The 72,089-nt window shown below is 34.9% G+C and overlaps 4 protein-coding genes across 4 annotated transcripts; 1 reads left to right on the forward strand and 3 right to left on the reverse strand.

Moving 5' to 3' along the window:
* Window positions 1-2,467: 2,467 nt before the first annotated feature.
* On the forward strand, window positions 2,468-4,883 carry LOC139897887 (probable E3 ubiquitin-protein ligase XERICO). The gene is made up of 3 exons (XM_071880600.1): window positions 2,468-2,586; window positions 3,960-4,031; window positions 4,118-4,883. The coding sequence occupies exon 3, from the start codon at window positions 4,135-4,137 to the stop codon at window positions 4,591-4,593; it is 459 nt and encodes a 152-aa protein (XP_071736701.1). The 5' UTR covers window positions 2,468-2,586; window positions 3,960-4,031; window positions 4,118-4,134; the 3' UTR covers window positions 4,594-4,883.
* Window positions 4,884-5,649: 766 nt separating this feature from the next.
* Window positions 5,650-7,811, reverse strand: LOC139897888 (uncharacterized). The gene has a single exon (XM_071880601.1). It carries the CDS (start codon window positions 7,619-7,621, stop codon window positions 5,897-5,899), a length of 1,725 nt encoding a protein of 574 aa, XP_071736702.1. The 5' UTR covers window positions 7,622-7,811; the 3' UTR covers window positions 5,650-5,896.
* Window positions 7,812-39,108: 31,297 nt separating this feature from the next.
* Window positions 39,109-41,368, reverse strand: LOC139897890 (U-box domain-containing protein 17-like). Its single transcript, XM_071880603.1, has 2 exons — window positions 41,024-41,368; window positions 39,109-40,869 (listed from the first exon to the last, which is right to left on the reverse strand). Exons 1-2 carry the CDS (start codon window positions 41,287-41,289, stop codon window positions 40,095-40,097), a joined length of 1,041 nt encoding a protein of 346 aa, XP_071736704.1. The 5' UTR covers window positions 41,290-41,368; the 3' UTR covers window positions 39,109-40,094.
* A 3,734-nt stretch (window positions 41,369-45,102) lies between these two features.
* Window positions 45,103-51,565, reverse strand: LOC139897889 (GBF-interacting protein 1-like). The gene is made up of 11 exons (XM_071880602.1): window positions 51,249-51,565; window positions 50,690-50,733; window positions 50,334-50,436; window positions 50,098-50,209; window positions 49,183-49,460; window positions 48,647-48,772; window positions 48,212-48,503; window positions 47,894-48,143; window positions 47,326-47,460; window positions 46,495-46,971; window positions 45,103-45,738 (listed from the first exon to the last, which is right to left on the reverse strand). The coding sequence occupies exons 1-11, from the start codon at window positions 51,406-51,408 to the stop codon at window positions 45,442-45,444; spliced, it is 2,274 nt and encodes a 757-aa protein (XP_071736703.1). The 5' UTR covers window positions 51,409-51,565; the 3' UTR covers window positions 45,103-45,441.
* Between the last annotated feature and the right edge of the window lie 20,524 nt (window positions 51,566-72,089).

Genomic DNA, 72,089 nt, shown 5'->3' on the forward strand with positions numbered 1-72,089 from the left:
AAGTAAAGTAAAGGTAAAGTTAAGGTATAGTAAAAATATAAAAACTATGTATGTATAATACGCGTATAAATATATATAATATTAATTTAAATCGTTATATATATATTTAATGAAATAAAATATAAATATCGTTATATTTATTATACTGGTTAAGTAATGAGTTGTCAAAAGTGATTCTAGATATTTATAAAAGTTATATACATTTTAATAATAAAGTTCTTTTTAAACTGAAAACGTTTTTGTACGTTTGAAAATAGATTAATAGAATATTATGGAAACCAATTCTCCACTAGCTTTTGTCTAACTTTCGTAAATGACACTTTTTATTTTTATTTATAAATAGCTTTACAAATTATTCCGAATACCGTTAAGAGGAATAGATTTTCTCAAATCATAGTGGACCTCTCAACAGAGACTTGTAATCATAATTCAATGTTTCTGATAATTCAATCATTTAATATATTTTTTTTTTAATTTCGTCGATAATCATATTAAAACAAATACGTTCATATAAAGCGTTATAAGTTTAAATACTTTGTTGACATTTTCAATTTATAACATATACACATATACATACATATTCATATATGTTCATTTAATGGTTCGTGAATCAATGGAATTTGGTCGAGGTTTAAATGAATGTATAAACATTGTTTAAAATCCTTGAGATTTAACTTAACAAACATTGCTTATCGTGTCAGAATAATATAAAGATAAAGTTTAAATTTAGTCGGAAATTTCCGGGTCGTCACATCATGATATTATGATATATTAGTATATCTTAGTATGATATATATACAGTTAAATATTGTTACAACGATAATCGTTACATATATGTCTCGTTTCGAAATCATTAAGTTAGTAGTCTTGTTTTTACATATGTAGTTCATTGTTAATACACTTAATGACATGTTTACTTATCATTTATCATGATTAACATAGTGTATCAATATCTTAATATGATTCATATGTATTTAGTAAGACATTGTTATAACGATGATCGTTATATATATCGATTTCGAGTTTCTTAACTCAATAGTCTCATTTTTAAGTATATAACTCATTGTTAAAATACCTAATGAGATACTTACTTATCATAATATCATGTTAACTATATATATAACCATATATATGTCATCATATAGTTTTTACAAGTTTTAACGTTCGTGAATCACCGGTCAACTTGGGTGGTCAATTGTCTATATAAAACCTATTTCAATTAATCAAGTCTTAATAAGTTTGATTGCTTAACATGTTGGAAACACTTAATCATGTAAATATCAATTTCATTTAATATATATAAACATGGAAAAGTTCGGGTCACTACAACTACCGCGAATTTTTGGCTTGGAAAGCTTTCAACAATTAAGGAAGAAGCGACTCACAACATTACTCAAATAATCTATCAAACAATCAATCCGTAGATGAAGTGCCGTCCCCAACGTCTCAAAAAAAAGCCAAAGCAAAGGAAAGGAAAGGAGCCGATGAATGAAGAAGGTTCGAGCCGCAACCAAACCACGTGGGATGCCGATGACGAGTTACGTTTGGCTCAATGTTGGATACATGTTTCCGAGAACTCGATTGTAGGAAACGCAATGACCGGCATATACGCATTATTTATGTATATTTTACACGTTTATACTATATATTTACACGTATATTATATTTATAAGTATATATTTACGCATTATTTATTATATATATGTATGAGTATATATTTATTATATATGTATGCGTATATATTTATTATATATGTATGCGTGTATATATATATATATATATATATATATATATATATATATGCGTATATATTTATTATATATATGTGTACACGCATTATTAATTATTATATATATGTATACGTATGCGTATATTATTATTTATATATATAACTATAGATACACTGACAACGTTTATACGTATATGGAAAACCTTTTGGTACCAAATTGTTGAAAAATACAACAAACGTAATCCACCATGTGCTCGCACGAAAGATGCATTGTCTTCGAAATGGACCAAGTTGAATGCTGATTGCAATAAGTATAATGGTATTGTGAACCGTTTGAAGGGCAGTGTGAACGATCGTAGTTGTTGTACTAGGATTTTTAATTTGAATAAACTAGGACTTTTGAATTTTGTGCAAGTTTTATTTTATTTATCATTTATATTTTATCAAATAATTAAATTAATTTTAAAAAATAATTAAATAATAAGAACATAAATATTTTCTCTTTTCAAGACACTGAACTGACACTGAACTGACCATCTTTTCAATTTCCTTGTTTTTTCACCAATGTCAGTTTTCAGTGTCAGTTCAATCGGCGTCCAGCCATCACCAAGATACTGAACTAACATTGAACTGAGGTTAAGGTGCCCATCATCATCATCATCATCATCATCATCATCATCATCATCATCATCCATTATATTGGCAACATTTCCTCCTCCCCTGCCCCCTTCTCCCTGTCCTCTGTTACAGAACTCGATTCAATTCTTCATTCGTATATCAAATTACATTACATTACATAATATAATAACATAATTAAAAACAATAAACTTATTTATTCAAGCTCAATTTGCTTCTAGGTATGTTTTTCATTTCTATTTGACTATTTCTAGCTAAATTTCTTTCATATCTTTGTGTATCATGTCGCTAATTAATTAGTAAAAAGTACTGCGATCTGTTAATAGATCTCACCTCTATTTCTAGCTAAATTTCTTTCATATCTTTGTGTAAAATCTTTTATGGGTCTTGCTTCAAATTACTAGAAAGTTCTACTTAAAAAAAAATGATCTTTTTATTGATGTAAATACATAACCTTTTTTCAGTACAGGATTCCTTTGTATTTGGATCTTGCCTTTAAAATTAAGAATAAGAACCCAATTGGGTGCTTAGTTTTACTTTTCCTTTTGTTGCAAGGGTGATTGGTTTGTATTATTGTTGCAATAATTGCAATTAATTTTAAATTTTTATTATCAAAACTATGCTATTTAATTTAGAAAAGGAAAGTGTAAGTGGTTCAAGATTAGTCTTTCTTTTTACTTTTTTTGTTCACCTCTGTCCAATTATAAAACCCAACTAATCAAATTGCTTGAATAGAATTGAAGTACTAAAAGCAAAACAAAAATAACAAGTATTAGGATTCAATTCTTGTTATATTCAAAACTTTCCCCTAATATGATCATACTAAATGGTCTGTTTAATTAAGGATTAAAACCACAAATTGACTATATACTTTTTCAAATGTCCCGATGTCGCCCATATACTCATTTACGTTCCACTGTCATCTACAAACTTTTAAAAAATGTACCAATGTCAACATTTCGTTACCGGTCACCTGCTAAACCGGTAAAGTTAATTATTTAACTTTTTTTCATTTTATATGTCCCGATATCGCCCATATACTTTCAGTTGTGTTCCGATGTCGCCCATATACTTTCAGTTTCTGTTCCGATGTATCACCGATGTGTCGTGACTAATTAGAAGCCACGTCATCAATTGTTTTCGTTACAGGTAAAAAAGTATAGTGGGCGACATCGGTACATTTTTTGAAAGTTTGTAGACAACAGTGGGACGTAAATGAGTATATGGGCGACATCAGGATATTTGAGAAAGTATATAGCCGATTTGTGACTTTAACCCTTTAATTAAGGATGTTTCTGTACAACTCCTAATCCGGGCTCTTAATTCGGTAAGTAAAATTGCTACCGAGTATTTCTTTGTCACTTAATCTGAAAATTGGTTTGTTTTTAGGAGACATAGAATCACACACCCCTTCTTCCTATTAAGAGAACAAGACTTAATGCAGAAAAAAAGTAAACAGCACCTTAGTATTGTATTAAGAAAGTCTTGCAATTATTAGAATATGATAGATAGATAGGTAGGTAGGTGCAAAATTATAAATCCAAGATATAAAGTTTAATGGGGTGTGTTATAAATTTGTGTTTGTATTTTGCAGAACAAATTAGTTGAAGAGTTTAGAAGAACATATTCAGCTGCTTCCTATTTCAAGATTTTTGCCTTCTAAAAGGTAACACAAGTAAACTGTAAAAATATATCAATTTTTTAAAGTTTATAAGTATATGAAGTTTGATCCTCTTTTTGTCATCAATTTAGGTCAACAACAACAAAACATGGGTCTATCAGCATACCATAGCCCATTTGATACTGGTGTACTGTGTGTGATACTTATGAACACAGCCATGTCAATATCGATAATGAAGGAAATCGTCCGTTCGATCCTTCATGTGATCGGTATCCATTTTGCATCATCATGGGACGAATATAACAATCACACACTTTCAGCATCAGTTGAATGCAGAGGAACACCTTCAGAAACTTACATGGAAGAATTCAGAAGCCGAATACCATCGATCCTTTATGATTCCTTGTGTCGGCGCACTAAACAAGAGTGCTCAGTTTGTTTGGTGGAGTTTAAACCGGATGATGAGATTAATCGGCTTTCATGTGGGCATGTTTTTCATAAATGTTGTGTTGAGAAATGGTTAGAGTATTGGAATGTTAAGTGCCCGCTTTGCAGAAACCATATGATGATGCCGAAAGAAACTGAAGAAAACAGTTGCCCAATGTGAGGTTTTTGGTTTTTCAGTTAACGGCATTGTGTGCACAAATGTGGTTCAAGATTCGAGTTTTTGGATGTTTTTTATGTGCTTATGTTAGTGCACAAGTACAGACATGGAATTTGCTGATTTTGTATATAAAATGTGTAATGTTTCCGGTGTTGTATGCACCTGAGAAACTGTTAGTAGTTTTTTTTTTTTTTTTTTTCTTTCCAGTTTTGGATCTGGTTTGGATTAGAAAAGGAGTCGTCTTCATTGGTGTATTTGGTGTTTTATTCTCCTTGAATTGGAATTGAATGATCTTTGACAGAATCCATCTATTAGAAGATCTATCAAACATCAAAAAACTTATCGAACACAATGCCTAATAATTACTTATTTATTTCTTTTATCGGCCAACTCACCAGAAAGCAACTAGCTGAGAGCAAAAAGCACACTGAACACGAACCGAATCAACTGAAAGGAGAGAAGCGATAGCAACTTACCAAAAAGTAACTACTCGATAGAGGGCTAGATCACCTACTTAATAGTTTAAAGTAACCCAATAGAACCTGGACAAAAAACTTATTCCAAATTTGTTCTCATGTATCAAGTTGTGCTAGAAGGAACTCCAAAAGATGGCTTGATAATTTGACTTATATGACAAATTACAACTCATAGAACACTATTTGAGAACTTATTTGGACAGAGTAATCAACAACAAAATTAATCTGAGATTGATTGGATTGGACCTTTTATACATTTATATAGTAAATTTCAATTCAAATTTATATGTACAAATAGAAGAAAACTATAACTTTAACATAATTGTTTAAAAACATAAACATAAGCGTTCATTTGTTCAAAAATTAGTTTAAATGCATGTTAGAATGTTTACCAAATTTGACTTTGACCGGCTTTGACCAACAAATCTAATATTGACCCATTAATCAACATCGACGTTGAACGATTAATATAACAAATTTTGAAAAACCGAATCGGTCTGTTCTTAAAAACGAGTAATCGGGGTTTTGTAGATGAGTGCATGAGGTGCAGACAAGAGCGAGCAGATAAATACAAAAGAGCAAGTATCATATAATCTCCACAAGCAGATTTATGCAAGACAAAGTATCACATAATCTTAATTCTTAACTTAATGAGCAACAACATTATGAAAAGTACAAAAGAAAACTCATCTGAATGTAAAAGAAATCTAATTTGCTACTTGATGTAAAACTATATATGATTAGAACGAATCTTAAATTTTCTCAAACGTGACACTATATGAAGATACACATAAAACACAAGAGATATCTAAAAACCTCCAAATATGACATCAGCTAGCTGAAGAAGTGCATGTGTTAACCCCATTCTTACAGTCTCTGGTGAGGTCATTAAACGTCTCGATTTGCTTTTTACCCCTCAAAAAAACTTCTGTATCAACAGACGCCCGCATGTACCCATCAAACTCAACCGGAACACCAATATTCAGCTTCATCATCTCACTATACCACTCGCTATTCTCATCCCAAAGACCATTGTATTCATCAAGAAAATGAGTCGAATACTTATCTTTCAACGGGTCAAAAAAAGAAGTATCTAATTCATCTGTTGCAATATACAAATTCCTTCCATCATCAACCTTATCTTGCAATGAAGAAATTAAAGCTTCAGGTGAAGTATCCACTGCAAGATTCGGCCATTGTTCCTTATTCTTAGCCTTTTCGCCTCTCACAACATGAACAGAATCAAAATCCCAGTTCATTTTTGCTGATATTGCAGACACAATGTCCATTAATCTTCTTGATTTCCATATCATATGCCATGGTCTTTGAATAACAGACTCTGCTTCACCTTCACACACTCTGTACCAGTAATTATCGGGCTCCACACTACCAAATTTTCTCATAATCAACGTATCCTTAACCCCAACCATCTTCATCGGGCTGACCCTAAAATCCTCCACAAGCGAAATACTTAACCCGTCTTTCTTATGCCACTTGTTCCAATCTGACCAAAACTGACCCTGATCCAATACAGATGCAGACTCCCTCAAATGCTCAAAATCAAAGTAAAACCTGAAATCTTTCCCTTCTTCATCTTGACCTGATCTAGTATAAACTGAATTCAAACAAATGCTTAAATCCATCACAAGTGTCCTATTCAAGTACTGCGCTTCACCTAAAGCACACATAAAACTCCACAAATAGTGATCCATACTCTTGCATCGTTCTCCACCGCCATTATACAACAAATACTTCCCTTGATCAAACGAATTTTCCGATTCAACAACAGGAAGAGTATCATTTACACTCTCACCAACAACTTGAACACCAATATTCTTATCATCTTCACCCATTGGAGTTTTCTCAAACCCTGGCTTTTGATGCCTCTTCCTTTTCCTAGCATTCCCACCCGAATGATAATCCCCAATACTAACAACACTAAGCGTACAATTCGCTGACCTGGCAATCACAAAACTCCTATAATCCTTATAAAGCGAAGCAGTCTTACCTTCTTTAGGCCTAAACCGCCACGCCATATGACAAGAACTATCATTAATCCCACGAACAGGTTTCCCAAATCTATAAAAATGTATATCCTTAAACTGTTCAATCGCAGCACTCATCATCAAATGAAAAACCTCAGGATCGGTACAATCAATCGCCTTATCGATCTCACCGCTACAATCGCGTGCTTCTTTTTCCTCAACTTCACCATCCATCTCAGGTAACGATCCCGAACTAACTACATCCGAAGCATTTATCGAACTACCGAACGCGGTTTCGTTCGCTTTCATAAAATCCTCACCAGTTTTCACAACAGTACTATCGGATACAAATGTGGCATTTGAAGTGGAAGTTAAAAAGTTTGTAATTTTAGTTGAAGGATGAAATAACGGATCTTCAGGTTCGTAAGTAGCAGCAATAATAGTAAAAACTAACACACCGATTACAAAAAACGTGAAGAACAAGTTTCCGATTATAGCTAGCGCATTTTGCCCTAAATTTTCCGGCCGGAAATTGCCGGATCGTGACGGTAAACCACGGCCTAGCATCATTTACTTATAATTAATTAATTACTAATACGATACGATAGATACAATAAGCACAATTGCTAGGGTTTGTAGATCTATGTGAAACCTATATTTAGAAAAATAACAATTCGAATTACCTTTATACAAACGAAGTGGTAATCGGACTATAGATACAAGTAAATTGTATGTATCGATACTTTCAGATCTGCATTATGTGAAATTGTGAGCTGAAGTGTATGCTAGTAGAGGTCAATTGTAAAAGGAAATATGTTTGTCGACAACGTGAAGACGTGTGCTTGAGGCGCAAATTAGTAATGGTGAATGTGATGGGCTAACGTACGTGGGAACTAGATCCACCGATACACGGAGATTATAGAATTGACACGGTAATAGTTGTTTCTACAGTGAGTAATGATTCTTGTTTTAAAGATCAATTTCAATTCAACGTTTGTTTTCAGGTTATCGTTTTGTTTAGTCAAAATTTGGATTTTTCTTTTCTCTACAAACAAACACCAGGACTCACATTTTTTCTAGATGTTGGTACTATTTTTCGTCTAGCACCTTAATATGTACCAGTACAATTTTAGAAATACTCAGCGTGATAGGATGTGTTGCTGATTGATGTTAGCCTTCGGAAAAATCCCTGCAGACCCGGATCACGGACGAGTTTTCAGTGGGGTGGCCTTATCAATCTTCCAAGACCAAACTGTGAAGTAGGTCTGTGCAGCATGTTGTTGCTAAGTGGTGAGTTCTAAAGTGAGAAAGTACTGTGTGAGAGAGAGTGTGTTATTTGCCACAAGTTACCGAATGATGTAATGTGTTGACCCAAAGACCTATTTATAGGCTCAGATCCTTCGGAATTTTCGGATACACATGTCAAATGATGATTGATTGATGCATGCGAAGTTTACGTGACCGACTTTGGCTTGGCGCTGACATGGCATGTGTGCTGCTCACACGCTTATTTAAGGGCTTAAGCATAGAAGCTGGCTTCAGGGGTTATGCATGACGCTGAGCGGCCTGGTACAATCGTAGAACGCTGAACAGCTGTTCAATAAAAATTGCTATTACCGTTGTTTTCAAAAATAGTAAGTTTCTACAAATAAAAAATAAAAAGTTCATCAAATAGCAAGTTGACTATAAAGTCAATGTCATCCAATAACCAACATAATGTACTACAATGTTTGAAGATAAAATTACATGGGGTCCATGTGTTATGTTAGAAACTACAAGCGGAGTCCAAAAGAATTTTTTCGCCTTGAGGGGTCACTGTGGTATGCAATAGTTTCACCGGGGGTCAAACAGCCTAACGTCTGTTAAAAACTCAGTTAAAATTCATCATGTGCTAGGCATTTAGTCAAATTTTCCGTTAAAATTCGTCATGAGGGTAGAATGTTCATTTAGTCAAATTTTGCCTTTTTAATTTATTATTTATTTTATTATCTTTCCATTTATCTTATTCACAATAACAGAAACACACAATCACCGTGAAGTCTCTCCAAACCTAGAACTAAAACACACTCACAACCACCGCCTTCTTCAACAGCCACCACCGCCGCCGCCTTCTTCAACAGCCACTGCCGCCGCTTCTTCAACTACCACCACTGTCGCCTTCTTCAGGAGCTCTAACGATGCTTTATAAAACCCAGATCTGATTACCACCGAAATCAATGACTTCACCTTCACTGATGATGAATATGAAAACAAATTGCTCAATCTAAAAGTTTAATTTAGGGTTAAACCAAACCTCTGAGTGATGGTGGTGGTTGTCGGTGATGTTGTGGTGGTGATAGCAATAACCAACCCTCATGAACTCTCTAGTGGTTCAGTTAAATCCACCCACCAGCGCTTCCATATTACTGAAGGATGGTTATTTGGTGAGATATGGGAGGGGGTTTAACAAGATTCGACCCTCATGAACTCACACGCAGTTCAAATTGCGATTAATAAGTCGTTATCGTTAAGATGTTGGTGGCCGCCAAAATTTGGTGTTGGTGGTGGCCGGAATTTATTACACTTTCTTTATGGGTTTTATCTCTCGAACACAAATACACAGTTGACACAAACAAAAATAGTAGTTCCGGATTAGTTAAGGGGTTTATATAAGTTTGACTTATAAAAGTCACTATCTTGTTATCACTCCTTATCGGTTTCATTGTTTGATCTTGATAGTCTTATGAATTACACGTCCTGGCCTATTATCTTATCGTCTGCCCCTGTGTTTTCACATGAATTTGAATCATTGACATAACACTGATTATACGATTTTTTAGATCTTGAACTTCAAAGTGATTGTAGAAAACAATAATAGAACAAGATCGTCCTCATTTCTCATCATCATCTTAATATTTTGTATTGTTATTTTTATTGTAATAGTCTTTAATTACTGGTAAGGTGAAATTTTGTTTACAGCAACCATGATGAATTGATGATGAAATTAGGATAGGGTTTTTGCTGTAGACATTCAAATATCTCAATTTATTGTTTTGGATGTGACGAATTTTAAAGGTTTTTTTATGTGAATTAGGATAGGGTTTTTGTTGTTGGTGGTCAAATTTTGTTTACAACAACCATAATGATTTGATGATAATCATAAGGAGAGAAATTTGATGATGATGATTGATATTGCTCAATTACATCATATATATATCTCGCAATATCATGTGAAATACTCTCGAATCAAGGATAGTTAAGGCGATTTCTACAAGTAATACACAAAGGTATGAAAAGTGTATCGGAAAGTGGTTTATAAAGAGTTTTGGTGAATTATGATCATTCTATAAGTTGTGATTTCATCATAGTTGATCCCGATACAAGTTATGGTCAAATTAGTGCTCTAAAACGATAAAACAAGGCTTCAGGTATGTTGGACGCCGTCCAAAATGATTGGGACGCCGTCCAAATGAAGGGAGATTTGGAAAAAACGAGACAGAACAATTCAGCACAACTGGACGCCGTCCAGAAATCTGGACGCCGTCCAGCCCTTCACAACTGGACGCCGTCCAGGCCTTTACAACTGGACGCAGTCCAGAAATCTGGACGCCGTCCAGAAGTAGGTTTCAGCCTACTTTTTGCTTTTGACCAACTTTCACCACTTTAAAAGTGTATTATTGAGAGAGATACGAACAGTTACGAAACAGAGGAGTTCCAAGACGATTTTAGGAGCAAAATTGGAGAATTCCAAGCTCTTGGAAGAGGCTTAACATCCAAGAATCAAGAATCAACGCCTTCTCCATTCAAGATTCATTCTCTATTAGGTTGATTTCTTGTTCTTCACAATGAATTCTACTTATCAATTGATTATTATTTTGTTTGTTAATATGATTGTTGGCTAAACTATATAATGTTTGTCTAGATTAATAACTGAGGTATTGGATGTAATCTTATCGATTGAATGTATTATGTGTGATAGTTTAAAGCTTGAATTAAAGAACCATGTATCGATTGAATGTATTATGTGTGATAGTTTAAAGCGTGAATTAAAGAACCATGCTTATTGATGTTAAATCATTTGTATCTAGTTAATTGATATGTTGTTGATAAAGAGAACTCTTGTTGATGTATCATATTGATTTACAATCAACTTGTCTTAGATTAATTGTTTACTAAACCGGACCAAGGGGGTAAATTAGATCAAAATGATTAGACGATATAGGAATGAATTGTGTAGAGCGAACGCAAAAGACAATTGTTATTCGAGTCTTTGATCTAGCTAATCAACTAGTCACAAACGAAAAAGTCTAGGTGATAGGGAACCCTCCACTTAGTAATTCTAGTTTGAGTACTTGCTAAAGAGAACTCTTGGCAAGTAAATTTGGGTGATTAGCATATATATCATAGTTATTTGGTTACAAATACGAGAACTATAGAGAAAAGGGAACCCTTGATCTTGTAATCGAGTTTGCGTGTTTACTAAAGAGAACTCTTGGTAAATCTATTAGGTAACTTACACACATAGTCATTCAATCGGGTCTTAACAATATAACTTACATCCAATACCGAGGGTAAAATATCTAGATGAATATTTCGTATCTTTGATCTTAATCAAACTATCTTATTTGCTTTCTTTGCACTTGTTTTCATTATATAAATTTAAAAGACCAAAAATATTGTTTTTACTTTTAATCTTCTCTGATTTGGCTAAATCGTTAAATAGCCACAAAAATATAATATCTTGTACCTTTAAGTTTCATTTACTTAGTTAATCACAATATAGTTTCTAATTTTAGTTTGACTAATCCAACTGTCCTTGGAACGATACACGGAACTAAACCATTATTTATACTACTACACGATCGGGTACACTGCTCGTTAGTGTGTAACAATCTTTAATCGGTATTTTTCCATACTATTTCATATAACAATTCATATACCACGTTTTGCACATCAAGTTTTTGGCGCCGCTGCCGGGGACAGTTTTGTGTCAAAATAGAATTGTTAACTAATTTGTGATTAAGTAGTTTCTTAATTATTTTAAATTATTAATAATCTTTGATTTTAATTTTGTAGAATCGGTGCATTTAATAGTTTTGTTAGTTGTGTGATTGACAGATTTTAGGTTGCATATGCCACATACCCGAAGTTCAGATTCTCCATTACTTACACCGCTTACAGAACCTGATAGAAAGCTTGGTAGGATCCCAAAAGAAGTACTTGAACTTTTTGAATCTTCATCAAAGCAGGAAACTTTTGATTCAGAATCAAGTACAACCAAGCCGAGATATTCTGAATTTGGTGAGCCCGTTCCTCCTCCAAAATTTGAAATGGAAGGAGAAGCAAGACCGGTGGTACCAAGACAATCAATGGCGGCCAAGATGAAGGCAACCCGAACCGGACAAGGTAGTGCTATTACTCCTCCCACTGGCGAGGTAAATTTTGAAATAAAAGGACCTATTCTCCAAATGATTAATAACAGGTGTCAATTTGGTGGTGGTCCGAATGAAGATGCAAACGAACATATTCGTCTTTTTCAAGAGATATGTCTTCTTTTCAAACTTAAACCAAACGCTGACCAGGCCATATTTTTAAGACTTTTTCCATGGACACTTCACGGGGAAGCACGAAGTTGGTTAGATTCATTGGCCGAGGCTACGATAGAAACTTGGGATGGTATGTTGGAAAAATTTCTTAAGAAATATTTTCCATCTTCTAAGTCCGCGAGACTTCAACACGAAATTACCCAATTCTGTCAAAAGCCGATGGAAACCTTGTACGAAGCATGGAATCGATTTTCCAAAATGCTAAGAGGTTGTCCAAACTATGGTTTGAATACCTTCCAAAAAGTCCAAATCTTTTACAAGGGTTGTGATGTTGCAACCCGAATTTCCATTGATCAAGCGGCCGTAGGTTCACTTATGGACAAAATCGAGCAAGAGGCTTATGAGATAATCAAGAAGCTAGCCGATTATTCTCATGAGTGGCATCAAGAACGACCAATTACTCGTAATGCTCAAGTCCAAAGCGCTGGTGCTTATGATGACCTTAGTTCCCTAAGTGTGAAAATAGACGGTGTTGCTCGAAACATGGACAAAATCACTAAGGAAATTCATAGTATGAAAGTAGGTTGTGAATACTGTGGTGGTCTCCATTTAGGAAAAGATTGTGATGCCGGTTTAACAATGGCTCAAAAAGAAGAAGTGGCTTTCATAAGCCAAAGAAATAATAATAAATTTCAAGGAAGAGCGCAATTTAACCGAAACTTTAACAACCCATACAACCCTCAAGGTCAAAATTCCAATTACCAACAAGGGTCAAGTAGTGGGTTCCAACAACAAACTCCGGGTTTTTATCAAAAACCCCAACAGGAAGATAAAAAGTCAAATTTGGAGAGTATGTTGGAAAAGTTGATTGCATCACAAACTCAGCTTGTTACAAACATAAACCAAACAAGCGAGAAAAACGAGCACCAGTTTAGAAACCAACAAGCCTCAATTCAGAATTTGGAGAAGCAAATGAGTGGCTTAACTAGTTTACTTAGTGAAAGAAAACCAGGGAGTTTACCGGGCGATACCAATAAGAACCCCTGAAATGAGCACGCCAATGTTATCACCACACGGAGTGGTCTAGCATACGAGGCTCCAAGAATGCCCGAAAATTCTGATTTCAGTGTTCCGTTGAACTGAAATGATGAACCGGTTAAGGAGCCGGAACAAGTGGTTGAAAAGAAAGAACGGGAGAAACCCGTAGTGAAGCCATATCAACCACCGCTCCCATACCCAAGGAAGCAACAACAAGAAAGGCTAGAAGCCGAAAGGTCAAAATTTCTAGATATGTTTAAACAAATTAACATAAATATGTCTTTTATTGATGTGATCTCAGGTATGCCAAAGTATGCTAAGTTTTTAAAAGACTTACTTACTAATCGGAAGAAAATGGAGGAACTTTCATCCGTCACCATGAATACTAATTGTTCCGCAATCTTAATGAACAAAATACCAAAGAAGTTAGCAGATCCTGGGAGTTTTACCATACCATGTCTCCTAGGAGATTTGGAATGCATTAAAGCATTAGCGGATTTAGGGGCTAGCATAAATTTAATGCCTTATTCATTATATGTTAAGCTAAACCCCGGGGTACTAAAACCAACCCGAATGGCAATTCAACTAGCGGACCGCTCTGTTAAATTTCCTCGTGGAATTTTAGAGAATATGTTAGTAAAAGTGGGTACCCTAGTATTTTCGGCCGATTTTGTAATTTTGGACATGGAAGAGGACACACGTGTGCCTCTTATATTGGGTCAACCTTTCCTCAATACCGCTAGAGCTATGATAGATGTTCATGGGCAGAAATTGACCCTTAGTATTGAGGATGTTAAGGTTACCTTTTCTTTTGACCATGCCTTGCAATACCCTGAGTCTACTGATGACCAATGTTATTATTTGAAAACCGTAGACGCATATTCAGAGTTGTTGCAGGAATTTTCAGAATTGCAAGGTTCGGGAGAATGCATTTTGGCATAAGGTGATGAAGAAAACATGGTGGAAGAAGTGGAGATGTTGACCACCTTGATGGCTAACGGTTATGAGCCAAATGATAAAGAATACAGAAAGTTGGATTTAAAAAATGAGTACCGATGTAAAACATCGATTGAAGAACCTCCTGTTTTGGAACTCAAGCCACTTCCAAGTCACTTGGAATATGCTTACCTTCAAGAGGATTCTACTCTCCCGGTTATCATTTCATCCGAACTCTCTGTAAGTGAGAAGTCTAAACTTGTTTCCATGTTAAAAGCCCATAAACCGGCTCTAGCATGGAAAATTCATGACATCAAGGGTATAAGTCCCTCTTATTGTACACATAAGATATTAATGGAAGATAACTATAAGCCATGTGTACAAAGACAAAGGCGACTGAACCCTAATATGCAAGAGGTCGTTAAAAAGGAGATTGTCAAACTCCTAGATGCAGGTCTTATTTACCCAATTTCGGATAGTCCTTGGGTGAGTCCGGTCCAATGTGTACCCAAAAAGGGTGGCATGACCGTTATCACCAATGAAAACGATCAATTAATTTCCACTAGGACTATCACGGGTTGGAGGGTATGTATTGATTATAGAAAATTAAATGATGCTACCCGAAAAGACCACTTTCCCCTTCCTTACATTGATCAAATGTTGGAAAGATTAGAAGGAAAGAACTTTTATTGTTTTCTTGATGGTTTCTCAGGATATTTCCAAATCTCTATAGCACCCGAGGACCAAGAGAAAACCACCTTTACATGCCCTTATGGTACTTTCTCCTATCGACATATGCCCTTTGGCTTATGCAATTCTCCTGCTACCTTTCAAAGGTGTATGGTAGCTATTTTTCATGACATGATTGAAGACTTTATGGAAGTATTCATGGATGACTTTTCAGTCTTCAGTGATTCTTTTGATTCATGTCTTCATAATCTTGAGCGTATGTTGATTAGGTGTGAAGAATCTAATCTTGTACTTAACTGGGAAAAATGCCATTTTATGGTAAGAGATGGCATTTTTTTAGGTCATAAAATTTCCTCTGCGGGACTGGAGGTGGACAGAGCTAAAGTGGAAGTCATAGCCAAATTACCACCACCGTCAAATGTGAAAGGTGTAAGAAGTTTTCTAGGGCACGCCGGTTTCTACCGTCGGTTCATTAAAGATTTTTCTAAAATTGCAACCCCGATGAACAAACTTCTTGAGAAAGACGCTCCATTTGTCTTTACAGACGAGTGTCTTAACGCCTTTAACCTCCTTAAAGTAAAACTCACGCAATCACCCATTCTCATATCGCCGAATTGGTTAATTCCATTCGAACTTATGTGTGATGCTAGTGACTTTGCTATTGGTGCCGTCTTGGGGCAAAGAATTGAAAAACATTTCCAGCCCATTTATTATGCTAGTAAGACATTGCAAGGAGCCCAACTTAATTATACTACCACCGAGAAGGAACTCCTGGCAATTGTCTTTTCGTTTGATAAATTCCGATCCTATTTGGTACTAGCAAAGACGGTTGTCTATACAGACCATTCAGCATTAAAATAATTGTTTGCTAAGCAAGATGCTAAACCCCGGTTAATACGTTGGGTCTTGCTTTTGCAAGAATTCGACATTGATATTAAAGACAAAAAGGGGGCCGAAAACCTAGCTGCCGATCACCTTTCTCGACTTGAGAACCCGAATCTTGAGGTTCTCCATGAGACTGTTATTCAAGATAACTTTCCGGACGAAAATCTCATGAAAATTGAGAAAATTGATGATCCTTGGTTTGTTGACATAGTCAACTATCTTGTTGGAGGGTACTTAGAAACCGGTTGGTCACATCAGAAAAGAAAAAAATTCTTTAGTGACCTGAAATACTACTTCTGGGAAGACCCTTATCCTTTTAGGCGTTGCGCGGATGGTATGATTCGGAGGTGCGTTTCGGGAAAGGAATGCACTCAAATTCTTCATGATTGTCACCGTGGTCCAACGGGTGGGCACTTTGGTCCCCAAATTATGGGGAGGAAAGTTTACGAGGCCGGTTTTTATTGGCCTACAATATTCAAAGATGCCTACACCATTTGTAAGGCTTGTGACGCATGCCAACGGGCCGGTCAAATCATTAAACGAGATGAAATGCCTCAACAAAGCATTCAAGTATGCGAGGTGTTCGATGTTTGGGGAATTGACTTTATGGGGACCTTTCCAAAATCTCATTCATATCTCTACATACTCGTAGCCATTGATTATGTTTCCAAATGGGCGGAGGTAAAACCTCTCCCCACAAATGATGGCCGAGTTGTAGTAACCTTTTTAATGGAACTTTTCTCAAGGTTTGGCACACCTAAAGCCCTTATCAGTGACCGGGGCACTCACTTTTGCAATAAGCAATTAGAAAAGGTGTTGAAAAGATATGGAGTGATTCATAAAATTTCAACATCTTATCACCCTCAAACAAGTGGGCAGGTAGAGAATACCAATCGATCTCTAAAACGCATACTTGAAAAGACCGTTGGTGCAAATCCAAAAGAGTGGTCTGTTAAGTTAAACGATGCATTGTGGGCCTTTCGCACGGCCTACAAAACACCTATTGGAACCACTCCTTTCTGAATGGTATACGGAAAAGCATGGCATCTCCCTTTGGAGATTAAACACAAAGCACATTAGGCGCTAAGGGCATGTAGTTTGGATTACCAAGAGGCGGGTCGATTACGTTTGACCAGTTGAATGAATTAGACAAGTTGAGGCTTGAAGCCTATGACAACTCTCTAATTTATAAGGAAAAGACCAAATAATGGCACGACAAGAGATTGAAAAATCCAAAGGAATTCATGGAAGGAGATCGTGTCCTTGTTTACAATGCTCGTTTCAAGTTCTCACCAGGAAAGCTTAAATCCCGATGGTCGGGACCATTTGTTGTTAGAAGGGTGTACCCTTATGGTACAATTGAAGTGGTGAACTGGAAGGGCGATATTTTTAAAGTGAATGGCCACCGGGTCAAACACTATGTCGATGGTCCCCTGAAAATTGAAGACGAGGTTAGCCTCAACTTCGAGAACAAAGCCTAAATCAAAATGGGGACGAGTTGGGTGAACGACTCGTTAAAGAAATTTCACGCTTGTAAATAGTGTGAATCGAGTGTTTTATGATTGGTTTGATTGTTTTTAATGTACAAAATGACCTATGATGATGATATGAGCTTTTGTGTGTTGAAAATGGGAATTTTTATGAGTTTTATGAAGATTTTGAGCCACCAGACCATTGGGACGCCGTCCAAAAAGCCTTGGACGCCGTCCAATTTCAAAGGATTTTCGAAAAAAGAAGTCAGTAAGTTTTAGTGTAACTGGACGCCATCCAGATTTTTGGACGCCGTCCAGCTCTTCAATACTGGACACCGTCCAGCTCTTCAATACTGGATGCCGTCCAGAATGTTGGACGCCGTCCAGATGTCTGACCCAGAAAAAATGCGTTTTATATCATTCTAACCCAATTTTCAACCACAAAACACACTTCTCTCTTATTCCTTATCCCACAAACGAACCAACTCTCAAAAACCCTAATTTCTTACTTCAAATTCGTGCATTCTTCCTTCAAATTCAAGATTGAATCATGTTTTCTAGGGTATTGCTAATCTCTTTTCATACTTTTCTTTCTCAATTACTTGATTTGTATGTCTATATGCATAATTTAGTGAAAGATAAGTGTGGGGTGTTTGATTTGCATGATTCTTGTTTAGATTAACATGCCTTAGTTGTTTAATTACCCATTATGTCTTGATTTTGCAATAATTACATGTTTAAGGGGTATGCTCATGATTCTAGGGTTTGTGATGATTAAATCTGAAAATAGGGTAATTAATTCGAAGATATTGAGTTTGTTTGTGTTGTTTATGAAGCTTGTGAAGTGTTTAATTGTTGTTGATGATATAGATGTTAATTTGGTAGGGTCATAAATTGAATGTTCTTGAATTTTTAGCATGCTTTGAATTGTAATGATCTTATGAAGGATGTATGCTTGATTTTCATTTGTTTAAAGCCTATTGAAGTGGATGGATGCTATAATGTAGTGGCGTTATAATGGTCATTTTGAACTAAATTGTGATAACTAGTGCTATGATTTTAATGAATATCATTAGAATGCAAGTTTAAATGTCATGACCTATGAACGCCACATGCTTGAGTCCTAAGTTGATGCCTAATTGTGAATTTTGTGATCCACATTTTTGTGAGAGTGTATTTGCTAGTTTATGTTGACTTTGGTTTACTGTGATCAATTATTCTGAACATACGCCTTTGCTTATATGAATCACAATGCTTATGAACTTTGAATAGCATGGCTAATTCCCCTTGCTACTCGGTTATGTTTTTAGCTAACATTAACACAACGGTTTCTATGTTCTTTGGTTTGGTGTTATTATGTTTTGCAGGGACAATCTAGCAGGGGTGGACAACCGAAAAGGGGCAGAACATCAAGAAACATTCCACCACCACCACCGGTTCAACAACATTCATCATCATCATCTGGCGAAGAAGAAGACGCTCAAAATAATCCAATAGTTTGGTTAGAACATCTTCGGGACAATGATGATTACGAGGAAACTTTTGCTCGAATTACCCGTCGACCAATTAATGCTACATGATATTTGGACTGGGCTCCTTTGATTGAGGCGGGTATGCATGCCCATGTCACTCGTTTGTTAGCTATACCATATAGTAACAGATTGACCTACGCATGGGAACAAATTTTCAGTCTACACGATCAAGTGTTTCCCGTGCTATGTAAAGAATTTTACTCAACTTTCCGATTCAATAATGTTCGCGATCCACTCTCGGATGCTTTCTTTAGATTCTGGCTAGGGGGTGATGAAAGAAGTTTAAGTAGTTTTGGGTTATGTAGAGTTTTGAGTATTTTTCACGAGCTTACTGACGCACAATTAAGGCAATATTTGGTAAGCTCGGAGTATCATGGTGGAGTGAGTTTTAATGAACAATCCTTTTGGAGAAGGATTAGAGGGCCAAATTCATCTAGCCCGTTCAAATCAAGCAGACACAGGTATACTGAAATAGCAACCCCTGACGATAAGCTACTCCATCGACTTATCGCATGTACCTTTAATGCGAGAGTCGAAGGACATGAAAAGGTTAAGTCTCTGGATATATGGATAATGGATCAAATAAAACAGGGTTGTCACACCGATATACCGGGGTTAATTGGAAACTATTTTCTGGGTATCGCTACGGATGCACGAAGAGACAAACCGCTTCTGGGGGCCACTACATTACGCGGATTGCTCGTCACTTTAATATTGATCTTAATCGCCTGATCGAATGTGACCATGCAATGAAACCTTTAAAAAAGGTTTCTTATGTTAACGCCGAGATTTTGATTTACAATGAAAATAGGCGTTTGGTACATTTTGTAACAGGTGGCGCGAGTGGAAGTGGAGCGAATGTTCAACAGGAACAGCAAGAGGAAGAGGAAGCAGAAATGGAAGCCCAGACAAATGTTCAAGATCAAGGTCCTTGGTGTAGTGACCCGAACTTTTCCATGTTTATATATATTAATTGAGATTGATATTTACATGATTAAATGTTTCCAACATGTTAAGCAATCAAACTTGTTAAGACTTGATTAATTGAAATATGTTTCATATAGACAATTGACCACCCAAGTTGACCGGCGATTCACGAACGTTAAAACTTGTAAAAACGACATGAAGATATATATATGGATATACATATGGTTAACATGAGATTATGATAAGTAAGTATCTCCATAAGTATATTAACAATGAGTTATATACATATAAACAAGACTACTAACTTAAGGATTTCGAAACGAGACATATATGTAACGATTATCGTTGTAACGACATTTAAATGTATATATATCATATTAAGATATATTAATATATCATAATATCATGATAATATAATAATTTAACATCTCATTAGATATAATAAACAATGGGTTAACAACATTAATTGAGATCGTTAACTTAAAGGTTTCAAAACAACACTTACATGTAACGACTAACGATGACTTAACGACTCAGTTAAAATGTATATACATGTAGTGTATTTAGATGTATTAAAATACTTTTAGAAGACTTCAAGACATATATCAAAACACTCATACTTAACGAAAATGGTTACAGTTACTTTCCCATTCTTTTCTTTCATCAAGAATTCTAGTCGTATTCTTACCCGTATTATACACAGCTTCAAAACGTACTTACTATGGGTATATACCAATAGGAACTAGCATGGGATTCCACTCTTGATTATGTCATGTATGACTAATCAATTTTAACTTCTACCATGAGCTAGTCAACTAACTAGAACTCCTTTTAACCCCACTCACCACTCACCAATTACCACTCATCATTCACTCCATTTCACTTCCAATTCTCTTTCTAATTCTCTCTCAACACACACACACACACACACACTATTATGAACTTATTTTTCCAGTAGTTAATCATCATCTTCATCAAAAATCACTTCAAGAATCAAGCTATAATCATCATAGGAAGAACACTTCAAGAACACTTCAAAAATCCCTTCAAGTTTACTAATTTACTTCCAAGCTTTCTAATCCATTCCAAGTAATCATCTAAGATCAAGAAACCTTTGTTATATACAGTAGGTTATCTTTATTATTCAAGGTAATATTCATATTCAAACTTTGATTCAATTTCTATAACTATAAACTATCTTAATTCGAGTAAAAATCTTACTTGAACTTGTTTTTGTGTCATGATCCTACTTCAAGAACTTTCAAGCCATCCAAGATCCTTTGAAGCTAGATCATTTCTTATCACTTCCAGTAGGTTTACCTACTAAACTTGAGGTAGTAATGATGTTCATAACATCATTCGATTCATATATATAAAACTATCTTATTCGAAGGTTTAAACTCGTAATCACTAGAACATAGTTTAGTTAATTCTAAACTTGTTCGTAAACAAAAGTTAATCCTTCTAACTTGACTTTTAAAATTAACTAAACACATGTTCTATATCTATATGATATGCTAACTTAATGATTTAAAACCTGGAAACACGAAAAACACCGTAAAACCGGATTTACGCCGTCGTAGTAACACCGCGGGCTGTTTTGGGTTAGTTAATTAAAAACTATGATAAACTTTGATTTAAAAGTTGTTATTCTGAGAAAATTATTTTTATTATGAACATGAAACTATATCCAAAAATTATGGTTAAACTCAAAGTGGAAGTATGTTTTCTAAAATGGTCATCTAGACGTCGTTCTTTCGACTGAAATGACTACCTTTACAAAAACGACTTGTAACTTATTTTTCCGACTATAAACCTATACTTTTTATGTTTAGATTCATAAAATAGAGTTCAATATGAAACCATAGCAATTTGATTCACTCAAAACGGATTTAAAATGAAGAAGTTATGGGTAAAACAAGATTGGATAATTTTTCTCATTTTAGCTACGTGAAAATTGGTAACAAATCTATTCCAACCATAACTTAATCAACTTGTATTGTATATTATGTAATCTTGAGATACCATAGACACGTATACAATGTTTCGACCTATCATGTCGACACATCTATATATATTTCGGAACAACCATAGACACTCTATATGTGAATGTTGGAGTTAGCTATACAGGGTTAAGGTTGATTCCAAAATATATATAGTTTGAGTTGTGATCAATACTGAGATACGTATACACTGGTTCGTGGATTGATTCAAGATAATATTTATCGATTTATTTCTGTACATCTAACTGTTGACAACTAGTTGTAGGTTACTAACGAGGACAGTTGACTTAATAAACTTAAAACATCAAAATCTATTAAAAGTGTTGTAAATATATTTTGAACATACTTTAATATATATGTATATATTGTTATAGGTTCGTGAATCAACAGTGGCCAAGTCTTACTTCTCGACGAAGTAAAAATCTGTGAAAGTGAGTTATAGTCCCACTTTTAAAATCTAATATTTTGGGATGAGAATACATGCAGGTTTTATAAATGATTTACAAAATAGACACAAGTACGTGAAACTACATTCTATGGTTGAATTATTGAAATCGAATATGCCCCTTTTTATTAAGTCTGGTAATCTAAGAATTAGGGAACAGACACCCTAATTGACGCGAATCCTAAAGATAGATCTATTGGGCCTAACAAACCCCATCCAAAGTACCGGATGCTTTAGTACTTCGAAATTTATATCATATCCGAAGGGTGTCCCGGAATGATGGGGATATTCTTATATATGCATCTTGTTAATGTCAGTTACCAGGTGTTCACCATATGAATGATTTTTATCTCTATGTATGGGATGTGTATTGAAATATGAAATCTTGTGGTCTATTGTTAAGATTTGATATATATAGGTTAAACCTATAACTCACCAACATTTTTGTTGACGTTTAAAGCATGTTTATTCTCAGGTGAATATTAAGAGCTTCCGCTGTTGCATACTAAAATAAGGACAAGATTTGGAGTCCATGTTTGTATGATATTGTGTAAAAACTGCATTCAAGAAACTGATTTCGATGTAACATATTTGTATTGTAAACCATTATGTAATGGTCGTGTGTAAACAGGATATTTTAGATTATCATTATTTGATAATCTACGTAAAGCTTTTTAAACCTTAATTTATGAAATAAAGGTTATGGTTTGTTTTAAAAATGAATGCAGTCTTTGAAAAACGTCTCATGTAGAGGTCAAAACCTCGCAACGAAATCAATTAATATGGAACGTTTTTAATCAATAAGAACGGGACATTTCACTTGGTATCCTAGCGTTGGTCTTAGAGAACCAGAATTTTGCATTAGTGTGTCTTATCGAGTTTGTTAGGATGCATTAGTGAGTCTGGACTTCGACCGTGTTTACTTGAAAAATGATTGCTTAACAAATTTTGTTGGAAACTATATATTTTTAACATGTGAATATTATGTGATATATTAATCTCTTAACGCGTTTGATATTATGTGATAGATGTCTACCTCTAGAACAAGTCCCATTGACTCACCTAATAATAATGAAGAGTCAAATGTAAATTGGAATGATTCGTGGACTGATTCACAAGTTCCCGAAGAGGAACCGGAAGAAGAGTCGGAACCAGAAGAAGAATCGGAACCGAAAGAAGAATCGGAACCGGATGAAGAAATAGAACCGGTGGGGGAAATAATAAAACGGTTAAGTAAAAGAAAATCCTCAACCAACCGACCAAGGTTAATTATGGTCAATGGTGTTTCCGCTAAGGAAGCAAAATATTGGGAGGATTACCAATTCTCCGATGAATCGGATTCTGACGAGAATTCCGATGATGTTATAGAAATTACCCCAACTGAATTTAAAAAGGCAAAAGAAAATAATAAGGGAAAGGGCATAAAAATAGAGAAATCTAATTCCAACCCCGATGAACTTTATATGTATCGTCAACCCCCGAAGTCCTTAAGTTGTAACAATGACCCAGGAACCTCTAAACCACCAGGTTTTTCTAAACCAATGTGGAAAACGACGGCTCGTATTAGGGGAACATCATATATCCCTAGAAACTTGGCAAAACGAACCAAAACCGAAGAAGAAGAAACAAGCGAGTCGGAATAAGATAGTTGTATTCGTGTGGTGTAATATATGTAATACAGTGTGCTTATGCTTTATGATATATGTAAAAATTGCTTGTATTAATAAGTATTTTTTTTATGAATCTAACTCTTGTCTATTTTACAGTATAAAAACACAAAATGGATAGACAACCCAATATTTTAAGAGACCTACCCGGAGACATGATTGATGAAGTCTTGTCTAGAGTCGGTCAGAATTCTTCGGCACAACTATTTAAGGCGAGATCAGTTTGTAAGATATTCGAAGAACGTTCCAAGAATGCCTTGGTTTATAAAAGGCTTTCGTTCGAAAGATGGGGGATATCACATTGGGAAATCCATAAGTTACGATGTGTTTACTTTGACGCATATATTGCGGGGAACCCAAATGCTATTTTACGCAATGGGTTAAGAAATTATTTTGACTCAATATATCCGAATATTGGACTTCGTGATTTAGAAAAAGCGGCTAACATGCAACATAAAGAAGCATGTTATGCTTACGGATTAGTAATGTTCGCTTCTCACCAAAGTGAGAACAAGAACATCGGCCTACAACTATTAAACAAAACGTTCCCACAAGTGACGGAGTCGGTAATTGGGGTAAGAAATGAGGTTTTTAGATTGTTACGGGACTGTTGGACATTACGTAACCCTCGTCCCTTTGACGACGTTACAACACGCTGTCTTATCAACGGCCATAACGGTTATGTTCCACAAGACCAAGGATGGGAAGTAGTCCTAGTAAAACCAGAATGCATGACTTGTTTCTGGACGTATGAATTACGTGTCTTTATTGCCTTTGCTGAACGACTTGTGTACTAGCTAGAATTATCTTCACAACTATCTTGTATCAAAGTTATTGTGTGCTATATTTCATGCTTTATGTAAAATAAGCGGTATTGTAAGTTTGTAAAATATTGTATAAAAGTTTGAACGCGAAATATTATTATAATCAGTTTTTCATATAGAATTGTAGTAGTTGAATTGTATATTAGCTACTAAGTATGAACTTAACGGGTAGGTACTACCCGAATTTAAACTTATAAAACGCTAATATGAAGAAAAAGCTTCTATAAATGAGTTCATATTATGCTACGAAATACTATTAACTACTCTTAATATTCTGTATGATTAACTTGTTCCATTTGACTATTTTGAAGGAAATGGCACCGACTACTCGACACACCGTGAATATGAATGAAGAGGAATTCCGTACTTTTCTAGCTTCAAACATAGCCGCAGTACAGGTTGCGCTACATACCAACAATAACCTTGGATCTAGCAGTACAGGAAATCGTGTAGGATGCACCTACAAAGAATTCACTGCCTGCAAACCTTTAGAATTTGATGGAACCGAAGGACCGATCGGATTGAAACGGTGGACCGAGAAGGTCGAATCGGTGTTTGCCATAAGTAAGTATACTGAAGAGGACAAAGTAAAGTACGCTACGCATACCTTCATAGGTTCTGCGTTAACATGGTGGAATACCTATCTAGAGCAAGTGGGACAAGACGATGCGTACGCACTACCGTGGTCAGCATTCAAGCACTTGATGAACGAGAAGTACCGTCCCAGAACCGAGGTCAATAAGCTCAAGACAGAACTTAGAGGGTTACGAACCCAAGGATTTGATATTACCACGTACGAAAGACGATTCACAGAATTGTGCCTATTGTGTCCGGGAGCATTCGAAGATGAGGAAGAGAAGATCGACGCGTTTGTGAAAGGATTACCGGAAAGAATCCAAGAAGATATAAGTTCACACGAGCCCGCCTCCATACAACAGGCATGTAGAATGGCTCACAAACTAGTGAACCAGATTGAAGAAAGAATTAAAGAACAGACTGCTGAAGAGGCCAATGTGAAGCAAGTCAAAAGAAAGTGGGAGGAAAACGGTGATAAGAATCACCAATACAACAACAACAGCAATTACAACAATAATCGCAACAATTATCCCAAAAATCGCAACATCAATCGCAACTACAACAAACGGCCCAACAACAACAACAACAACAACAACAACAACAGCAACTACAACAATCATCCCAACAACAATAATAACCGCAACAACAACAACAACAATCAGAAGCAGCTATGCCAAAGGTGTGAAAAGTATCACTCGGGGTTCTGCACCAAATTTTGCAACAAGTGTAAAAGAAATGGTCATAGCGCGACGAAGTGTGAGGTCTACGGACCAGGGGTTAATAGAACGAAAGGAACAAATGGTGTCGGAACGAGTAATGGCGGAGCAAGTAGTGTCGGAGCAAGTTATGCCAATGTAGTTTGTTATAAATGTGGAAAACCGGGCCACATTATTAGAAATTGCCCGAACCAGGAGAACACGAATGGACAAGGCAGCGGAAGAGTTTTCAATATTAATGCGGCAGAGGCACAGGAAGACCCGGAGCTTGTTACGGGTACGTTTCTTATTGACAATAAATCTGCTTACGTTTTATTTGATTCGGGTGCGGATAGAAGCTATATGAGTAGAGATTTTTGTGCTAAATTAAGTTGTCCATTGACGCCTTTGGATAGTAAATTTTTACTCGAATTAGCAAATGGTAAATTAATTTCAGCAGATAATATATGTCGGAATCGAGAAATTAAACTGGTTAGCGAAACATTTAAGATTGACTTGATACCAGTAGAGTTAGGGAGTTTTGATGTGATAATCGGTATGGACTGGTTGAAAGAAGTGAAAGCAGAGATCGTTTGTTACAAAAATGCAATTCGCATTATACGAGAAAAAGGAAAACCTTTAATGGTGTACGGAGAAAAGGGCAACACGAAGCTACATCTTATTAGTAATTTGAAGGCACAAAAACTAATAAGAAAAGGTTGCTATGCTGTTCTAGCACACGTCGAGAAAGTAGAAACTGAAGAAAAGAGCATCAATGATGTTTTCGTTACAAAAGAATTTCTCGATGTATTTCCGAAAGAATTACCGGGATTACCCCCACATCGATCCGTTGAATTTCAAATAGATCTTGTACCAGGAGCTGCACCAATAGCTCGTGCTCCTTACAGACTCGCACCCAGCGAGATGAAAGAACTGCAAAGCCAATTACAAGAACTTTTAGAGCATGGTTTCATTCGACCAAGCACATCACCGTGGGGAGCTCCTGTTTTGTTTGTCAAGAAGAAACATGGTACATTCAGGTTGCGTATCGACTACCGAGAGTTGAACAAACTTACCATCAAGAACCGCTACCCACTACCGAGAATCGATGACTTATTTGATCAACTACAAGGCTCGTCTGTTTATTCAAAGATTGACTTACGTTCCGGGTATCATCAAATGCGGGTGAAAGATGATGATATTCCAAAGACTGATTTCAGAACACGTTACGGTCATTACGAGTTTATGGTCATGCCATTTGGTTTAACTAATGCACCAGCTGTGTTCATGGACCTTATGAACCGAGTATGTGGAACATACCTTGACAAGTTTGTCATTGTTTTCATTGATGACATACTTATTTACTCAAAGAATGACCAAGAACACGGTGAACATTTGAGAAAGGTGTTAGAAGTATTGAGGAAGGAAGAATTGTACGCTAAATTTTCAAAGTGTGCATTTTGGTTGGAAGAAGTTCAATTCCTCGGTCACATAGTAAACAAAAAAGGTATTAAGGTGGATCCGGCAAAGATAGAAACTGTTGAAAAGTGGGAAACCCCGAAAACTCCGAAACACATACGCCAGTTTTTAGGACTAGCTGGTTACTACAGAAGGTTCATCCAATACTTTTCCAGAATAGCAAAACCCTTGACTGCATTAACGCATAAAGGGAAGAAATTTGAATGGAAGGATGAACAAGAGAAAGCGTTTCAGTTATTAAAGAAAAAGCTAACTACGGCACCTATATTGCCATTGCCTGAAGGGAATGATGATTTAATGATTTATTGTGACGCATCAAAGCAAGGTCTCGGTTGTGTATTAATGCAACGAACGAAGGTGATTGCTTATGCGTCTAGACAATTGAAGATTCACGAGCAAAATTATACGACGCATGATTTGGAATTAGGCGCGGTTGTTTTTGCATTAAAGACTTGGAGGCACTACTTATATGGGGTCAAAAGTATTATATATACCGACCACAAAAGTCTTCAACACATATTTAATCAGAAACAACTGAATATGAGGCAGCGTAGGTGGATTGAATTGTTGAATGATTACGACTTTGAGATTCGTTACCACCCGGGGAAGGCAAATGTGGTAGCCGATGCCTTGAGCAGGAAGGACAGAGAACCCACTCGAGTAAAATCTATGAATATAATGATTCATAATAACCTTACTACTCAAATAAAGGAGGCGCAACAAGGAGTTTTAAAAGAAGGAAATTTAAAGGATGAAATACCCAAAGGATCGGAGCAGCATCTTAATATTCGGGAAGACGGAACCCGGTATAGGGCTGAAAGGATTTGGGTACCAAAATTTGGAGATATGAGAGAAATGGTACTTAGAGAAGCTCATAAAACCAGATACTCAATACATCCTGGAACTGGGAAGATGTACAAGGATCTCAAGAAACATTTTTGGTGGTCGGGTATGAAAGCCGATGTTGCTAAATACGTAGGAGAATGTTTGATGTGCTCTAAGGTCAAAGCTGAGCATCAGAAACCATCAGGTCTACTTCAACAACCCGAAATCCCAGAATAGAAATGGGAAAACATTACCATGGATTTCATCACTAAATTGCCAAGGACTGCAAGTGGTTTTGATACTATTTGGGTAATAGTTGATCGTCTCACCAAATCAGCACACTTCCTGCCAATAAGAGAAGGTGACAAGATGGAGAAGTTAGCACGACTGTATTTGAATGAAGTCGTCTCCAGACATGGAATACCAATCTCTATTATCTCTGATAGGGATGGCAGATTTATTTCAAGATTCTGGCAGACATTACAGCAAGCATTAGGAACTCGTCTAGACATGAGTACTGCCTATCATCCACAAACTGATGGGCAGAGCGAAAGGACGATACAAACGCTTGAAGACATGCTACGAGCATGTGTTATTGATTTCGGAAACAGTTGGGATCGACATCTACCGTTAGCAGAATTTTCCTACAACAACAGCTACCATTCAAGCATTGAGATGGCGCCGTTTGAAGCACTTTATGGTAAAAAGTGCAGGTCTCTAATTTGTTGGAGTGAAGTGGGGGATAGACAGATTACGGGTCCGGAGATTATACAAGAAACTACCGAGAAGATCATCCAAATTCAACAACGGTTGAAAACCGCCCAAAGTCGACAAAAGAGCTACGCTGACATTAAAAGAAAAAATATAGAATTTGAAATTGGAGAGATGGTCATGCTTAAATTTGCACCTTGGAAAGGCGTTGTTCGATTTGGTAAATGAGGGAAATTAAATCCAAGGTATATTGGACCATTCAAGATTATTGATCGTGTCGGACCAGTAGCTTACCGACTTGAGTTACCTCAACTACTCGCGGCTGTACATAACACTTTCCACGTCTCGAATTTGAAGAAATGTTTTGCTAAAGAAGATCTCACTATTCCGTTAGATGAAATCCAAATCAACGAAAAACTCCAATTCATCGAAGAACCCGTCGAAATAATGGATCGTGAGGTTAAAAGACTTAAGAAAAACAAGATACCAATTGTTAAGGTTCGATGGAATGCTCGTAGAGGACCCAAGTTCACCTGGGAGAGTGAAGATCAGATGAAGAAGAAATACCCGCATCTATTTCCAGAAGATTCGTCAACACCTTCAACAGCTTAAAATTTCGGGACGAAATTTATTTAACGGGTAGGTACTGTAGTGACCCGAACTTTTCCATGTTTATATATATTAATTGAGATTGATATTTATATGATTAAATGTTTCCAACATGTTAAGCAATCAAACTTGGTAAGACTTGATTAATTGAAATATGTTTCATATAGACAATTGACCACCCAAGTTGACCGGCGATTCACGAACGTTAAAACTTGTAAAAACGACATGACGATATATATATATGGATATACATATGGTTAACATGAGATTATGATAAGTAAGTATCTCCATAAGTATATTAACACTGAGTTATATACATATAAACAAGACTAATAACTTAAGGATTTCGAAACGAGACATATATGTAACGATTATCGTTGTAACGACATTTAAATGTATATATATCATATTAAGATATATTAATATATCATAATATCATGATAATATAATAATTTAACATCTCATTAGATATAATAAACAATGGGTTAACAACATTAATTGAGATCGTTAACTTAAAGGTTTCAAAACAACACTTACATGTAACGACTAACGATGACTTAACGACTCAGTTAAAATGTATATACATGTAGTGTATTTAGATGTATTAAAATACTTTTGGAAGACTTCAAGACATATATCAAAACACTCATACTTAACGAAAATGGTTACAGTTACTTTCCCATTCTTTTCTTTCATCAAGAATTCTAGTCGTATTCTTACCCGTATTATACACAGCTTCAAAACGTACTTACTATGGGTATATACCAATAGGAACTAGCATGGGATTCCACTCTTGATTATGTCATGTATGACTAATTAATTTTAACTTCTACCATGAGCTAGTCAACTAACTAGAACTCCTTTTAACCCCACTCACCACTCACCAATTACCACTCATCATTCACTCCATTTCACTTTCAATTCTCTTTCTAATTCTCTCTCAACACACACACACTATTATGAACGTATTTTTCCAGTAGTTAATCATCATCTTCATCAAAAATCACTTCAAGAATCAAGCTATAATCATCATAGGAAGAACACTTCAAGAACACTTCAAAAATCCCTTCAAGTTTACTAATTTACTTCCAAGCTTTCTAATCCATTCCAAGTAATCATCTAAGATCAAGAAACCTTTGTTATATACAGTAAGTTATCTTTCTTATTCAAGGTAATATTCATATTCAAACTTTGATTTAATTTCTATAACTATAAACTATCTTAATTCGAGTAAAAATCTTACTCGAACTTGTTTTTGTGTCATGATCCTACTTCAAGAACTTTCAAGTCATCCAAGATCCTTTGAAGCTAAATCATTTCTTGTCACTTCCAGTAGGTTTACCTACTAAACTTGAGGTAGTAATGATGTTCATAACATCATTCGATTCATATATATAAAACTATCTTATTCGAAGGTTTAAACTCGTAATCACTAGAACATAGTTTAGTTAATTCTAAACTTGTTCGCAAACAAAAGTTAATCCTTCTAACTTGACTTTTAAAATTAACTAAACACATGTTCTATATCTATATGATATGCTAACTTAATGATTTAAAACCTGGAAACACGAAAAACACCGTAAAACCGGATTTACGCCGTCGTAGTAACACCGCGAGCTGTTTTGGGTTAGTTAATTAAAAACTATGATAAACTTTGATTTAAAAGTTGTTATTCTGAGAAAATGATTTTTATTATGAACATGAAACTATATCCAAAAATTATGGTTAAACTCAAAGTGGAAGTATGTTTTCTAAAATGGTCATCTAGACGTCGTTCTTTCGACTGAAATGACTACCTTTACAAAAACGACTTGTAACTTATTTTTCCGACTATAAACCTATACTTTTTCTGTTTAGATTCATAAAATAGAGTTCAATATGAAACCATAGCAATTTGATTCACTCAAAACGGATTTAAAATGAAGAAGTTATGGGTAAAACAAGATTGGATAATTTTTCTCATTTTAGCTACGTAAAAATTGGTAACAAATCTATTCCAATCATAACTTAATCAACTTGTATTGTATATTATGTAATCTTGAGATACCATAGACACGTATACAATGTTTCGACCTATCATGTCGACACATCTATATATATTTCGGAATAACCATAGACACTCTATATGTGAATGTTGGAGTTAGCTATACAGGGTTGAGGTTGATTCCAAAATATATATAGTTTGAGTTGTGATCAATGCTGAGATACGTATACACTGGGTCGTGGATTGATTCAAGATAATATTTATTGATTTATTTCTGTACATCTAACTGTGGACAACTAGTTGTAGGTTACTAACGAGGACAGCTGACTTAATAAACTTAAAACATCAAAATCTATTAAAAGTGTTGTAAATATATTTTGAACATACTTTAATATATATGTATATATTGTTATAAGTTCGTGAATCAACAGTGGCCAAGTCTTACTTCTCGACGAAGTAAAAATCTGTGAAAGTGAGTTATAGTCCCACTTTTAAAATCTAATATTTTGGGATGAGAATACATGCAGGTTTTATAAATGATTTACAAAATAGACACAATTACGTGAAACTACATTCTATGGTTGAATTATCGAAATCGAATATGCCCCTTTTTATTAAGTCTGGTAATCTAAGAATTAGGGAACAGACACCCTAATTGACGCGAATCCTAAAGATAGATCTATTGGGCCTAACAAACCCCATCCAAAGTACCGGATGCTTTAGTACTTCGAAATTTATATCATATCCGAAGGGTGTCCCGGAATGATGGGGATATTCTTATATATGCATCTTGTTAATGTCGGTTACCAGGTGTTCACCATATGAATGATTTTTATCTCTATGTATGGGATGTGTATTGAAATATGAAATCTTGTGGTCTATTGTTACGATTTGATATATATAGGTTAAACCTATAACTCACCAACATTTTTGTTGACGTTTAAAGCATGTTTATTCTCAGGTGAATATTAAGAGCTTCCGCTGTTGCATACTAAAATAAGGACAAGATTTGGAGTCCATGTTTGTATGATATTGTGTAAAAACTGCATTCAAGAAACTGATTTCGATGTAACATATTTGTATTGTAAACCATTATGTAATGGTCGTGTGTAAACAGGATATTTTAGATTATCATTATTTGATAATCTACGTAAAGCTTTTTAAACCTTTATTTATGAAATAAAGGTTATGGTTTGTTTTAAAAATGAATGCAGTCTTTGAAAAACGTCTCATGTAGAGGTCAAAACCTCGCAACGAAATCAATTAATATGGAACGTTTTTAATCAATAAGAACGGGACATTTCACTTGGTATCCGTCTCAATCTGGTTGGGATGATTTGGTCAACAGTATGAACAACATGAGGGTGAGTCAGCAAGGAATGGAGCAACGCCAGATTGCTCAAGTACATAACCAGGGATGAAACAGTTATGGTATTGATTGGAATAACCATAACACCGAGTTATATTATTCCAACCCCGATCAGTACTATGGAACAACACGTCTGACACCCCAATACTACACTGATCCTGAAAACCCACTTCCGCCTTACCCAATTTATAATACTAACGATGTGATGCAGGATGCCAGGAACCGATTTGAGCAGGAATACCCGCAAGGACGCCGAAGCAGAGATGGCTCAGAAAACTACTTTTGGCCTTACGATAACTGAAGGCCTGCGAGCCAATGATCATTTTGTTACATTTTCAAACAATCTAGTTATTTGTTATGGTGTGTATTAAAACAATATTGGTTTGTATTTTTTTTTTAAACTGATTGTGTGGTTTGATAATGGATGTGATTGTAAAAACACCGTTATTTTTATTATTATTTGTGTGGTTTGTTAATTTTTGCAGCGTGGTTGAACTTCAAAGACTGGCATTAAGTTCAGCAACATTTGATATTATGATGTATGTATGTTGATAATCGAGGAATGGACGATGCTCTTATGCTGGCAGTAAGTTCAGCGGCATTCGTCTACATGTTCCACGATTTACAGGTTAAAAAATTGAAAATTTCTACAATCACCCTATCACTTTGCTCTCTAAATTTAATCATTTTTCTGATTTCATGCAATGAGGGCCTTGCATGATCTTAAGTGTGGGGTGGGAGATAGAAATTTATCGGGAATTCGTTTTACAAAAACTAAGGCGTTTATGATCAAAATTTTAAAATTTTCAGGTAGCCTTAGAAACGAAAATTGTCCAAAAAACTATTTTACATACATTGTGTTTTAAAACTAGAAAAGAAATGGTGAGTTATGTTTTAAATTATTAATAGTCTTTGAAGTTGTACTATCATTCAATTATTTGAATGAAAATCCTATTAGTTTCGTAAAGCTAACTTGTAGGTTACTTGTACCACAACGAGTGTAAACCGTGAGAGAGCGGTGATTGCATAGCGTGGTCGAAAACCGGACCTCGCGCCAGATCGAAAACTAAAACAGGACGATCCTCATTGTTTCTCCTAACAAGGACAATGTTGCGTCCGACCACTTTATTATTACCCATATGATGTATCCATTCCATCCTCAAGGAAGTAAAGTCTTCCGAACGACACACTTGCTGATTTATTTCAGAAGTTGTAGTCCAGACCAGTTGTAGGGTGACGAAAAATCTTGAAAAGTCATTGCTAAAATCGACTGGAAATCTACCAGGCCTCAACGTCAAACAGGGAAACTGGTAGTCAAAGCTTATCTCAATGAGGGAGATTTGCTGGCCAAATGGGAAGCGCACCATGATACACAAAATGTCAGTGAATTGATCAGATTCCCAGTGGATAACCTCCGGAAAGGTAAGATATCAGCTTTTAAGCCTGATGAACCTCAATCTTTATGGTTGACTTAACGGATTAGATGATTACCTCATAATTCTCGATGATATCTGGACGTAATGTGTATCCTCCTAAACGCATTATTTTCTTACCAACATCTAACGATGTTAGGTACTGTGGGAGGGATTGGCTTGACCAATAGCGGGAAACCCGCACTCATTTTCCAAAAATTCAGAAAATCCGACAAAAAAATCAGAAAACGTGCCTAGTGTAAAAACTAGCATTAAATTTTCAAAAACATAAAACGTTTTACATAAGGTCCTGATTTCCGTAGGATCAAATTTTTCAGATACTTGGCTCTAAAACTCCCAAAAATGTGTGCGTGTGTTCTCATTGTGTATATAGCGTGAGTGTGATTACAATAAATGTGTGTGTTATACTTAAAGCGTGTGTTTCATATAGCGTGAGTTTGCGTTTCAAATAAACGTGTGTGTTTCATGTGTTTTGCGTTACTTGTGTGATGTGTATACACTATATTGTGTAAGTGTATTTGATAGTTTTCTACTTTGTAAGAATGAATTGCTTGAGGACAAGCAAGGTTTAAGTGTGGGGTGTTTTGATATTGCTCAATTACATCATATATATATCTCGCAATATCATGTGAAATATTCTCGAATCAAGGATAGTTAAGGCGGTTTCTACAAGTAATACACAAAGGTATGAAAAGTGTAACGGAAAGTGGTTTATAAAGAGTTTTGGTGAATTGTGACCATTCTATAAGTTGTGATTTCATCATAGTTGATCCCGATACAAGTTATGGTCAAATTAGCGCTCTAAAACGATAAAACAAGGCTTCAGGTATGTTGGACGCCGTCCAAAATGATTGGGACGCCGTCCAAATGAAGGGAGATTTGGAAAAAACGAGACACAACTGGACGCCGTCCAGAAATCTGGACGCCGTCCAACCCTTCACAACTGGACGCCGTCCAGAAATCTGGACGCCGTCCAGGCCTTTACAACTGGACGCCGTCCAGAAATCCGGACGCCGTCCAGAAGTAGGTTTCAGCCTACTTTTTGCTTTTGACCAACTTCCACCACTTTAAAAGTGTATTATTGAGAGAGATACGAACAGTTACGAAACAGAGGAGTTCCAAGACGATTTTAGGAGCAAAATTGGAGAATTCCAAGCTCTTGGAAGAGGCTTAACATTCAAGAATCAAGATTCAACACCTTCTCTATTCAAGATTCATTCTCTATTAGGTTGATTTCTTGTTCTTCACAATGAATTCTACTTATCAATTGATTGTTATTTTGTTTGTTAATATGATTGTTGGCTAAACTCTATAACATTTGTCTAGATTAATAACTGAGGTATTGGATGTAATCTTATCGATTGAATGTATTATGTGTGATAGTTTAAAACTTGAATTAAAGAACCATGCTTATTGATGTTAAATCATTTGTATCTAGTTAATTGATATGTTGTTGATAAAGAGAACTCTTGTTGATGTATCATATTGATTTACAATCAACTTGTCTTAGATTTATTGTTTACTAAACCGGACCAAGGGGGTAAATTAGATCAAAATGATTAGACGATATAGGAATGAATTGTGTAGAGCGAACGCAAAAGACAATTGTTATTCGAGTCTTTGATCTAGCTAATCAACTAGTCACAAACGAAAAAGTCTAGGTGATAGGGAACCCTCCACTTAGTAATTCTAGTTTGAGTACTTGCTAAAGAGAACTCTTGGCAAGTCGATTTGGGTGATTAGCGTATATATCATAGTTATTTGGTTACAAACACGAGAACTATAGAGAAAAGGGAACCCTTGATCTTGTAATCGAGTTTGCGTGTTTACTAAAGAGAACTCTTGGTAAATCTATTAGGTAACTTACACACATAGTCATTCAATCGGGTCTTAACAATATAACTTACATCCAATACCGAGGGTAAAATATCTAGATGAACATTTCGTATCTTTGATCTTAATCAAACTATCTTATTTGCTTTCTTTGCACTTGTTTTCATTATATAAACTTAAAAAACCAAAAATATTGTTTTTACTTTTAATCTTCTCTGATTTGGCTAAATCGTTAAATAGCCACAAAAACATAATATCTTGTACCTTTAAGTTTCATTTACTTAGTTAATCACAATATAGTTTCTAATTTTAGTTTGACTAATCCAACTGTCCTTAGAACGATACACGGAACTAAACCATTATTTATACTACTACACGATCGGGTACACTGCTCGTTAGTGTGTAACAATCTTTAATCGGTATTTTTCCATACTATTTCATATAACAATTCATATACCACGTTTTGCACATCAATGATGATGTTCAATGAACAGATAAGATTTTTTGGATTTTGTGAGTTTTGTAGTGAGAGAAGAAGAAATAGGTGCATGTAAGACTTAAAGGGGTAAAGGGAATTAAAAAGATGAAATTACCCTCATGTGCAAGTCATGTGAGGCTCAAAAACGTTACATATTGACAGATGTGAGGCTGTTTGGACCCCCCCCTCCCCCACCACAAAGTGAAACTAATGCAAACCACAGTGACCCCCCAAAGTGAAAAAATTCTTTTGGACTCCACTTGTTATTTCAAACATACCACGGGGACCCCTTATGTAATTTTGACATGTTTGAAATCATGGCACACAAGACTCCATGCAACACCTTGAACAAATAATCAGTAAGCGGAAGCACTTTACGGACCTGAAAATAAACATATTAAAAAGTCGACAAGAATGTTGATGAATTACAGGTTTAAGTATTGCGAACAATAAATTAAGTAGACCACAAGATTTCATGTTCAAGTTACCCATGTATTAAAATAAACTTAACATAATAAGTTACCTCTCTATTAAAATACACCGATACGTGTGTACCACTCGAAATACTATACGTCTGTTAAATGTTGGCGCGACCAAACCGGACTGAGTTTGTCAAACTGTATAGATCTATGTATGTGTATTCACGCTCATCAGTTCAAAAGCCAGTAGTTAAGTTACCATGCTAAGGGATTTCTGGTTCAAACTCAGTGTAGAATAAAGTAAGTACTTGTGTTTATTACGTGAAAATCAAAATGCGCGTATTCTCATCCCAAAACATTTAAAAGATTAAAAAGAGGGACTACAACTCACCTTGAGTGCACAACAAAGTATAGCACGGCAAACAGTCTCAACACAACAGTGATAGTTAGAACGATCATCGTAGATAAAGTACAAAACATATAGATACAAGTTGGTCAAACAATGCCTAATAACTTGAGTCGGGTCATAGTACAATCTTATTCCTATTGCTCGAATCCGACACGAAAAGTCAACAAAAGTCAACGAAAGTCAACACTAGTATAAAGGTCAATAATAAAAGTCAAACTTCCTATTAGTAGTCAAGTATCAAGGCTTTGACCTTAAAATACATGCTTTCAAAAATTCAGTTTTCTTCCGGGAAACACAACATTACCGTTCTCAAACAATCAGTCATATCTCCCAAAATATTAATCAAGATGTTCTTAAAGTATCCTGACCAGTAGATTACTCAAATTTTTTTGAACGGCAATATCGACATCAAATGCTCTCATTTGTCACCCACACACGCGTTAGAAAGAAACTCAATTCGCAATGATGTTGGCAATACCATCGAAGGTTGGGACCCCCAGAGACCTTAGACCTTCCCAAATCGCATTGATATTGGCAATACCATCAAATGTTGGAAACTTCCTACTTGAAACGAGAATCGAACATGGTTTGGCAGTACCCCAAGTAGATTATTCAATTAGCTTTTCAAATGTCCGGCTACGCTATGTAAACATTTTTGCAACAAAAGTTATAACCAAAATTCTCAAAACATTTTCAGAATGCACAGTCGGAGCAAAATATTCATAAATAAATCACAAAAATTCAAAAGTTTTCGATTTCACTTGAGAATTTAGTTAACACATAAAACTACCATCTATCTGTAATGGAATGAAAGCAATTGCTTTAGCCCATTGATACAGTGTATTCTTACAAGTTAAAATTCTTAGATTGGCACCAATTCATCAACCCTTTCATGTACAGAGCATAACTTGCTCTTAACAATTCAAAACATGTTTACACCAATAGGAAAATCTCCCTTTTATGTGTCCATTTTCACCGGTCCAAAGATGAGGTTCTACTTCCATACCAATTTTCCAGAATGACACATTTTGTAAGCAAATGTCGGATTTTGACACGCAGAAAAATACAAACTTTGTTTTAATCATAAGTCAATCACCGTTTATCGAAATTACGCGTTATCTATATGAAAAATTGAGTACTTTTCGAGGGCAAACAATATACGAACTTATTATAATTAGATACCATCAAAAACTTATTCAAATCAACGTACAAATTCGTTTCTGACAAAAGTATACAAACAATCAACAAATCAAAACATAAACATACATACAATCATAAAAAGGACATGATTACTCTAGTAATTATTATTAAAACAGTAAAAATAGAAATCTAGGGTTTTAGAATTATACCTAAAACTAAAAATTGAATGGCTAGATGTGTACAGAAGAACGAGTAGATCGCGATGGTGTAATCAATTTAATGATCAAGTAAATATTTTGGGTGTTAGGGTTGATGAATGTGTCGGTGGTGATGAGATGAAGTCAGCGATGGGAGTCTACTGGGAGAGGCCGAGGATTTTTGATGATGCAGTGTTTTGAATAAGGAATTGAAACCTAAACCAACACTAGTTAAGTTTCAAAGTTGCATATAACTAAGAATAGAGATTCTTACTATTAACGATCATAATAATAATATTTATAATTATTATTTAACATAATAATGTCATCTTAAATGCGTAAGACACAAAAAGTGAGTTAACAGTTGTTAAAGAATTAACTAGGTATAAGTTAACGGAAAAGGGATAGTCGTTACAGAAACGATTTTTTTTATCCGTAAATGACTCTCATTTTACTTTAGGGTAGAGGCTAGACTCACAATATCTCACCTCTCCATACTCCAAGTCGGTGGAATTGGATATTATTGTTGTTGTAGTATTGTTTTATAGTAACTTATTTTCCTACCATAACAACATAATCAATAACTGTATTCGCTATTCGTGAGTAAATCAAATGGGTCTCATGGAATGGAGGATCAAGTTTGGCCCCCAATGTATAGTGAATATATACCTGTGACCCAACCATGATCAGTTGGCGAGTACACTTTTTACCCCTACTCATGCCCGCATATACGACTTCACAGATTTACCCAACCATCATGAATCGAATACTAACTACTCACGAATTTTTTTTCGCCCATCAGATCCCTGGCCCGTAGTTGGGTGACCTTACATACTTGTTTTACTGCTTGACATTATACACCGATTCGTAACTTAAAGTGTATACTATTAACACAGTTAGTCAAGTGCCAGTTAAATACACTTTACAATCGTTAGTTAAAATTCACCCAATTTTCTGGAAGTGCAAGATAGAGCCTTCCTGCAACAATATTTTGGCTGTTTGAACTGATTTCTCTGACCCATCAATACATGCTGCAATCTCATAAACCAATTTCTCCAAAACAGTAGGGCTCAATCGCTTTTCGGGAGTAGACTCCCTAAGTAACCCCAGAAGCAACCTAGCCTTGTTTCGCGCTTTAATGGTCCCATCAACAGTTAACCGTAACAGACCAGGAATCGCACCCTCGTTAAGAATAAGTTCCCTATATTTACTTCTGGAACTCACACACATTTCAAGCAATGCACCAACCGCGTGTTCTGTGCTAACTTGAGATCCATCTTCAATCGTCTCTACTAACGTTAGTATCCCATCTTCACAATTCGTTATAGCCAGTATCCCTTCTTGAGATTTTGAGATCATTTCAATTAAACCGGTAATCTTTTCAGCAAATTTGGAGTACTTTTTGGATTCTTTAAGAAGGTTAAAAAGCGGAAAGGTAACCCTAGTGTCAAGAACTATAATCGGTTCTTCTTTGGATGCAGCGAGGTTATAAAGTGCGGTTACTGCATCAACGCTTCCTTGAACAGAACCATAGCTAACCGATCGAATTAAAAGGCGGATTGCGCCTGAATCAGATATTGCAGGTTTGTTATTAGGTGCAGCTGATAACGACAAAATCGCTGCAACGGCTAATTCTTGTAAGTTGTTTGTGTTTTCGAATTCGAGAAGGTTAACTAAAGGAGGAATGGCACCATATGTCACTATTTGTTCCTTATTTCTGTAAAATTAAACAGTAATAATTAACTTGTTAGATGAGTACATTTTAGGCCTAATTAAATGACGTCAGCAATATCACATTAAAATTAATATTTCAAATTAACAATTTCTGAAACCCTAATCAGCATATCTTATAATTGAAATCAAACACTAACCGTTGGTTTCTAGAAGCGAGATTGAGTAACGCAAGAAGCGAAACTTCAGGAGCATCATTATGTTGAAAGCTGAGCATAAGAACAAGCGGTTGAATTACACCGGCGCCGGCGAACTTGGCGCGAATCTTACCGGAGGATTTACGATTACGAATCATGTTCCTGATCTCTCTGGCAGCTTGAATTTTGGTAATTACATCTCCATTGATTAGTTTATCAGCGATTTCATCAATTAGGGTTTCTTGACTCACTAATTCTTCTATATCCATCAATTTTACCCGAATTGTTGTTCAAATAATTCAACGCTGTTAGGACAATGAAATTGCGAGTATAATGATAATACATGGTGTTATTATATGTGTTCTTTGTGAAAAGTAGTCTTGAATGACAATTTTAAATGTTTTTATTTTTTTACTTTTCATCAGTGGTGGATTCAAAAAGTTGATTAATTGAAAACACGTGTTATAAGATTTGACTACTTTAGAATTCGGAAATTAGGTTGAAAAGTTGAGATACTCATTATCAAAAGACAAAATTACATATTTGACGTTTATTTTTTATTTTATATATATATATATATATATATATATATATATATATATATATATATATATATATATATATATCACTTATCTGTTCTTTCGACGCGGTTGATTACCGAGGTTTCACTTATTACACGTTTGGTCTCTCACTAATGACCGTTAAAAACGCTCCGTTATCTGTTGACATAAGCTTGGCAAATGAAGGTATTTTCATCGTTTTTCTTTTCTTTTGATTTCCCTTTATCTTCATTTTTCTTAAATTTTTATTAATTTTTATTAATATTCATCTTTTCTAATTCTTTAATAGAAATTTAAACTGAAAAATAGAATACCCACCGTCAATTCTAGAAATCTTTTCATCTTCACCGGGCAAAAATCACACTCTTTCAAATTTTAATATAAAGCATTCCATATCATGTCAAGCACACGTCGGCCAAGACATAAAACTCATGATTCTATGGTCATGATAAATATAAAAATATTAATCAATAAATTAGTTAATGTAATCAATATTATTAATATAAAATTTAAACCTCAAACTCAACAACAAAATTGAAATTCATCAAGATAGTTTTGCTATTGTTCATCTCCGTCACCGGAATACCGGCATCTTCTCAGGCGATTACTCGGTGGTGTCTCCATGTCCGACTGAATGGTTTTGCTATTCTCCTTTGTTGTTGCTATTGTATACTAAATCAGGCCAGATATAGTATTTCTGACAATCAATCACCATTCAATTTACATATTTACTATTTCCGGACATGAATCATCATTCGACAGCGATAGTCAACGATAACATTATCGGCGGTTGACGACGGCAGCATCATCGGCGTTGACGACAACAACAACGGCAGTTAATCCCTGAATTTATTTTCCTCGCCGTATAACCATCTGATACTATCTCCGAAGACAATTAACTCACACCCCACACACCACCACAGTTGGAGGTTTTCACTTTGTTTGAATAAGGAGGTGTTTAGTTTTGATTTTGATGCAATCAGGTTGTATCAAACTGTGTTATTGTACGTATTTGATGAGTTGTAAATTTTTCTTTGACTATGATAGAGAATTTAATCGAATTATATGGATGAGTTTGGAGGATCTAGTGGATTAGATGTTTGGAATTTTTATTTGATTTTGATTAGGTATTAATTCATTGTTATTTTTTATTTTTATATTTACCGTGGAAGTTATCAAATTAAGGGAATGATGAAGATGGAGATGATATCTGTACTTGAACCCGATTACAGAGGGGCCGAATCTAAAAATTTAATAAATTTTTCATTGTCAGCATGGGCAAACACTAAAAAAAAATCTTATTTTTTGGTAAAATTTTTTTTTTAATGTAAAATTTTTTTTCCGTTAAATTCAGGGGGGACGGGCGCCCCCTTTGTAATACCTTATGTTCCGCCCCTGGATGATATCAGAGTGAAGGATAACGGAAAAGACGAAAATATCCTATGTGCCAAGGACATGTCAACATATAACGGAGTTTTTCTAACAATCGTTAGTTAGAACGATTATTAAGTGGAACTTCGGTGACAAATCGTGTTAGAAAAAAGTTATGTGGCAAATGTGAAATATGGGATAAACATTAAGGACCAACAATGTAATTGTTTCTTACCAAAAATACCTATGTTTCTATACCTTTATAAGATATATATATATATATATATATATATATATATATATATATATATATATATATATATATACACTAGGTTTTTAAGCCCGTGCGTTGCACGGGTATGTAAAAAACCGTGCAAAAAAATGTAATTTGAAGTTCATATTGATATGTAAATAGCGATACTAAAAAAATAGATTAAGTATAAGAATTAATTAAGAGTCTGTGGTGTTAACAAATTTTAAAAATTCTTCTGAGTTTAAGAGACCGTGATGTTGAATAATTTTAAAAACGGTGTTAGTAACTTAAGGTTTACAAATTTTTTTATTTCTCACAATTAATATCTTTTTCATTATACTTTTGAGTTTAAAAGCCCGTTGTGTTAGTTTTAGAGTCCGTATGTTGAACGGTGGTAAAATATTTTAGAATTATTATATACAATTTTTTTTTAACAAAGACACCTCTGGTGGGACGTAGGTATTATAATACTTTTCGTATATCTTTATTCATCCATTTATGTTCATGTATTTTTGGTCCGTCATGTCTTTTAAAATTACTCAACTAAATTATTCGAGTTATATGTTCATGTAATTGCAGTTCATATTAGTATGTAAATAGCGATACTAAAAAATATGAAAAATATAATAATTATTAAATAGCCCGTGGTGTTGACAAATTTTAATAATTCATTTGAGTTTAAGAACCTGTAGTGTTGATAAATTTTAAATATTCATTTGAGTTTAGGAACCCGTGATGATACATTTTAAAAGTAGTGTTAGCAACGCACGAGCTCAAAAACCTATTATATATAATATAAATATATGTACTCCGTAATGTACTCATCTACTACTCCGTATTATTAAATTAAATAAAATATATATGTAGAAGATATGTTTTTGATTAAATATAATTATAATTAATAAATTATATCGTATAAAGAAACTACGTATGTGAAGAATGAACTGATATTGTTAATTATGTGTATTGCCAAATTGATTCGGTAAGTATATCAATCAATTATAAGGATAATTTGTTTTATATTAAAATATATAATATAATATAGATATAAAGATATAATATATAGATACAAACATCCTAAAATAACTTTCAACCAAGGGCGAGAACCTTTTAATTTCATAGTTTTTATACATTTAAATGCAACAAATTACATGCAAATATTAATTAATGCTCATATTATTAACAATCATATATGTTCATTACCACAAATTAAATGTTAAACTGTTAATTATAAGAAGTCTTCACATGTTACACAAAGAAATATGCACTTGTGAACGGAAAACTATATACTTGATTACATAGGTAAAATTTAAGTTTTTTCGGACTATTTTATGTTCATTCTTACTTTCCATCAACAATGATGGGTGATTCAATCTACTTACATGTGAAAATCTTTGTAAATTAAAAGTTCTCGCAGTTTACGCCTTTTTGTGATTCTCGTTTGAGCTTTTGACTGTAATATATATATATATATATATATATATATATATATATATATACACACACACATACTAGTAAGTTCTTTGTCGTGCATACGCACGGCCCACGAAGTATAACCAGTGTATTGTCGAACAACTAACCAACGTATTATCGTGTGTTAATATTATGTTGATAATATATTTATTTAATAAGTTTCTAATATGAGTATCATGTTAAGCAGTAAATTGAATAACTAAAAGTTATATACACTTAAAAAGTTACTAATTTACACATGATGCTTCTAAATGCACAAAATTAAGCCTACTAAAACAAATATGCTACATGTGTTTATACCAAATACTAAAACCTAATTACAACAAAATTCGCTTTACAGGTAACACAAATAACCAAGCCCTCTAAAACATCATTCTTCTATAAAATCTCAAATTTTTTAAAGAGAAAAAAACAAATAAAACCATAAGAATCAAGATGAGAAATGAGCCTAATCAATCAACAATGAGAAAAAAGAACTGCACAAATCAGGCTTTACTAACTTATAATCGGTCATAATCAGTTACATGACGACTTTATCTTTTTTTTAATCTTCCAAAGAAAACCGAATGGCTAAATAATCCAACCTCCTATAGATGATTTACACTCAACTCCATCATTAACATCAATTTTGCTTCCATTTTTCTAACATATTCTGGACCTCCCCATCAAAAAAAAAAAAAGAAGAAAAAAAAATTCAAGATTGGGATTGTTTTTCTCTATCCTCTGCAATTTAAAAAAAAAAAAAAAACAAAATCGAAATTACTTCAATAATTATTGGGCCAGTTGATTTGGGTGGGCTGGGGCTGCGGATATGGGTTAGATATAGGTCCCGCCAAGTCAACACCACCAGCCATGGTCTGGGGATGTTGAAGAAGCGGGTGAATGGGCGCGGTGGTTACTGGTTGTCCTGCAGGGTGGTGGTAAATACTGGTAGTAAAAGTTCCATGGGGGATTTGTGTTGGGTGGTTGTATGCAACTTGACCACCTTGTTGAGGAAGATTATAAAAAGAGCCGGGTATGTCTCGACCAGGTGCACCAATCCAAACACCAGGACCTTCACTCTGCAAACCAGATTTAAAATATGAGAACCCACTATTATTGCAAAAAAAAAAAAAATAAATAAAAAAATGTATAATTACGAACATGCAAATTATCACATTTAAAAGTTAAAATACATATCTATTCATTCCTAAACTAAATTTTAATTATATTCTCAAAACAATACGGCTAAACGGAGATGGTTTTTCCTTATATGGATCGTTTCTAACCCTTTCCCTAGCCATCAAGAGGTCTCAGCCAGGGTTTTAGAACTCGGTAAAACTCGGACAGTACTCGCCGAGTTCTCGGTTTTAGAATCGATCCGAGTACTCGGTTCAATTACCCGGTCAACCTCAGTCAAACTCAGCCAAAAGTCGTGATTACACTGAAAAATGGTCAAAACTTGGTCAAAACTGGTCAAAGTCAAACTTGGTCAACATCCAAGTACGGCCAAAAAAGTGTCGAGTGGGAGTCGCGAGTTCTCCAACCTTGGTCTCAAGATCAAACCTCGCTAGCAGTATATTTTAGAGTGGACAGGGAAAGGGTCGAAAACGATCACAAGATAACCCGGTTAGACCGCGTACATCTGAGTAAAACCCTATTAGAAGAAGGAAAACGATCACAAGATAACCCGGATACACCACGTACATTTGAGTAAAACCCTATCGGAAGAAGAAACGGTTTCAAAGGAACCTAACTTTGATTTCAATTTAATTCATGATAAATATTCATATGAAATTGGAGACATAAAGATCACAGGTAAAGCACATGAAACTAACCTGCGCTCCAATAGGAAAGACATTATTCTCCTTGTACTGGGACCCACCAAGGTCTTCATTAGAACTAGAGTTACCACCAGTGGCAGCCGGGTTTGGATTATAACCTGCTGCTTGGGACGAACCATACAAACCAAACGTTCCCGGGACTCCAATGTGACCTGAGTTTGGGGTATTACTTCCCGACTTGTATTGCTGATGTGGATATTTTTGAGGTGACACTTGTGAACCATAACCACCTTGAGGTTGTTGGGGATACGCACCGTTGCTCAAAAATTGATGAATAGCTGGAGGTGGCATGTAAAATGGTGGATAATATGGTGCATATGGAATATAACCGGGAGGGTAATGTGGTAATTGTAACCCGGTTGGTTGCCTAAAGACAGCCAACGTTTGCTGAGTCACCGGTATGGAACTTTGCATTACTTGTGTAGCTAACGGTGTTTGAATAGTAGCTGACAACATTACAGAGTTCCCAACCTGTGTTTCGTACATAAAATTGTTAGAACTAGACCAAATGTTTGTATAATATAATAAATGTAATCTACAAGTACTTTCTCCGTCCCAAATATCCTAGTTTGACTTTCAAAGTCTTTCTATTTCAACTTTGGCTTTAGATAATTTTGTTTGTGTTATATAATATTTGATAAAAATTATTATACCAACGAAAACATGTTTAAAACCTAGTCCTCCATTTATTAGTAATTTAATCGGATATATTATATATAACAAACAAAAATATAAAAAGTCAGGGTTGAAAAAGAAGACTTCAAAGTCAAACTGGGACAGTTATTTTAGGCCGGAGTGAGTAACAAATAAGCCTAAAACGCAAACCTCTTGAGAAGATTGTGAAGGAGCATCTCCATTGTACTTGCCGGGTTGATGAAAAGGTGATACACGTCCATCATTATCCGGACCGGAACGAAAGAATTGAGGATAATAGCCTGATGGGTCAAATGGTTGTTGAATCTGTATGTAGAGAATATATACACAAATGGTTTAAAATAATTACCTCAAAACCTACACTAAATTGTTTAATACCAATTCCTGAAGATGATTCACCTCATGTAAAGGTAAAAATTCTGACACAAGTAATTAAAGATGTGTGGTTTTGTTATATTTAATGGGTAAAATGAGTAGGCTTAATGGAAACGAGACAAATGCAATATAATTATTTTATACTCAAAAATATATATAATATATAATTATTATTATTATTGTCATCATCATTGACCCATTAATAGTTTTATATGGAAAAAATCACTTCGATCAATTTTGACCCGTTACCTGACCTAACAGAGCTACCCATTTGTGCCACCTCTGAATTTAGGTTTATGTCCAACTGCCTTTTACAGAACTAATACTATATGTTACATCCAGAGTAATGAAAGAAACTACTTACAACAAAGCTTGGGACACGAGAAACATCAGGCACTTGAGACTCGTTACTTTCAAAGGGTGCCACCAGGCTGCCGATTATTGGTGGGACTAAGCCAAAGTTTAAGTTAGAAGAAGGAAGAACCGCTGGATATTGATGATCTGCAGTTGGAAGTGTAGTTTCTTCCTTGGACTCAATTTGTTCTGGGCCCACAATATGTGACATGTTATCAGAAGAATCTCCATCATCAGCAGTTATTAACACATCTTGATGTCTGTTAACAAAACAATTAATCAAAAGATATTAGAAGAAAAAACTAAGAAAAAAAAATATATATCTAACCTGGTGGGGTGTTCGTCTATATGTTGAACGATCTCATGAAAAGCCTCAGAAAGAGATGGAGTCTTGTCACTCATGGGCCCACTCAAGGAGATTGAATTAACACCAAACGTAGCATCAAAACTTCCAAACTGAAACCCTAGTTTATCAGCTTCAGGAACATGAAGGTGATTCGGGATGATAACATGTTGACCACTTAAAATCTGTGATTCCTTTTCAGACGTAGCATTCTTCGAATCGGTTTCAACAGGAATTGGATTTGTCGGTTTCGGTTTCCATTCCTTACCAAGACTGACTGTAAGAAAAAGCACAAGGGTCACTATATATAATAAAAGTACAAAACGTTGCAAATGTTATAAATAAACCACGTGATAGATTTTTTTTTTTTTTTTTTTTTTTTTTAAAAGACAGATAAATTTCGATCAAACGAGTCGATACCTTTTTGGAGCCCAATTGCTTGTTGTGGCCTGTTATTGTAGTTTGAAGGTGGCCCACCAATTGGTCGTGACGGCTCTGAAAGCAAATTATTCCCGTCGCCATGAAGTATGACGGCCTCAGTAACAGCTGTCATAAGAAGTTACAAAATCAAGACATAGTTTAAACATAAATCCATAGTTGTAAAAGTTGTGAGACGAGTCGGTCGGGACCTTGAGGGGACAGATCGGTCAATTCGAGGACGAGTCGGGCATTGACCAACGTTGACTTTTAGTAATAAATAAATTAAACATATACATTACACATAAATATATAAAACAAAATATTTCAAACACGGATATATGGCACATAAATATTAAAATTTTGACCTAACTTTGATTTTTACGGACTCAGACCCACTTTGACCCGACTTTTTAGCGTTGACCGACTTTTAAGGCGTTTCTGGGAGACTCGGGACGGGCTAGTCCCAAACCGACATGTCGTCCGAAATTTACAACAGTGCGTAAATCAATAGTCTTCAAGTGAAAAACAGTCCTCACATGCAGTTTTAATTTCAGCAGAGATGGTATTGTTGTCTTGGTCAACACGAGTAGGTTGACTGCCAACTTCATGCCTAATTATACCAGCAGTAAGTCTTGAATCCTGTGACGGCATAAGAATACGATCTGAAGCAGACAAATGAGCACCTGACTTAGGTGATTTTGTCTTGGAAACAGAAACGTCTCTACCAGTCGGGATTTTGTTTGCCTCCGCAGGTACAATACTAGTTTTTTCAGCAACTGGATCAGATTGCTTATCAAGGGCAACAGTGGATGAACTGCAAAAAAAGGGAGGAAATTTAATATGTAAGGATTTCAACTATGTATTTTGCATTATTACAATTAAAAACTCGCTACTCGGAAAGTAATCGGTCCGGACTTAGGAGGGAGTAATCGGCAACTCGGGGATTAGTTGAATTGAAATTGTTATACAACCACCCAAGGTAGCCCGGGAGCCTAGCATCTTTGTAAGAGGTCTCACGTTCGAATCTTGGAGTGGCCGGGGACAGAGAGTAATCCTGATGGGCTGCGTACAGTAGAGTAGAGTTTGGTGTTCGATTACTCGCGCTTCCGGGTAACCCGAATAGGGAAAACCTTAGAACAAAGTTATATGTGTAATTATAAGAAAACCATAAACATAAACACAAACTTTAACATAGATGTCTAAAATATAAGTATAATCGTTCATTTGTTTAAAACCTTTAAAGTTCTAGTTTAAATTCATATTCAAATGTTGACAAATTTTGACTTTGACCGACTTTGACCAACAAATCCAATTTTAACCCGTTAACCGACGTTGACCAATTAACGGATTTAGCAAAATCGGATCGATTTGTTCTTAAACATGAGTAATCGGGGTGTTTTACAACAGTGCATAGTAAACGAACAATAAGTAGATTCTAGTGAATGCCATACCTTGCAACCACATGTGTCTTATCCTGAGGTGCGGCACCATCACCTGCAACTCGACTAATTTCATTTTCCTTTGCAGATAACGTAGTCTTAGAACTGCCTGAATCTGATTTTCCTAAAAAAATTATCAAAATTATTATTTACACTTTACGATGACTAACATACATCATCGATTCAACTACATCTGTTCAAATTGAAATAAGTCGTTTAGATTGAGTGGATTCCGACTTGTGAATTACCATGAGATACGTGTCGAGATGAATAGTTCCCCCGCCCACCTCTATTTCCCCGTCCCTGCATCCCCGGTTTCCATCTCGGCTCTGTAGATTCTTTATTAGTAATCTACAAAAGAAATACATACAAAACGTCAAATGCATAACAAACATTTCACATTATAAAAACTAGTTAAGAGACCCTATAATATACATTACTGTATGAATGAATGATATCTCTATGGGTACCCACATCAGACAACATAGAAACCGAAATTATGGCTTATTCGAGCTTTATAGATCTTTATTACACTGTAATTAAGCACTAATCATAATTATAACTATTCAAAATTAAAAGAAATATATAAGTGCAGTGATCTTACCTCTTTCTTGCGGTCACGCTTCCTCCTTACTTCATGAAATGGATCTGTAAAAGTAAAAAGTAAAAAGATTTATGTTTCTTATCATTTATTTTAAAGACATAATATATAATATATAAACATAACACTAGGAGTAACTTTTTCAACTTGAATGCAAAACATATGACCAATAAAAATGGAACTCTTTAGGTACAAATTTTTAGTTATGTGATTTTCGAATTCAGATAGTATGTAATTTAAGCCCCAAAAACAAATGAAAATTGACACAATTGAAAAGTTTCGCTAAATTACACATCTTTATAATGCCAAACAGTGAGCTTTACTTCAAAAACAATACAAACTAAAATTAATTGCAAAACAAAACAAAACAGAATTAATCACTGCAAATAAACACCAACAAGCTACACGGCACAGAATTTGTAAAACCACTCTAACCCTAACCCTAACTACACTAACAATTATCACACATATACAATAAATTAAAAAAAAAAAAAAAAAAAATCTTTAGCCAATAATAAGCATTTAAACTGAAAAAAATGGATCTTTCAAAGATTATATATACCTTGTGATAAAAGCTTCTGGACAGTTTCATTCGGATCCATTGAACACTCTTTAAGCATTGCATAAATCTCATCTTCACTATGATTACCTGTGATCTCCTTAATGTTTTGGATTATTTTTCTTACGTTATTTGGAATAGAAACCCTAACCCCACTATTCATCTTTTTCCTTATTTGAAACCCAAAAATAAAGTAACAATCTTTATCCAAATTGATATTTAATTATTAATTAAATTTAATTTAATCAAAATATAATTAGAATACATAGATAGACATAAGTTACATAGATATCAAGAAAATGATTGAATAGATGAAGGGGTTGTTGTTAATTGGTTATGCAGAAATTGGGGTTTGTAGAAGAAGGAAAAAGATGAAGACTTTGGTTAAAAGGGTTTTTCAAATTGATCTTATAAAAAATTAATAGTAAGAGGCAAGGGGGAGGATGAACAAAAGGAAGTGTATTTTGAGTGTTGGTCTTTTTCCCTGTGTTTTTTTCTTTAATTTTTTTTGTTTTACTTTTTTTTTTCTTCACATTTTTCTTTTCTCTTTTGGAATTCATTGAATAAATGATATGAAAACTGCTATTTTTGGCCTTAAGTTTAGCTATTATCAAGGCCCTTCCCTTTTAATTTGGTTAAAGTTCACTTATTTTATTAGATGTGCTGTTTGTTTTTAAGATGTTTTTTGTTTAAAAATCTCTGAATTATAACTGTAAAGAATATTTGGTCTGAAGGTCTGTATGATAAATATTGAAGACTGTTTGTTTTTATGTCTGCAAAATAATTTAATCTCGTCTGCAGAACTTATAAGCACATTTCTAAATCTGCGAAATTCCAGACATAATAAGTCATCACTGTATCTTATGTATTCAGAAAACAAATAATATGTACTAAAAACGTCTGCGAACGCGTAGACATAAAACATAACAAGGTCTGCAGCCTATTGGTGTTGTAGACTATTTTTAATTGTTACGAAACTAGAAAAAAGATCGGCCCGCGCGATGCGACGGGACTTTTCGGGTTGCGTGTTTATATTTAACGTGACGTTATGTATATACAGAACCAAACAATGTAATGCGGGTGTGTTATGCATGGAAGATAGATCGAAATACTTTTCGTTTTTTAAAAAGCGTTTGTTTCGCGTATACCAAGTTGCGTTGTGTTCGTAAAATTATTTATGGTTGTACGGTGATGGTGGAAGAATTTAACTCGCGTCGAAATGGAAGATGCGGACCGACAAAAATTTTGGTGGTGTTAGTTTATGTTTTGAAAATAGTTTAATAAATTAACGATTTTGAACCCTGAAGAAATTGAGAAGTAAGGTAAGTTGAGGGGGGGTGTAAATTGTTACTTTGGGGATGGGGTGTCGTTTTTAGGATGGCGAATGACAAAAAATTAGTTTATGTTTTGAAAATAGTTTAATAAATTAACGATTTTGAACCCTGAAGAAATTGAGAAGTAAGGTAAGTTGAGGGGGGGGGGTTGTAAATTGTTACTTTGGGGATGGGGTGTCGTTTTTAGGATGGCGAATGACAAAATGGTGGTGTTCTTTTAGCATTATAAGGAAATGACATAGTCATTGACATATTGATATTTTCATAAAATATTTAGGTTCAATTTCCATAATAACACATCTTAGGTTATCAAGAAATGATCGTTAATGGTCACTAAATGTTTTTATTTTTAACAGCAGTACGGGATCATTCATGGAGAACTTAACCACTCACGCGTTCATTTCAATGCAGTTGCATAACCCGCTCTCGGATTGTGCCGCCACCAACTGTTGCCATGAGAAAACCCAGCCCAATTCAAGGGCATGGGCGGTAATAACCCCCCCCCCCCCCCCCCCCCCAAACACCCACACAGTGCTCGCGCAACGCGATGTGCGAAAGGCGCAACGCGATGTGCGAAATGCGCCCTTTGGTGAAATTCAATGGTCATGTAAATGTACTTGTGACTTGTGAAGGTTACTAGTACATACAAAACTCATTATATTCATTTTTCCGTTCTATATATATTTTATGACACTCTGGTTGAGATAATTCAAGTAATAAATGAGTTGACTCTTCATAAGAAAATATATTAAAATTAAAATATTTTTTATTCAATTTTATACACGAAAAATAAGCATTTTAATTTTATAATTTACTTTTGGTAAGATGACAATATTGCTTTTAATACATTACCCACACTTTTACGTGTGTAGAGTATTATATACTTGCGGGTTGCTACAATAAAGTAACTTTAAATAACTATTCATACACAAACTTTATTATTATTAACTAGTTATTGAACACTCGCTTCGCGCTGAGGGTTCGGTTTTCAATGTATTTTATTGCGTTTAATTTGTAAAATTATTTCATGACTAAAGAATAATGTCGTTGAAGCGCAACTCGAGTCGAACTAAAAGGTATAACCCGTGAAAGATTTAAATGTTATTTTAAATTAACAATATATGTCCATCTCCGCATTTAGCTATGTAATTATCGACTTTTAAAAATTTAACGCAAAATCAACATGTATGAAAAGTAACCCAAATATTTAGCGTTTTTTAAAAAGCGTCCGTTTTGCGTATAGTTAGTGACATTGTGTTCCTAAAATTATTTCGAGTTTAACGATGGTGTCGAAAAAATTTAACTCGCTGCGACCGAGAAGATATGACCCGTTGAATATTTGGGTGAAGTTTATTTAAGATTTTTTTATGAAAATGGTTATTTGACACTTTACCACCTGTTTGGGGGGTCGATTTGAATATTTGAAAAAGTGTGGAGGTCTTTGTTGGTGTAGTGAAAATTTAATTGGAATTTTCTTTTAAAAAAAAGGTGAAATGACAAAAAAGCTCATAGTTACTAATTTTTTTTTTTTTTTTTTGTCTATTAAGTAATATAGTAAATAGTAAATATAGTAATAAGCGATAAACATTTTTTATATGATTTTGTTTGTGTGTTAGATAATAAAATGTGTGACTAATGTCACGGACTTATCTCGATAAGCTCACGTGCGGCACTTAGTCTCTACTAAGTCAGCCTTACTCGGACCTTATAATGATTCAAGTAACCAAAAGAGAAAATATTATAGAACAAGTGGAATTGAAGAAAATACTTATATTGCTTGAGAATGCTTTACAAGAGAGAATGTTTGAGATTTTGAGGTGTGGTGTGCCAAATGAGACTACCCCTATTTATACTACTCCTAACATAAAATGGATGGCTAAGATTAATCTAAATCAATGGTTAGGATCTAAGTACTAGAAACTTCAAGTATATACATGGAGATAGATATTTCCATGAACATTTCATACCATTCCATGGAAGAACTCATGGGAAAGTTCTAGGGAGCTTCCATGATGTTCTTGGGCCTTCCATGAGGTTCTTGGGTTAAAACTCTTAATTAGGTCATAATCTTAGTGGGTTGGGCCACAAGCTTGTTGGGTTGTGACATTCTCCCCCACCTAAGCTCGCGACGTCCTCGTCGTGTGATCCTCGTGATACTTCTTGATTTTGTCTGTGAACTGCCACAATAAGTCTTCGGCTTCCCAGCTTGCTTCACTATCGGGCAAGTTACTCCACTTAACTAGGTATTCTCTATAGCTCGGCACACCTCGTCTCCGTACCGTTCGATGCAACAAGATATCTTCCACTTCACGATCGAACGAAGTCGCAACTGCCATTGGTGCTCGTTTGGAAACTCCTCGTTCTGGGTCTTCCTCGTCCCCATGATAAGGTTTTAGAAAACTTACGTGGAAGACTGGATGAATCTTTAACTTGGGCGGTAGTTGAACTCGATAAGATACGTTCCCAACACGTCCAATTACCGGGAATGGGCCTTCATATCTCCGGATCAATCCTTTGTGCACCTTCCTAAATGTTTTGAATTGTTGAGGTAAAAGCTTCACCATCACTTGGTCCCCAACTTTGAACTCAACATGTCGTCTTTTCTCATCCGCCCATCTCTTCATTTTCTTGGCCGCCTTATCTAGTGATGCTCGCGCCAAGTCGGCTTGTTCGTGCCACTCCTTCATTGTTCTATAAGCGGCTGGGCTGCTTCCATCATATGAAGCGGCCAAAGCATTCGGGGTCAATGGTTGGCGTCCTGTCACCAACTCAAAAGGACTCTTCCCCGTGGACTCACTCCTTTGCATGTTATAAGAGAACTGAGCAATATCAAGAAGCTTAGCCTAATCATGTTGATTTTCACTTACATAGTGTCGAAGATAGAGCTCCAATAGTGCATTCACCCTTTCCGTCTGTCCGTCTGTTTGGGGATGAAAACTCGTGGAGAAATTCAAGTCCGTCCCCATGATCTTAAACAACTTCGTCCAAAAACGCCCTGTGAACCTCGGATCTCGATCACTTACTATCACATGCGGTATCCCCCAATACTTCACCACATTCTTGAAAAATAGTTTTGCGGTTTCATCCGCGGTAACTTCGGATGATGCGGCTATGAAGGTACCATACTTAGAAAACCGGTCTACCACGACTATATTACTCCCACACCCTTCCGACTTAGGTAAGCAAGTAATGAAGTCCATGGAAATACTCTCCCATGGTCCTTTCGGTGTAGGTAGCGGCTGTAATAGTCCTCCTGGTTGGCGTTGCTCTATCTTATCTTGTTGGCATATTAGGCATGTTCGCACGTACGTCTCTACGTCGTCTTCCATCCTTGGCCAATAATAAGTGCCTTCTACTAATGCCAGTGTCCTCTTGATACCTGGATGACCAGCCCACTTTGAATCATGACACTCCTTCAAGATTGTCCGTCTAAGATCACCCCACTTAGGGACATATAACCGGTCTCCTTTGGTGAATAATAGATCACCCTTGAGCCAAAACCTTCGCGTTTTCCCATCTCGAGCCAATCCAACAAGGTTTTTGGCTATAGGATCATGCTCTAATCCCTCCTTTATACGATCTTTAAGGAAGAATTGTGGTTTTGTGATCGCTGCAACCTCCGCCTTACGACTTAGGGCATCAGCTACCACATTGGCCTTCCCAGGCTTATACTCCAACACATAGTCAAATTCGGCTAGGAAGTCTTGCAACGAGCTTGTTTGGGACTCAACTTCTTTTGGGTTTGAAAATAACTCGTTGCCACATTATCCGTCTTGATCACGAACCTTGATCCCAAAAGATAATGCCTCCATGTCCTCAAACAATGAACCACCGCTGTCATCTCCTTCTCCTGCACAGTGTACTTCCTTTCCGCCTCGTTAAGTTTTCGGCTTTCGAATGCGATCGAGTGACCCTCTTGCATTAGAACTCCTCCAATAGCAAAGTCCGATGCATCTGTGTGTAACTCGAACGGAATGGTCACATCCGGAAGTCTCAACACCGGTTCTTCCATGACCGTTCCTTTCAACTCTTCAAATGCTGCTTCACATGTCTCATCCCACAACCAAGCTTTGTTCTTCTTTAACAATTCTGTCAATGGAGCCGCTTTCGCCGAGTATCCCTTGATAAAACGACGATAGTAGTTTACTAAATCAAGGAAAGATTGTAAATCAGTAACCTTGGTTGGTGCCTCCCACTCTTGGATTGCCTTGATCTTAGCCCCATCCATCAGCAACTTCCCATCTTTTATTCGATGTCCAAGAAATTCCACCTCTTTTAATCCAAATGAGCATTTCTCTAGTTTCACATACAACTCATTATCCCTTAGTACTTGGAAAACTTGTTTCAAGTGCCTCACATGATCTTCCATGGTATCGCTATATACGACTATGTCATCTAAGTACACCACGACAAACTTGTCGAGGAACGGGTGGAATAATTTGTTCATCAAAGTACAAAATGTGGCAGGGGCATTGGTTAAACCAAAGGGCATGACTAGGAATTCATAAGCGCCATACCTCATCACGCATGTGGTCTTAGCCTCATCTCCTTCGGCAATTCGGACTTGATAATATCCCGATCTCAAGTCTAACTTGGAGAAGTATCTCGCCTTCCCAAGTTGATCGAACAAATCAGCAATAAGTGGGATTGGGTATTTGTTCTTGATAGTTACCTTGTTAAGTGCCCGGTAATCTATACACATCTGCAAGGACCCATCCTTCTTTCTTTGAAATAGTATCGGAGCACCATATGGGGATTTTGACGGTCTGATGTATCCCGCATCCAGCAACTCCTTGAGTTGTCTTCGCAACTCCTCCAACTCGGGTGGTGGCATTCGGTATGGGGCTTTGGAAGGTGGTTTTGATCCCGGCTCCAACTCGATCGCATGGTCAACCTCCCTCCTAGGTGGTAACTTCTTTGGTAACTCCTTGGGCATGACATCCTTGAACTCATCGAGGACCTTCTCAATTTCCTTGGGTACCTCTAGTTTTCCCTTATCTTCGACCGTCTCTTGCTTTGCTACCGCTAAATAGCATGTCTCATTCTTGTTGTACCCCTTCTTGAATTGCATGGCCGAAAGTGACTTGGATGCACTCTTGCTTCCACGTTCGGTTGACACCATACAAGTCTTCTCACCATCCAAGATACACAGTGAATTAGCAAACGGCATAGGGAAACCGCGTACCTTATCTAGGAACTCCATCCCAAGTACCAACTTGAAGTCGTCCATAGGCACGACTGAGAGATCAATCATTCCTTCCCATTCTCCAATCTTCACATATACGTCTTTAGCCACCCCACTAATCGGTCTGGCACTCGTGTTCACTGTCTTCATCATGCCACTCTCTTTTGTTTCCTTAAGTCCGAGCCTTTTGGCTTCATCGGTGAAGATAAAGTTATGAGTTTCTCCCGTATCCACCAAAGCTCGTACCCGATCTCCACAAATGTTAATATCTACGAATTGGAGTCCTTTAGCCACTACCTTGGGTATCTCCGTCTTGGCCTTGATTGCGTTGAGGATCTGCATTGATCCTATGCACCGCTCCTCATCCTGACAACCCGCCTTTTGAGCTTCCATAGCATGAAGACTAGCTTTCTTCGGACAATCTCGGGCTCTATGCGGTCCATCACATATGAAACATCCATCATTCTTGTAAGAAGTTTTTATGCTCTTGTTATTCCCGGTTGGTGGCTTACGTGTATTATCATTCCTTGATTGGGCGGGCTTATCTCCCCCACCTTTCTCATGGCTCACCTTCTTATCTTTTGACTTGAACGAATCTTTCCTATTAGCATGGTCGACTAGTGCCTCCGCTTGAGCAATTGCGGTGGCAAGGTCTTGGACTCCTCGTCTCTCCAACTCCGTTTTAGCCCAATGTTGCAAACCATCGAGAAAATAGAAGAGAAGAATATCATCGGGAATATCTGGGACCTCCAGGCTAAGGTTCGTGAATTCTTTAATATACTCCCGAATCGTCCCAGAATGATGTAATTTACGTAGATGACTCATCGCATCCTTTTGAGCATTCTTGGGGTAGAATTGATTCTTAAGTTCAGTAAGGAAATCATCCCAAGTATCAATAGTAACCGTACCTTTCTCGATATCTCCATATCGACGACGCCACCATAACGCTGCGGTATCCTTCAGGTAACGGGTTGCCGTCTTGATCTTCATTGCATCATCCACTATGTTGACTCCCTCCAAGTATTGTTCCATCTCCCATATAAAATCATCAACCGCTCGAGCTTCCCGCTTCTCCACGAACGGTGACGGCTTGGGAATGTCCACCTTCAGAGCATTGCATCCAGTGTTGCCACCCCCACTAGCCATGAATCTCAAACAAGAGTTCATGTTGGTTTGTAAATCCACGAGGCGTTGGTGAATAGTGGAGACCTCCCCCTCCATTTCGCCTCGCAACTTCGTAATCTCACCCATGAGCATACCCCTTAAGTCATGGATCTCACGTCGCATGTCAACGTCTAGCACGTTGATTGCACTCTTGCAATCATCTTTCAATTCGTCAAAGTCCCCGTCCAAACCATCCAAACGTTGGTGGACGTCTTCGACCTTTGCTTTCACGTCGTCCATGGATGTCTCTACATCCATGATCCTCTTGTCCAAGTTTGCGACAAAGTCTTTAGACGTACCTCGGTTCTTCTTGGCTCCTTGGCGAGTCTCTACCCGACCACGAGTCTCATCACCCATCACACCACTTGTTGCGCTTACATTCTTCTCTGTCTCGGTTGGCATCTCCTTGAATCAACCTGGCTCTTGATACCAAATGTCACGGACTTATCTCGATAAGCTCACGTGCGGCACTTAGTCTCTACTAAGTCAGCCTTACTCGGACCTTATAATGATTCAAGTAACCAAAAGAGAAAATATTATAGAACAAGTGGAATTGAAGAAAATACTTATATTGCTTGAGAATGCTTTACAAGAGAGAATGTTTGAGATTTTGAGGTGTGGTGTGCCAAATGAGACTACCCCTATTTATACTACTCCTAACATAAAATGGATGGCTAAGATTAATCTAAATCAATGGTTAGGATCTAAGTACTAGAAACTTCAAGTATATACATGGAGATAGATATTTCCATGAACATTTCATACCATTCCATGGAAGAACTCATGGGAAAGTTCTAGGGAGCTTCCATGATGTTCTTGGGCCTTCCATGAGGTTCTTGGGTTAAAACTCTTAATTGGGTCATAATCTCAGTGGGTTGGGCCACAAGCTTGTTGGGTTGTGACACTAAGCTATTGACTTTGAATTATGTACTAGACTAGAGTCGACCAAAAAGCATGCATGATAGTAAACCGTTGAATCCGTCACCTTGTTTAGTTATTATTTCTATGTTGACTTTGATTATTGTTGTTGTGTTAATAAATGTTAAATTATACTTATGTTGACTTGTTTAATGATCAATTTGCCATTGATTTGCTTAGTAATTTGTCAAATGCCAACCATTGGGGAGATCAATATATCATCACTGCAAACATCACAAAATTTAAGAAGATTCTTAAATGACCTAATTATAGGGTATCTTATAAACTAGATCCGGATCGATTGGCGCGTTACGGCAGGACTTTTCGGATTGCGTACTCATAGTTAACGTAGCGTTATGTATTTACAGAAGCAAAAAACGGACCGGTTGTTAAGTCTCATTTTAGATGTTGGCGTGTTTAGCATTTTTTATAAGGTGTTCGTTTCGAACGCAACTAGTTACTTGTTGTTCGCAAAATTATTTCGAGTTGAACGGTGGTGTCGTAAAAATTTAACGCGCGACGAGCGGGAAGATACGGCTCGTTAAAAGTTTGGGCGGAATTTGCTTATGATTTTTAATAAAATAATAAATTTACATTTTATACTCTTGAAAAAGTTGCAGATTAAAACATAGTTGTAGGTAGCTTTTGTAATATGTCGTTTGGGAAAGAAAAAAAAGGAGGCCCAAACCACATAGTTTGGCACCTCCTTTAGTATGTAAGAGGTAATTTAAGGATCTTTGTCATCCACAACGGAAATGAATAGATATTTGTTTTTGACAGCGATTGAGATCACTCGAGGGGGATTAAACCACCCATTGCGATCATCTTCGACTATGCCGATGCAGCGATAATAACCCCGCCTTCATCGCTGCCCGGGAGAAAACCATGAAACCGATCTAAGGGCACGGCCAAGTAAAACCCCCAAACGACTAGCTCGAAATGGGGCTGTCAAACCCGATAGATCTATCCATAGGATTCGCGTTCACCAGTAGAAACCAGTGATTACAGTTACCAGACTAGGAAATATTTTCGTTCAACTCATAATGAATAATTTAAATTAATTTTCACTTGTGTCTAAACATAAAACAAAAATTTGCATGTAATCTCATCCCAAAATACTTTAAATAGTATGAAAAACGGGACTATAACTCACCTTAAAGCAAATGAAGCAACGACACAGAAATGCGAAAAGCAAAAGGTAAAGTGATCAAGAACGATCACAACGCCGACCTATAAATAAAGCAGATCGATATAAATAACTAACTTAGGTCAAGTCTTAGTATGATAACCATAGTACTTGTTGTAGTAAAGCATAGAACATCACTCGGTATGATTCGATATGATCAGGACAGCGTATAACACGTACTTTCTATTTTTAGAAAGTTCCTATTTTTAGCAGGTTTATATTTTTGGAAAGTTTCTATTTTAAGAAAGTTTCTATTTTAGGCAAGTTTCTATTTTTGAAGAGTTTCTATTTTTGGAAAGTTTCTATTTTTAGAAAGTTTCTATTTTTGGAATGTTTCCTTAATTAGAAAGTTAACAAAAATCAACTGAAAGTCAAAGTCAACCGAAAGTCAACTCAAAAGTCAACTGAAAGTCAAACTTAGTTAACATTGAGATTCAAAGTGTAAATGATATTAATAATATAAGTTATAATGTTATTTAAAGTCATACTTGTATAATCATGTCATATCATAAGTTTAATTAAATTAAATTGAATTATCAAGTTAACATAAGTTTAAATGATATAATTAATATAACATAAGTATTTAATTAATTAATTAAATATTAATCATAACATAAATTTTATTGATTAATAATAATTTTTAATCATATCATAAGTATTATTAATTAATAGTAGTAATGAATTATTAATCATATCATAAGTTTTTTTATATAATTATTAAACCTTAAGTATTTAATAATTAAATTATAATTAAATAATAACTAAGCCTTATAATAAATAAATAAATAAATAAATAAATAAATAATCTTTATTATAAGTCTTGATGTAATAATCTCCTAACGTAAGTTTAATACTTATCATAAGTATTTTTCATTAATAATAAAAGTATTATTAACCATAAGTTTAATTATAAGAATAATTAAATCATAATATAATTATTAAATGATATAAGAAATATATATTATAAGTCTTAATTAAGAATATTTACTTTTATATCATAAGTAATTTAATTATAATGCAAATCATTATTTATAACCTAAGTTTAAATTTTATAATAAGTTTAATTAAAAGTTCGCCGGGTCATAACTTGAGCCTCGGGTGTCGGTTTTCGACGAATTTTATATATATCCTCATCTCACCAACCAACCCGACATCTTAGAATACTCAAGAACACCCTAATATCAGTTCATAAGTCGTGACATACAGCCAAGAACTAAAAGTTGCTTTAATCCGTTTCAAAAACTTGTTTTAGCCATTACGGTTGATTCGTGGCTCGAATTTCGATGAACCGTTTAATGACCCGTCCTAATCCATCTGGACGAATACATTACATTTGGTTACATCGCGAGGTACTTGACCTCTATATGATACATTTTACAAACATTGCATTCATTTTTAAAAGACAAACTTTCATTACATCGAAAGTTGACGGCATGCATACCATTTCATAATATATCCAACTATAATTGAGTTAGTAATAATCTTGATGAACTCGATGACTCGAATGCAACGTCTTTTGAAATATGTCATGAATGACTCCAAATAATATCTCTAATATGAGCAAATGCACAGCGAAAGATTTCTTTCAAACCTGAGAATAAACATGATTTCAAGTGTCAACCAAAAGGTTGGTGAGTTCATTAGTTTATCGTAATCCATCATTTCCATAATTTTAATAGACCACAAGATTTCATTTATTCAATAATCATACACTCGTAAGTGTTTAAAATTCATTCATATGGATTGAACACCTGGTAACCGACATTAACAAAATGCATCTAGAATATCCCCAAACATATAAACATCGAAGTACTAAAGCAGTTCAGATTCTCTGATTGGGGCGTGTCAAAGCCCATAGATCTATCTTTAGGATTTGCGTCAATTGGTGGCAATTATAATAAACACCAATTCTTAGGCTACCAAGTTCAACAAGGTCGATATCCGGTATAACAATTCAACCATAGAATGTAGTTTCAATTACTTGTGTCTATTTCGTCAAACATTTATAAAAGCGCATGTATTCTCAGTCCCAAAAATATATATTGCAAAAGCATTTAAAAAGGGAGCAAATGAAACTCACAATACTGTATTTCATAGTAAATATGCATATGACGGCACTGAACAAGTGCAAGGTTGGCTTCGGATTCACGAACCTATATTAATTATATATATTTATATGTTGGTCAATAACTGTCTAACAATTTAGGTTAGGTCATAGTGTATCACAATCCTAATGCTCGAGATTATCATGCAAAAGTCAACAAAAGTCAATTTGGCTCAAAATGATTTCCAAAATTTATACGTGTTTATTATATAACTCAAATATAGTCGTTTTATATATATTTAAATGTATTTATCAAATTTTATTAAAGTAAATAATAAAAGTCATTTATTAAAAAAATTTATATTAAAAATTTATATATGATAAAAATATACTTTTATATATCTTAAGTAATAAAATTTATGAAGTTCTCATAATATCATAAAAATATAATGGTATGTAATATTAATGTAATTATATTACGTGTGGTAACAATATCTTTGTATCACATATTTATTTGTTAAAATAATATCGATAATAATAATAATAATTAAAAGTTGTATTATTTTGTAATAATAATTATTATTATTCTTCTTCTAATAATAACAATAGTTATATTTACTAATGAAGATATTAATTATGATAAAAAAATGATAATTCTAATCGTGATAATCTTAATAATAATGATACTTTTTAATATTAACAATAATAATATTTTATAAAAGTAATAATTCTATTCAAAATGATAATTTTAATAATAATAATACTAAAATGATAATAATAATAATAATGATATTTTATAATAACAATGATATTTATATTAAAAATGATAATTTTTTTTAATACAAATGATAGTTTTAATATTAATGACACTTTTAATAATAATAACAATAAAATAATGAAAACGATATTTTTATCTAAATCAATATCTTACAATATTTTAATTTCATCATGACGCTTATACTCATTATTTTCTAATCAATTTTTTTAGTAGCTTTTCGTCTTCATTTATATCGCATTCATAATAATGATAATATTATTAATCATGTTAATTAGATGATATTAGTATTAGTTTTAAAAATAATAATTATGATAACACTGATGATAATACTAATAATTACTATAATGATAATAGTAACAATAATATAATAATAATAATAATAACTAGGTTATAATTACGATAGTATTAATAATAACAATAACGATTTTTAATGAAAATATTTATATTGATAATGATCATAATAATAATTTTTAGATAATAATAATAACGACGATAGTAATAATAATCATTTTAACAATAATAATACTAAAATTAATAATAATTCAGTTGACTATATCTTTTAATCCGTTCATCGAAATCACATGAGTTCTAAATGAAAAGTTCTTAATTTTTCGCTAGCTTTCCAACGACATGCATATCCTATACCTTATCTCAGTAGCATATGTATCTAATTCAGGATTCAACATAACCTAACTAACAACAATATCAAACGTACAAGCATGCATAATCCTATATACTCGAGCACTAGTCAGGAATACACTAATAATATATAAAAGTTAAGTTATGAGTGCTGATAATGTTAAAAACGAACATATATTTCATAGCATTATCCCTCAAGAAAGACAAGCTTTTAGTTGCGATTGTTTTATTTACAAGTGATATTCGTTTAAATAATAAAAGGTGAAGACAAAAGACAGATTCGACGAATTGAAGACGCAAACGACCAAAAAGCTCAAAAGTACAAAATACAATCAAAGAGGTTCCAATTATTGATAAGAAACGTCTCAGAATTACAAGAGTACATGATTCAAAACGCAAAGTACAAGATATTAAATTGTACGCAAGGACGTTTGATAATCCGGAACCGGGACCAGAGTCAACTCTCAACGCTCGACGCAACGGACTAAAAATTACAAGTCAACTATGCACATGAATATAATATAATATATAATTAATTCTTAAAATTAATATATATATTATATTATATTATAAAACCGTCGGCATAAAAAAACAAAGACTTTTGAGCCTCCCCAGCTGGCCATGCGATCGCATGGCCTTGAAGGGCAAAGCCCATGCGATCGCATGAGCCCTTTTTCCAGGCCTGTCCTATAAAGTTCGCGAGTTTTGGACGCAAAAAGACACATCTTTTTCTTCTCCTCATTCAACGTATAATATTTATATTTATATTTATATTATAATTTTAATTTTAATTTTAATTTTAATTTATAATAATAAGGGTGTGTTAGCGAATGTTGTAAGGGTGTAAGTCGAAATTCTGTCCGTGTAACGCTACGCTATTTTTAATCATTGTAAGTTATGTTCAACCTTTTTACATTAATGTCTCGTAGCTAAGTTATTATTATGCTTATTTAAAACGAAGTAATCATGATGTTGGGCTAATTACTAAAATTGGGTAATTGGGCTTTGTACCATAATTGGGGTTTGGACAAAAGAACGACACTTGTGGAAATTAGACTATGGGCTATTAATGGGCTTTATATTTGTTTAACTAAATGATAGTTTGTTAATTTTAATATAAAGTTTTACAATTGGACGTCCCTATAAATAACCATATACACTCAATCGGATACGATGGGCGGAGTATTTATATGTACGAATAATCGTTCATTTAACCGGACACGGGAATGGATTAATAGTCACTAGAATTATTAAAACAGGGGTGAAATTATGTACAAGGACACTTGGCATAATTGATAATAAAGTACTAAAACCTTGGGTTACACTCAGTCGACATCCTGGTGTAATTATTAAACAAAGTAATAAAACCTTGTTACAGTTTAAGTCCCCAATTAGTTGGAATATTTAACTTCGGGTATAAGGATAATTTGATGAGGACACTCGCACTTTATATTTATGACTGATGGACTGTTATGGACAAAAACTAGACGGACATATTAAATAATCCAGGACAAAGGACAATTAACCCATGGGCATAAAACTAAAATCAACACGTCAAACATCATGATTACGGAAGTTTAAATAAGCATAATTCTTTTATTTCATATTTAATTTCCTTTATTTTATATTTAATTGCACTTCTAATTATAGCACTACTATTTATTGTTATTGTATTTAATTGCACTTTTAATTATCGTATTTTTTAATTATCGCAAGTTTATTTTATCGCACTTTTATTTATCGCAATTTCATTATCGTTATTTACTTTACGCTTTAAATTAAGTCTTTTATTTATTTAATATTTTACATTTTGTTTTAACTGTAACTAAAGTTTTAAATTCGACAAACCGGTCATTAAACGGTAAAAACCCCCTTTATAATAATAATATTACTTATATATATATTTGTATTTTTATAAAATAAAACTAATATAGCGTTAAGCTTTGATTAAAAGATTTTCCCTGTGGAACGAACCGGACTTACTAAAAACTACACTACTGTACGATTAGGTACACTGCCTATAAGTGTTGTAGCAAGGTTTAAGTATATCCACTCTATAAATAAATAAATATCTTGTGTAAAATTGTATCGTATTTAATAGTATTTCCTGCTAAAATTTATTAGTATTTTATACCCCTTAGCTTTAACATCAAGTATTTTTGGCGCCGCTGCCGGGGAACGCCGAAGCGAAACGCCACATATATAAAAAAAAATACGCTTTTGTAAAAATACGTTTTAAATATTCGAAATTATAAAAAGAAAACAAAAATATAAATATTTTTAAGAGTTTGTTAAATATTTAAGTTCTATAAAAGTTTCTTAATCTTTATTTTATAAAAATATAAGTTTTATTTAATTTATATAAATATATTACATAAATATATAAAACAGAAAATTCAAAACAGAAAAAAAAAATATAAAAACACTCGGGCCTGCTACTGTAGCATCCCGTAACCTGGCCCAAAACCTCAGCTCATGGCATAAACTCATGCGATCGCATGAGAGTGTCTGACACGCCAACTGCAACCCTAAAACTGCATTTATTACGGTGTATTATTATTATTATTTAATAAACCCTAATTAGGTTTTAATATTTTATTATTTAGTTTAATTTTAGTTTTTAATTTATTTTATATTTAGTTAAATTAGTTTAATTAAGTTGTAAAATTAATAGTTTTATAAAATAAATAATATAAAAATAATATTTTTATAAAAATTGTACTTTTTACAACTTTTAGTATATTTTTATATTTTATTTTTTTTAATTGTTTTTAGCATAATATTTGTATTTTTCGCTCGTATTTAGTTTTAATTCATAGTTTTTGCCATAGTTATTTTTATTTCTAGATTTTTAGGCATTGCCGTAAAATCCCTTAAGTGCTTTTTCTTTAGATTAAGATTTATGTGCTTTAGAATTTTGCGACGCCTTTTTAAGTTTGAGTACCTTTTTAAGATATTGCCATTTGGGATATAGTTTTTCCTGTAAGCTTTAATTTTTTTAGACACCTTTTACCTATGTATCAATTATCATTCCAATTAGTAATCTCAATTTGCGATTATAATTTTAAGTTAGTGATAGTAATAAGGTTGGGTTAGTCGAGTTTTTTTTTTAAGTTTTATAGTCATTTTTTTTCTTTCTTATTTTTCGACGCCTTTTATTTTTCGCCTTTTTTTCCGACCTTTTTCGACGCGCTCTTTTTCTTTCTTATTTCTCGTCATTCTAGTTTTTAGGACTTAGAATTTTTTCTACTTCTTATCTATACTTCTTAAAATTACGAAAATTTATTTTAAGTGGTTAAATTGATAGACATCAAAATTTTCTGGTTCGTAGTAATAGTTGGATTTGTACGTGGACCGGGTTATTGGAGCCAAACAGTCCTCAATTATATTGAGACCAAACGAATCCTGCCCCTCTGCTGCATCTTTTGGCTATTCGAAACGTGGGCAAAATCAGAAAAGTCTATTAATTGGATAACTTATATAATTTTTCTTTCCTTTTAAAAAACTAATAGGATATTCAGTGAATGCACCGAGCAAGACGTTCACCACCTTTTGTACGTTCACCACCTGTAACTAGATCAAGACATCTAGCAAATATTACCGCCGTTGATTTTTCTTTAGAATCGTCATCCAGTCGACCAAGTACTCCAATTCAAATTTCCGATAATCCATTTTTTGAACCCGACCTCACAATTGAGAATCCGGAGAATATTCAGGGACGATTCATAGATCCTGAACCATTAAATTTTCCTACGGAACCACCAATCATTCAAACAGAGATTGTTGAGGAACGAACCATTAAATCAGAATCCTCTAGTGATTCCGATTCAACAAATTCAATTATGGAGAATCTGGAACCTTTAAGTATGGAAGACCGAATGAGAGCTAAACGCACTGGGCAAGGTCACACAATTACTCATCCAGACATTAATGCGCCAGATTATGAAATCAAAGGACAAATTCTACACATGGTGACTAATCAATGCCAATTTAGTGGTGCGCCGAAGGAAGATCCAAATGAACATCTTCGTACCTTTAATAGGATCTGACTCTATTTAAAATCCGAGAAGTGGAGGATGAACAGATATATCTCATGTTATTTCCCTGGACTTTAAAGGGAGAAGCCAAAGATTGGTTGGAATCGTTACCTGAAGGGGCGATCGATACATGGGACGTTTTAGTTGAAAAATTTCTTAAACAATTCTTTCCGGCATCTAAAGCCGTAAGACTTCAAGGAGAAATTGTTACGTTCACACAGAAACCGAATGAAACTCTATATGAGGCGTGGACAAGATTTGGAAAGTTATTAAGAGGATGTCCGCAACATGGTTTAGACACCGGTCAAATAGTATAAATATTCTACCAAGGATGCGGCATCACTACAAGAAAAGACATAGATATAGCAGCTGGTGGTTCCATTATGAAGAAAACCGAAACTGATGCTTATAAAATTATTGATAACACTGCTTCCCACACACATGAGTGGCACCAAGAAAAAGATATCGTTAGATCATCTAAAGCAGCTAGAGCTGATTCTAGCCATGACTTAGATTCCATTTCCGCAAAGATAGATGCTGTGGAGAGACGAATGGAAAAGATGACTAAAGATATCCACTCAATACGAATTAGTTGTGAGCAGTGTGGAGGACCACATTTGACGAAAGATTGTCTCAGTATTGAAATAACAATGGAACAAAGAGAGAATGTTTCATATCTAAACCAAAGGCCTGGAAATAATTATCAGAATAATTATCAACCGCCAAGACCGATTTACAATCAAAATCAGAATTATAACTGAAATATTCCATACAACAACCAACAAGGTCCTAGCAATCAACAAGTATCCAATAATACTTACAATCAGCAAAGATCTAATTTTCAAAACAAACCACCACAAACCGATGCTAAAAAGCCGAATTTAGAAGATATGATGACATAGCTAGTTGAAACTCAAACGCAGTTTTTCACATCTCAAAAACAAACTAATGAACAAAATGCTCAAGCATTTAGAAATCAACAAGCTTCTATTCAAAACTTGGAACAAGAAGTAAGTAACCTAGCAAGGTTAATAGGTGAAAGAAAACCGGGAAGTTTACCCAGTGATACAAATGCTAACCCCCGGAATGAAACAGCTAAAGCCATTACCACAAGAAGTGATACAACACTTAAACCACCTGAAATACCTGTAACTTCTGCTGAAGCTATTCCTACTTCACAAGAACCACAACCTGAACAAGATAAGGAAAAATAACCGGTAGTTGAAAAGGTTAATGAAGATAACACAGTTAAGGATAAACCTTATGTTAAACCATACCAACCACCACTTCCTTACCCGAGAAAAATGAAAAAAGAGAAACTTGAAGCCGAGCAATCCAAATTCTTGGATATGTTTAAACAGATAAATGTAAATCTTCCTTTCATTGATGTGATTTCAGGAATGCCTAGATATGCTAAATTTCTGAAAGATCTAATCTCAAATAGAAAGAAAATGGAAGAACTCTCGGCCGTTACTATGAATGCTAATTGTTCAGCAGTGCTGTTGAATAAGATACCAGAAAAACTATCTGATCCAGGAAGTTTCACAATTCCATGTTTTCTGGGTAGTCTTAGTTCAATAGAAGCATTGGCAGACTTAGGTGCTAGTATAAATTTAATGCCGTATTCACTATACACTAAACTAGACCTTGGAGAATTGAAACCAACAAGAATAAGTATACAACTAGCCGATAGATCAATAAAATATCCTAGAGGGATAATGGAAAACATGCTAGTTAAAGTTGGTACTTTAGTATTTCCAGTAGATTTTGTTGTTCTGGACATGGAAGAAGATTCTCAAGTTCCTCTCATATTAGGAAGACCATTCTTAAACACGGCTAAAGCAATGATAGACGTGTTCGGTAAGAAATTGACCCTAAGTATAAAGGACGAGAGTGTTACCTTTTCAGTTGATAGAGCAATGCAACAACCGCAATCTGCAGATGATACATGTTATTATATTCAAACTATAGATTCACATGCAGAATTGTTAGAAGAATTTTCAGAATTACAAGGAACAGGAGAATGTTCTTTAGGAGAAGGTAATGAACCAACTGATGAAGCTGAAATGTTAGCTACACTAATAGCTAATGGATATGAACCAACAACAGAAGAAATTCAAATGCTAAAAGAAGAAGACAGATATCGATATAAATCATCGATAGAAGAACCACCGACATTAGAATTAAAGCCACTTCCAAACCATTTGGAATACGCTTATTTACATGGTGAATCTGAATTACCTGTAATAATATCATCTTCTCTTACTGAAAATGAGAAATCACAACTCATTTCTGTGTTGAAAGCTCATAAACCAGCCATTGCATGGAAGATTCATGATATTAAAGGAATAAGTCCTTCGTATTGCACACATAAAATCCTTATGGAAGAAGGTCATAAAACGTATGTGCAACGCCAACGAAGACTAAATCCGAATATGCAAGATGTAGTTAAAAAAGAAATTATTAAACTGCTAGATGCATGTTTAATTTATCCAATCTCTGATAGTCCATGGGTAAGCCCAGTTCAATGCGTGCCTAAGAAGGGTGGCATGACTGTCATTACAAATGAAAAAAATGAGCTTATTCCTACTAGGACTGTAACAGGATGGCGTGTATGTATTGATTATAGAAAATTAAATGACGCCACCATAAAAGATCACTTTCCCTTACCTTTTATTGATCAAATGTTGGAAAGATTAGCCGAAAATAGTTACTATTGTTTTCTTGATGGTTTTTCCGGATATTTTCAAATTCCAATAGCACCCGAAGATCAAGAGAAAACCACATTCACGTGCCCTTATGGTACTTTTGTTTACAAACGCATGCCATTTGGACTTTGCAATGCCCCTGCAACTGAAATGTCCCGTTCTTATTGATTAAAAACGTTCCATATTAATTGATTTCGTTGCGAGGTTTTGACCTCTATATGAGATGTTTTTCAAAGACTGCATTCATTTTTAAAACAAACCATAACCTTTATTTCATAGATAAAGGTTTTAAAAAGCTTTACGTAGATTATCAAATAATGATAATCTAAAATATCCTGTTTACACACGACCATTACATAATGGTTTACAATACAAATATGTTACAACAAAATAAGTTTCTTGAATGCAGTTTTTACACAATATCATACAAGCATGGACTCCAAATCTCGTCCTTATTTAAGTATGCGACAGCGGAAGCTCTTAATAATCACCTGAGAATAAACATGCTTAAAACGTCAACAAAAATGTTGGTGAGTTATAGGTTTAACCTATATATATCAAATCATAATAATAGACCACAAGATTTCATATTTCAATACACATCTCATACATAGAGATAAAAATCATTCATATGGTGAACACCTGGTAACCGACATTAACAAGATGCATATATAAGAATATCCCCATCATTCTGGGACACCCTTCGGATATGATATAAATTTCGAAGTACTAAAGCATCCGGTACTTTGGATGGGGTTTGTTAGGCCCAATAGATCTATCTTTAGGATTCGCGTCAATTAGGGTGTCTGTTCCCTAATTCTTAGATTATCAGACTTAATAAAAAGGGGCAT

Source organism: Rutidosis leptorrhynchoides, chromosome 3, assembly GCF_046630445.1.
Source record: "Rutidosis leptorrhynchoides isolate AG116_Rl617_1_P2 chromosome 3, CSIRO_AGI_Rlap_v1, whole genome shotgun sequence".
NCBI lineage: Eukaryota > Viridiplantae > Streptophyta > Magnoliopsida > Asterales > Asteraceae > Rutidosis > Rutidosis leptorrhynchoides.

What these genes read in the sequence shown, in the direction of transcription:
- LOC139897887 (XM_071880600.1), top strand. Translation starts at nt 4,135, where the DNA reads ATGGGTCTATCAGCATACCATAGCCCATTTGATACTGGTGTACTGTGT.
- LOC139897888 (XM_071880601.1), bottom strand. Translation starts at nt 7,621, where the DNA reads ATGATGCTAGGCCGTGGTTTACCGTCACGATCCGGCAATTTCCGGCCG.
- LOC139897890 (XM_071880603.1), bottom strand. Translation starts at nt 41,289, where the DNA reads ATGGATATAGAAGAATTAGTGAGTCAAGAAACCCTAATTGATGAAATC. An exon ending in CTCGCTTCTAGAAACCAACG is followed by an intron (nt 40,870 to 41,023) that starts GTTAGTGTTTGA and finishes TTAATTTTACAG; the next exon opens with AAATAAGGAACAAATAGTGA.
- LOC139897889 (XM_071880602.1), bottom strand. Translation starts at nt 51,408, where the DNA reads ATGAATAGTGGGGTTAGGGTTTCTATTCCAAATAACGTAAGAAAAATA. An exon ending in TGCTGAAATTAAAACTGCAT is followed by an intron (nt 48,773 to 49,182) that starts GTGAGGACTGTT and finishes TTCTTATGACAG; the next exon opens with CTGTTACTGAGGCCGTCATA. An exon ending in ATAGACGAACACCCCACCAG is followed by an intron (nt 48,144 to 48,211) that starts GTTAGATATATA and finishes TTTTGTTAACAG; the next exon opens with ACATCAAGATGTGTTAATAA.